The sequence below is a fragment of the Rutilus rutilus genome (assembly GCF_951802725.1).
Source record: "Rutilus rutilus genome assembly, chromosome: 4".
In the NCBI taxonomy this organism is placed as follows: Eukaryota; Metazoa; Chordata; class Actinopteri; order Cypriniformes; family Leuciscidae; genus Rutilus; species Rutilus rutilus.
Window position 1 is genome coordinate 52,500,022 of NC_140212.1, and position 72,089 is coordinate 52,572,110.

The 72,089-nt window shown below is 39.8% G+C and overlaps 1 protein-coding gene and 1 long non-coding RNA gene across 3 annotated transcripts in view; one reads left to right on the plus strand and one right to left on the minus strand.

The window, feature by feature from the left end:
- Window positions 1–6,891: 6,891 nt before the first annotated feature.
- LOC311289602 (deoxyribonuclease-2-beta-like) lies at window positions 6,892–40,415 on the plus strand. The gene is made up of 8 exons (XM_084407735.1): window positions 6,892–6,921; window positions 28,561–28,743; window positions 29,562–29,736; window positions 32,531–32,609; window positions 32,932–33,090; window positions 33,179–33,352; window positions 39,423–39,452; window positions 39,775–40,415. The coding sequence occupies exons 2-8, from the start codon at window positions 28,649–28,651 to the stop codon at window positions 40,170–40,172; spliced, it is 1,110 nt and encodes a 369-aa protein (XP_084263861.1). The 5' UTR covers window positions 6,892–6,921; window positions 28,561–28,648; the 3' UTR covers window positions 40,173–40,415.
- A 28,837-nt stretch (window positions 40,416–69,252) lies between these two features.
- The window catches only part of LOC311289612, a 15,201-nt gene continuing 12,364 nt past the window's right edge, over window positions 69,253–72,089 (minus strand). For both annotated transcript variants that reach the window (XR_014627167.1, XR_014627168.1), the window contains one exon: window positions 69,253–69,392. This is a non-coding gene — a long non-coding RNA (uncharacterized lncRNA). The remainder of the gene's footprint in view (window positions 69,393–72,089) is intronic.

Below are 72,089 nucleotides of genomic sequence, written 5' to 3' on the forward strand. Positions count from 1 at the left end.
TCTCCTTTAGTGTGCAGTCTAGTTCAAGACTCCTTTAGTGAGCAGTCTAGTTCAAGACTCCTTTAGTGTGCAGTCTAGTTCAAGACTCCTTTAGTGTGCAGTCTAGTTCAAGACTCCTTTAGTGTGCAGTCTAGTTCAAGACTCCTTTAGTGTGCAGTCTAGTTCAAGACTCCTTTAGTGTGCAGTCTAGTTCAAGACTCCTTTAGTGTGCAGTCTAGTTCAAGACTCCTTTAGTGTGCAGTCTAGTTCAAGACTCCTTTAGTGTGCAGTCTAGTTCAAGACTCCTTTAGTGTGCAGTCTAGTTCAAGTCTCCTTTAGTGTGCAGTCTAGTTCAAGTCTCCTTTAGTGTGAAGTCTAGTTCAAGTCTCCTTTAGTGTGAAGTCTAGTTCAAGTCTCCTTTAGTGAGCAGTCTAGTTCAAGACTCCTTTAGTGTGCAGTCTAGTTCGAGACTCCTTTAGTGAGCAGTCTAATTCAAGTCTCCTTTAGTGTGCAGTCTAGTTCAAGACTCCTTTAGTGTGCAGTCTAGTTCGAGACTCCTTTAGTGAGCAGTCTAGTTCAAGACTCCTTTAGTGTGCAGTCTAGTTCAAGACTCCTTTAGTGAGCAGTCTAGTTCAAGACTCCTTTAGTGTGCAGTCTAGTTCGAGACTCCTTTAGTGAGCAGTCTAATTCAAGTCTCCTTTAGTGTGCAGTCTAGTTCAAGACTCCTTTAGTGTGCAGTCTAGTTCAAGACTCCTTTAGTGTGCAGTCTAGTTCAAGACTCCTTTAGTGTGCAGTCTAGTTCAAGACTCCTTTAGTGTGCAGTCTAGTTCAAGACTCCTTTAGTGTGCAGTCTAGTTCAAGACTCCTTTAGTGTGCAGTCTAGTTCAAGACTCCTTTAGTGTGCAGTCTAGTTCAAGACTCCTTTAGTGTGCAGTCTAGTTCAAGACTCCTTTAGTGTGCAGTCTAGTTCGAGACTCCTTTAGTGTGCAGTCTAGTTCGAGACTCTTTTGTACAGGGCCCTGACTGAGTCTGTTTCCACCTGAAACATAATTCCACCACAAACATGATCATTACAAGTTTTCTGGAGGCTCATCAAATCACAAAAAGTTCCTTGACTTCCTACAAACACAGGACTGACTGTAATTTATGTCAAGGGTTTTAAATCCTTACACATTTCTTCTGAAGGCCATTGAGGTAGAGGCCTCAGTTTCTGGGGCAGGTTGTGAAAAATCCTACAATGAAAGAGATGTGTAAGGGCCAGTCCCTTTTTTATGCCACACATTCAAATGTTTGCCATAATAAAAAGCCCAGTGCATTCACATCAGCAACTGTCTGAGAACACACAGACAGAGTGTCTTCATTTCCTCCACCCTAATAAATAAAAGTAGGCCAATGTAAAGCATAACTGTTGTAAAGCAGGTTATGTGTGGTGTTCTGTCTGCTGCATACTGACCTCTGTGTGGGAGACTGTGTGTGTGTGTGCTGGCTTCAACAGGGACACTGTATTTCCCTGCAGAACATACAGTCAGCCATATTTACAACTTAAAAAGTAGTTGCATATTGCAGGAGCCAGCACCAGGGTCAGATTGTACAGCACCTGTAATCCCATCCATAATCGGCCGTCCCTTATTGCCTACTCAGAGCCAACTCCTCCGCCAGTGTATTCTGGTTTTCTGAATTTAACTCTTTATTTCTGTTTGCTGCAAACAAGTGTTTGTGATAAAATGTTCACACAAATAATAAAAGGTTGTGGTAAATACTCACCACTTTGAATTATATTTTTATATTTTGTCTTTATCTGCTGCCAAGAACATTTGGAGTTGGGGTTGCATCTAAAAATCAATGAATACTAATCTTTCTTAGTACATGCACATTTTTATATATTATAAAAATAGGCTATAGGCTATATTACACGTATAGGCTACACATACATATATACATAATTTTACATAAATATAGAACGTATTTGTTTAACTTACACATTAACAATCAGCAATCTTTCTCCAACAGTCTTCTCTTGCTTTGGCAGCAGAGACCGTATTGTTTGGAGCTTGAAATACATATTTAAATTCATCATAATTATGAATGATTATCTCTTGCTCCTCCACAGAAAAATATATCGCTCTCGCTCTACCCGCGATTGGTTGTTCAGTGTCGACGTCACTCTTTATGTGCACGCGCGCGTGGAGTAATCATAGCTTAAGGATCAAAGCCTGAGTTGACAGAGAAAGTTGATGAGCTGCATCATGGTACCAATAAAGCCTGATCGCATCGGTTTGGTTTTGTCAACTCAAAACTAATCCTGTAACCCCGAGTTTGTTCAGCTACCTTCATGGTACAGGCCCCTGGTGATCTAATTGCCCTAAACACAGATCTGGCTAGTGTAAATAAACAGCATCATGCAAAGAGATTACCCTAGCAGACCTGAGGGTCCTAATGCTCACTACACAGCAGACTGTTTGAGTTTAACTGCAACAGCAGTCAGATCTGACCATTATCACTATTTAATTGACCTTTTCTTTGCAAACACATGATCATGATAATGATACATGTCTTTGTAAACAAAAACAAATTTTATTCTAATGGCGTAAAATCTTAACAGATCAAAGCCATCAGTAACAACTGTCTGGCAAAGGCAATTAAATAAATATTGAGATAGACCATCTATCTTAATGCAATTTGTATAATGGCTCAAGATTAAACTGTGTTTTCCTCTCTAGGTCTATTTCCTTACAGGCTGACAAATGACTTTCTTCAGAACCAGACTCCGCAAGGGTCTGATCTCGCCTGCCTTAAGCAGGACACACAACCTTACATTAGGAGATGGGGGTGGAGAAACTTCAAGGGGCCGCTCACACCTCATAACACTACAGAAGCAGCTCCTGTATGTGGCCTCCTGGTGTAGCACCGGAACTAAATTATGCAACACAGATTATGGTAGGATAAAACACCACCCATCTCCTATACACAAACATACACAATACACACCATCACTATGGCAATCTTAGAACGTCTCTACCTGGCATAGATCATAAGACTATCCAGGCCAAAATTATTCACATCATGCAATACATCATTCACCTTCATACATATAGGACAAGGGAAATTATTTGAATAATTTCTTTTCAGCATGACAGTCTTGTCAACTTCCTGTATGTAAATACTGTGCTGTGCATAGGACATGCATGGCTGTGGTCACACATCAATTGATTTAAATCCTCATTACAAATCTAATTGAGACCCATTAAAACAACTGGTCTTTGGACAAAATATTTATTATGTCCAATTGTTAGCATTGTTGCAAACCAGGAGGGCCCCCTAGTTTCCAACAAATGACTAATGACAATATCTAAACAGCTAAATCTAAAATGCAGGCATTTCTATCTGTCAACTAAACAATTCCCAGTCAGACCTGCACTATTGAGTGTGACCTAGCCTGTACATCAAATGCACAGAGGATGCTCACAAGAGTTAAACTATAGAATTTAAATCTCTGTTTCAATACATTTCATTCTCTAATTGAATCTATTAAAACCTTAGGTTTCATTAATGATTTGCACTTATAACAACTAATGTAGACAATTTTATAATTATGAAATTGTGTATTTCCATGTTTAATTATATGATATACTCTAATTACTCTAATTATGCATACCGCTAGTTAATATACTAGTTATGGTGACTTTCTGCTACCCTCCCTTGATTATCCAGACCAAGTCTAAATTCCACTACCAGATCACTGCGGTAGTGAAGAATTTGGTGATCAAATTACACCTGTTCATTAAATATATGATTCTGAAAAAGAGACCATATTTACCACTCGCACCTTTGACTTTTGAGTTTCACATTTTTGAGTACATCATGTTTTGTTATCTTGTGTTCTTGTGTTTATCCAATAACTTTTTTCTCATCTTACAATAACCACAAATACAAGTTGTACAGGTGTCTCACACGCAATGGAGCGTCATCAGTGAAATGATTCCTTCAACTATGGAGTTCTGACCTGCCCGGCAAATGAAACCTTCTGCTTGAAGGGGACCGAGGACTTCTCAAAGGGTCAGTTAAAACATCCTAGGGAGGACAAAGATGTTTCCGCAAAGCGTTATAATGACACTTTCCACTGACACTTTCTGATCATGCTGACCAAAGCAAACAGACTTGATACAACGAGATCATTCTACAGACTGAAAACCACCGCAACTAGGTGCAGGTGGAAGCAAACCCGGCCAAGAGGGTCATGTGACACACAGTCCAGCTGCTGCAGCATCCACGCATTCTGCCATGCTTTCATTTTAATGTTCAACCTTTCTTAATGCTGTTATTTCAGGTGACTGGATTCCTGCACCAATCGACAAACACTGCAAACTACAGTGGTCAGCCTATGAACACTCAGAGAATAACACTGAAAATGTGGAAACAGGAAAATGTCCAAAACATGTCCCCTTAGGCCTGATCTAAATCTGTCCCAAGGGGCCAGACGGTCATCTATAAGAACTGATTTTCCTGCTAAAACAAAACTCACCCTGCAATAATGCCATAAAATGCACCCTGGACAGCAGATAGCAAAGACAGAGCACAGAACCTGGTCCTGCCCAAACTTATCTCATTGTCTCCTTGTTTGACTTCAACTCCCCTCTCCCTCCTCTTCTCCCTTATCAAGTCACTGAAAGGTCATTAAGAATGTCTATATATCACATATGATGTATCTTGAGAATATGTTGGTTTTCCTTTTCAAGTTTGGTGTCATTTTAAGGGTCTCAGTGCGATTGGTAAAATGGTCTTAATTTCATTGCAGTCATTGGTTTAATGAGAAAGATTGAGAACTTAGGAAAATCCTGTATCTCCTCTCTGGCTGATATCTCTTTACATCTCAAAAAACCAGGTGCTCCCCCCTGGGGTACATGGATTGCCCCAAACAACTCTAAACAACATTTGTATAACCCCCTTGTGTTCTGATCTGGTATTTAAGGTGAAGGAACAGAGCAACCTTTGGGAATCTTTTACCAGGATCACCCCCACACAGTAATACATGTCAGTATTTTCCTGTTGGAAAGCCCTGACACATTACTGTGTGTCTCTGTCAGGAAAACATTACTTACTTTTAGAGTCATCTTTGAGTAAATGATGTCATATATTTTTTGAATTGGCTTTTAATAATTTACTTCTGTAATTGGCATAATACATTTTTACCTGACAAATAAATGTTAACCTTGATTTATTCTGAAGTATTCTGAAATCATTATTTCCAGTAGATTAATGTGTAGTCTGGTGTTTCCGCAAAATTTGTCCAGGATAGATCAAACTGGAGGCACTTTGAATGGACCATGGGGCACATCTTAGAAAGACCTCCTGATTTCTGACTATCTCCTGACTTAGCATGTTGTACGCTGCAAATATTATAAAAAATTACACCTATGGGTCTGTAGTGTGCGACCGCATGGGGTAAAATATTTGCACTGCACCCTCTGACTATTTCAGGACTGGCTAGTTTGTGATCGTGAGCGCGCAGTCGCGACGTGACGTCTCAAAGCGACACTAGGTCCGTAATGAACGAATAATTGAAAGTATGGGATAATCAGAATAATCAAAGATCTAAATTAATTCATAATCAATATTTATGATTATTTTCTAATAATGAGACACCCATGCTAAAGTTGACTAAAAAGAGGAATAAAAAATCATCTTTTGGAAATTGAACTTAATGCCTTAATTTAAAAAAATAGGAAAAATCCAACCTTTAAGTACACCAATTTTCTTTGTGAATGAATAATGTATCACATAGCCTTCACCATACCTAGAGATTGGCATGGAGTACTTTCCATAAGATCATCTCTCAATGCAAATCAAACTAGCTATTAGGCTAACTGAAATTAAACCATGCCAATCTCTAGGTATGGTGAAGGCTATGTGATGATGTGGGGCTATTTTAATTCCAAAGGCCAAGGGAACTTTATCAGGATCATAGTATCCTGGATCCATGAAGTAACTGGCCTTTAAAAATAAAAATCTGCCTGCCTCTATGGGAATTTAACATAGGGGTGTCCAAACTTATGCACCCTGTATTTTAAGGAAGAACATTTATTTATTTACGATACATTATTCATTCACAAAGAAAATTGGTGTCCTTAAAGGTTGGACTTTTCCTAATTTTTTAAATTAAGGCATTAAGTTCAGTTTCCAAAAGATGATTTTTTATTCCTCTTTTTAGTCAACTTTAGTATGGGTGTCTAAACTTATGCATAGCACTGTATGTTTATATTATTATCATTATATTATGGTATGTTAGCCCAGGGACTACAAGTGGAAATTAGCAATTGTTGCTATAACCTGGCCCAAGACATATTCTCTTGTTTAACAAGTTTAAAGTTTATTTGTGCATTGTTCCTGTTTCAAATCATTCAATTTCCATTCCAGTATGCTGAACTATTCTATTAAACTATCCAACATTATGTAAAGAACATTGACTGTATTTCCATCTGAAGCAGAATTAAAATGAAATAAACACTGTGAGATGAAACCACAAATGAATTCACATCTTCAATACATTTCAATGCTTCTGATTGCTTGTTTGTAATTATTAAAGTTTAAAAAAATAAATGTGTTTATTGTCTTGTGATTATTGTATTCTTTTCTATTCATGCTGTTTTAATGTAAAGCACTTTGGGTTTACTTGTTATGAAAGGTGCTATACAAATAAAATTTACGGTGTTGTTGAAAGGTGCTATATGCAAATTTCTGGATTGTGCCAAAAGTTACCTTCCTTGATAATTTTGTTGTTACATTCAGAGAAAGGGTGTGAGTTTAACAAGAAGTAAAGGGAGTTTACTTACTGTAATTTCCAAACCATGTGACCGCAGAGCGTCCTCCTCCCCCTCTGCAGAAATATAAACTGCTCTCTGCCTCCTCTGCATCACAGACCAACAACACAGACCAACAACACAGGTAAGAACACTGAAATGAAAAGAGCTGAATTTAAATTAAGAACTGTTTCTTAGATTGCGTCAATGTTTTTACTCATAATCCGATAATTAAAACTGAAAATTTTTCTTATTTGTCATCTTTAAAAAGGACCATATCTGTGTTTTTTTGTGATTTAGTAAAGTGACCATGAATCATCTTTCAGTTTTTAGATGTATTTTTGTAAGGGTGGAATTCCTGCAGTGGTTCAGTCTGCAAGAACTGCCGAATGACTAAAGAAACGTTATTGGCAAGATGGTAGAAAACTGCACATTTCTTGTCTATACCACCCACTGCCACTTATACCAACGACGGAAATAAGCGCAGTTACAATAGCTTAATATTTGTGGGAGAGCGTTGCTATAGATAGCGACGATATTGTATTGCAATATGTAGCACTTCAAAGTCAATACCAAATCAAAACTAGTTAGCACATTAGTTGCAATTGAAAATGTTTAATGACAAAATATGGTTATGGTTACACTTAAAATAGTTACAAAATAAATGTATGAAATGATGTTAACTTACAGTGCTATGCATAAGTTTAGACACCCATACTAAAGTTGACTAAAAAGAGGAATAAAAAATCATCTTTTGGAAACTGAACTTAATGCCTTAATTAAAAAAATTAGGAAAAGTCCAACCTTTAAGGACACCAATTTTCTTTGTGAATGAATAATGTATCGTAAATAAATAAATGTTCTTCCTTAAAATACAGGGTGCATAAGTTTGGACACCCCTATGTTAAATTCCCATAGAGGCAGGCAGATTTTTATTTTTAAAGGCCAGTTACTTCATGGATCCAGGATACTATGCGTCCTGATAAAGTTCCCTTGACCTTTGGAATTAAAATAGCCCCACATTATCACATAGCCTTCACCATACCTAGAGATTGGCATGGTTTTATTTCAGTTAGCCTAATAGCTAGTTTGATTTGCATTGAGAGATGATCTTATGGAAAGTACCCCATGCCAATCTCTAGGTAAAAGGATAACCCCTCGGCCTTAATCAGACAACAAACCTCCAAAATGGCAAATGAAAATCGAATGTCAGCCAAGAGGCCAACTGATTGGATGAAATGTTGTCTTTGTCAGATAGACACAAAGGAACCCCTCCAATCACCACCTACCCATCATGTTTCTCAACATGATGGCTATAAAATGATTGCCACCAACATTCCACTCTTTCACAACATGAACAAAATGCCAATGACCCTGGACCTGGAACGACTGGATGAAGGTGGTGGTATAGAAGCTACTTTGAGAAGGAACCAAGCGAAGTATCACTACAATTGTCGACTTCGGTTCAACAACACAAAGTTACTTCGTGCCCAGAAGCAACAATTACCGATGCTCAATGTAGTGAGACAGATGAAGGCCAAACAAAGCATCGCAGAACCATGATGCAGAAAAGTCTAGATGATCAGGTTTGCTTTTTTTGTGATAACATATCTCCTGAATCTGACCTACATCAGGTAATGACACTGCAACTGAATGACAGACTACATGAATGTGCACAAACACTGAATGATGCTAAATTATTGTCTCAACTAAGTGGTGCTGATGCCATTGCACAGGAGCTGAAATACCATCATTTGTGTCTCATTCATCTTTACAACAGAGAGAAACTCCACCTCAGAAGGCTTGAGAAAGAGTCACAGAGTGAAACGATTCAACCAGCCATCTTTCTTATGGCTCTTTCTGAACTGGTCACCTATATTGTTGAAACCAGTCTTAATTCTGATGGTCCTTCCGCCTTCCCTCTCGCAGATACAGTGGGGAGAACAAGTATTTGATACACTGCTGATTTTGCAGGTTTTCCCACTTACAAAGCATGTAGTCTGTAGTTTTTATCATAGGTACTCTTCAACTGTGAGTGGTGGAATCTAAAACAAAAATCCAGAAAATTACATTGTATGATTTTTAAGTAATTAATTTGCATTTTATTGCAAGACATAAGTATTTGATACATCAGAAAAGCAGAACTTAATATTTGGTACAGAAACCTTTGTTTGCAATTACAGAGATCATATGTTTCCTGTAGTTCTTGACCAGGTTTGCACACACTGCAGCAGGGATTTTGGCCCACTCCTTCATACAGACCCTCTCCAGATCCTTCAGGTTTCGGGGCTGTCGCTGGGCAATACGGACTTTCAGCTCCTCCAAAGATTTTCTATTGGGTTCAGGTCTGGAGACTGGCTAGGCCACTCCAGGACCTTGAGATGCTTCTTACGGAGCCACTCCTTAGTTGCCCTGGCTGTGTGTTTCGGGTCGTTGTCATGCTGGAAGACCCAGCCACGACCCATCTTCAATGCTCTTACTGAGGGAAGGAGGTTGTTGGCCAAGATCTCGCAATACATGGCCCCATCCATCCTCCCCTCAATACGGTGCAGTCGGCCTGTCCCCTTTGCAGAAAAGCATCCCCAAAGAATGATGTTTCCACCTCCATGCTTCACGGTAGGGATGGTGTTCTTGAGGTTGTACTCATCCTTCTTCTTCCTCCAAACACGGCGAGTGGAGTTTAGACCAAAAAGCTCTATTTCTGTCTCATCAGACCACATGACCTCCTCCAATCCTCCTCTGGATCATCCAGATGGTCATTGGCAAACTTCAGACGGGCCTGGACATGCTTCGGCTTGAGCAGGGGGACCTTGCGTGCACTGCAGGATTTTAATCCATGACGGCGTAGTGTGTTACTAATAGGGATCGACCGATATGGATTTTTTACTGCCGATGCCGATACAGATTTTTTTTCATCAGCCTTAGCCGATGACCGATACGGGCTGCCGATTTTCTTGGGCCGATATTTGGAGCCGAAACTGCTTTTGCTCACTCAGTTCACATCATAAAAATTACACATATATAATATATAATGATAACAACTGTTACAAGTCTCAATTAAGAAAGGAACATTTATTGAACTTAAAAAAAAAACAATATTTGACAAATATTAAAAACGTGAGGTAGAACAAGTAAAAAAAAAGTTCAGTGCTGAAAATACTGAAAAACATTTAAGCATAATTCAAATTCTGAAAATAAATTCTGAAAATAAATATTTAAGCATAATAAATAAAATAATTTGACTGAAACATGTTATTCTGTGTAGTTGTCTGATATATGTAATCGTGATCTCCATTTTAAACAAAACAAAAACGATTTTAAACCAAATAGATTCTAAGTTTATTATGAATTAGGGATCGCGTCTAAAACGTGTGGAAAGCACGGCCGCGCCGCTTCTACAAGCGCTTGCGTCTGTTGTAACTATGCAACCACAAACTGCTCTCTCCATGATGACGAGGAAGTAAGGATTAATTTATTTCTAGCCCTTTACAACTACATATATTTATGGAGATGAGAAATAAAAACCCGCCCTGTCCAGCTATGATCCGCTGTTCGGCCGAGCTTTCGATGTTGTCATGGAAAGGTCAGTTGTTTTTTTGTCACATTACCTGCGTGCACTTGCGGCATTCTGAAAATTTTAGATGTTTTCATCTCACCACGGCATAGGACAGCTGGACAAACGAGCGTGCTGCATCGCATGCGTGTTTCAACCGTGTCGCTTCTTTTATGAGCACACGTCCAAACCTCAGCCAGGTGGTCTCTGAATAAAACTCCCACAAATATAACAGAATCACCGAACAACGTCGGCATTATTTAATCCTATGACCAGTGTTCGTAACAGCTGCCGTATGCATATGGATAGCCTCAAACTTACCTATTTGCAGCTCCCTAAATACAATGACAAGTAGTTTTATAGATGAGGCATTTGCGTTTTCCATTTGGACCCACAAACTTGCTTAGCTATAGTTGCACGCACATAAAGAGCAACGTGTTTCCACTTTCAAAGTGTATTTCAGCTAAGTCAAACAGTTAAAAAGATGCTTTGAAATTTTAAAACTAACCGTTGTCTTGAAGAGGCTTCCAGCACTCTGCTAGTGTGGGAGGGGCAGTGCATGGGCTGCACGTAAACTGCAGCTCTCCAGCAACACAGAGCTGCCTGTGGACGCCTGTCTGTAATTAATGCCGGGAAAAAAAACTATCGGCGAACACAGCAGCCGCGTATCGGCCGATGCTGATACACGTCAAACCCGCAAATATCGGCCCGTTTCTTCCTGCGTTTCGCACTTCCTGCGTTTAGGCACTTCTTGCCTTTTAAGCACTTCTTGCTTTATTTTGCACTTCCTGCGTTTCGCACTTCCTGCGTTTAGGCACTTCTTGCCTTAGGCCTACTTACGCATGCGCTCCTTCTTGAGACCTGGAAATTACCCTCCTTTTGATTCCTTTTCAATTTTAGGTTCTTTTTGGTGGGGTCTTTTATTTAAGGCCGTCACCACCCAGGCGCCTACCAGGAGCCACACAAAACAAATATATAAGCAAAAAGCTGCTTACCTTATATTTATTGGCGCCTTTTGTTTTGTGAGGCTTCTGCCAGCACGCCCACCGCGGTTACTCCTGGACCCCTTCGCCACACCTGGCTTCGCTCACCAATTATGTTGTAGCAAATTCTAAGTCCTCAAATCGGGTCTCGAAGAAATCTCTCAAGAGTCGAAGTTCCAGGTGTCAGAAGAAGTAACTTTATTGACAGGCAACAAAGTGAGATGCCAGCTGGCCATCTGATTTGCAATGGTCAAACCTCAGTTCTTATACCTTTTCTTATCACTAGGTAGCCAATCAGCTATCAAGATCTCGCTACCGTTAGCATCATCTTTCCCGGAGACATTATTCTATTGGTGGAAAAATCTTTGGTCATACCCATTTTCTAGAACATCTTTGGTCACATGATTCAATGCACCTGCAGTGTTGTCATACCATCCATCATTTTTAATTGACGTTTTTAGTACCATCTTATCAGTTACCCATACACATCTTCTCTCTGAGCTTGTTAGGTACTCTTTCATCCTCACAGACCACTTGACCTAATTTGACCTGATGTATCCTGATTTAACCTGGGTTCTGACTGAGACACAGAAATACATACTTTTACATGAGGTAAAGGAAAATCTCCAACACATCCCCCCTTTGGGACTTATTCTAGTCCCACCTTCATGTTTGTCCCAGAATGTATCTTCATGTGCAAGCCTCTTTCCGTTATCTATCAATCATGGCCAAAAATAGACCATCCGTCTTTCTTATCAATAGGCTTTTGTCACAAAGGTACACTCTGGAGGAATAGTGAGACCAAACATCTCCACCCCCCTTTGACTAGAGCGGTGTAAAAGATCTCACCTTCCTTTTCACATTCTTGAGGGAGAGATGAGCATCTGTTATCCAGTTTTAATCAACATTTCTTAGTGTACAGGCCTGGAGTGCTATCTGGGTTGCTCCATCATTGCCAGAGGTGCCCTGGTCCTGCCTAGGGCGCTATCTGGTGTTGGAGCAGGCAGCGGGTTTTTAAACCTCCAGTTGAGTCTGCCCTTGCTGGTCCGGCAATCGGTGACCGCGCTTGTAATTAATTCCTCTTTTGCCCCGTAAAAACATTTTCCAGTTGCCTAAGGCATTTACTTCACATTTATTCCATAAAGAAAACTTTAAAATATTAAAAATAACTTTTTTTATAAAGTGATTAAAAAGTGATAAGAGTGATTAAAAAGTAATAAAAACATTCTGATCTTTTCCCTTTGTATCTGGTTGCATTACCTCGTACCACGGGCAATGACCTGCTTCAAACCTTGTATCGTCCCCTCTCATTCACATATTCATATTTTGTGAACAATTAGTGTGATTATATAAAATATACTCAGTAGGATTATATGTAAAAATATATGTAAGAATATACTCTGGAAGGAGCCCTTGTTTCAAAACAAAACAAAAACAAAAAATAACCCCTCTAACTAACTCCCTACTCTACCCATTTTCTAATGATCTACCAAATTTTACCCCAAAAATAAAATACACAGTGGGGCTACCTCCCTCTCTATCAAAAACAGTGTCAAATTGTGAAAATCAATAATCAGAAAATAAAAGTAACAAGGCACTCTCTTCTTTACTCCTTCATCAGTACTGTTCACAGGAAGTCATCCAACTCGCCCAGACCTGGCCCAATAGGGTACACTCCTGAGTTTGTGCACCCACTGTCAATTCCCGAACGTTTGATTGACACATTAATCATCTGTTTGGCAGCTGCGCTGGCTATCATAGATCTGAGGAAAGGCACAACACAACAGAACAGCAAAAGGAAAACAATAACAGCAAAATAACAACTACTGTGGCTGTTATTATTCCTATTTTAGTAAGTCATTTATGCTATGATCCAAATATATAACTAGTTCCCAATATGCTTATCTCCTATTTTTCGTGACTTCAGTGACCCTTATTATTCAGTTTCTTCAATGCCTCTGTGAATGGTTCATCAGGAGCTGTATTATTTGGAGCATAAGTAAAACAGTTAGCTTAAAATATTATACAACACATTCTTTCTCCGCGAATAACCAATTTAATGTTGGTCTGTTTTGCCATGTCATGTCGCTTATGAGTTCCCAACTGTTCTCCCAAGGCTCTCAATGTGCCTTCAGTGTGTTAATGAACTTCTGTTGATTGCAATAAATGTAATTCATCCATTCTTCATTTTATCAAGTTATGCATATACTCAAAGCCTAATTTTCTTCATGTTTAAAGCTATGCTTAAACTCAATTGGTATTCCCCATGGTTGACCAATCAAATCTATACACACCATTTCTGACATTGTTTTGAACACAAATATTGCATTTGGCTATCTATCAATCTTCTATCAAAATCATCTATCATAAACTGTTTTTTTGTTTTGTTTTTGTTTTTCTCTGAACTCACTTCCCCCCTTTGTGCGATGGTCAAAACCACGCACACCTGAAATTAATTATTTGTCCTTTAATACCTCATTTGCCCAATAGTCTGAAGTTGAGGGTAGAAGCTTATGCCTTCTTGAATTATGATATAGACTTAATTTTATATTCAATTATCTATCCTAAATTTCAAGAATATTGAAAATTGCGAATACAACCAATTCTGATGACAAAAGCTACTGAATGTAGGCATTGTGGCATTCCCCATGACAGTGTCTAAATGTTTTGAATAACACAGTTGGCCGATATCAGCTGCCATTTGATTGTGTTAAACACTGCTGTCATAAACCCCAAATTTTTCAATATCTAATAGATAAAATTTTCTGGTAGGTCTAGACCTGCTGTCATTTGAAAGAAACATTATCAATTTCTCTTATCTGATTTGTCATTCATCTGTTAATTTAATTTCTCTTCATAATCTTTTCTTCTGTTGCTTATGAGATGCTCTTTTAAATGACTGGAGATTTTAGCATAATCTCGAATTCATAACCAACAATATTAACATCGTGCAATCTCTGGTAATGACAGCACTTGTGATATCACATGTTTGTAATTTGTGTAGTTACTATTTTTATTTAAACCTAAAAAAAAAAACTATTGACCAAGATGGAGTGACCAGCACCATAGTTTTATCATCCACATTTTTTTGTTGTTGAACATATTATGTCCTCTTTTTCTCCTGATAGAGAGCTCAGTATCACGAAAGCTTATATCAGCTCTGTCTTGAAAACAGAGCCCAAAAACTCTCTGTTCAATGGACAACATCATCAATTATCTAATTATGCATTTACCCCTAGTTGGTTAATGCAGTAGTCCCTGCTAAGTCTGCTAAGTCCAGCGTCAGTTGTAGTTAATTATTGAGTCATGCAAACACTTCCCCTACCCCCTTTTTTTTCATAAATAATGCTACAGCTGGACTAATGTCTATTGAAAGAAAGCAAATAGAGAGTGTCAGCTTCACAGAATATAGAGAACTGCTGTTGGACCAGTGAATAATCAAAATACAATTATTATGGCCAATCAATGAAATTTGAAGCGGTCTCTGTAGTGATCATTGAAAACGCATCACCTGTGCACACTCAGTAAAGGATGCAGTCCTTCTGCTTGGACCAGCGATCAGTTGAACTGGTTGGGCTGCTGTCTGAGTGTTTCCCTCCTCATCCGATGCATTTGATCTGTCAGTCTTTGTTGGCATTCAAGGGTCTGGTGTCATGTTGGGACATAGTGGTTTGACTCTGGATGCTGTTGTCTCTCTGCCTCTCCTCAGCCTGGCTTTTGGCCAAGCCACGGAGGAGGCAATTTGCATGATGGCAGGATGTTTTTCTTGGTTGTTTCTGCATCAACACAGTCTTTGTCCATTCCAACCCCTCAGAAGTTTCAGCTTCCTCTTCCAGAGGGGATGAAGGTCCACCAACCAAACGCCTCTTCTTTTCTCTGCAGCCGTGTCCTTATGTTTCTTGCTCTCACTTGTTGCACAGTCCAGTTGCTGTTGTTTATGTTGAGGCAGCCGTCCCAAAAGCTGTCTGGTGTCATCTGGAAATTGAACACTCAGAGATCTGCATGAATCAAATTCATCCTTTATAAATTCTTCAACCATCTCTTTCAATTGTCCCTTAATTTCAGAAGTCTCATCTGGTTGGTAACAGCAGTTTCCCCATGCAATTTTAATAAAGCAAGTTCTTCTTTGCAGAATGCAGAAAATAGCAGCCTTTCTGTCTAAGTTGCCTTATTTTCAGTCACATATATAGTATTTTTATCACTCGTTATATCGATCACTACTCTCTCAAGCATTTTAGGATTAAACCAATGAGCCTCATTACTGTGAAATGTGTATAATACAGTATGGCTGTTAAAAATGTCTGTTTAGCTTGGTCACCCAATCCTGCCAGGGGGGCATGGATTTCTATTATTTTGAAGGTACCCCCGGGCGCCGCCATTGGCTAGCGGACCCCCACCTGCTGTTAGCACGTGTCACTTTGACAGCGAATAACTTTACATCTGAGGCGTTTAAAGACTCCATTTGTCCATTATTTATTTCTAAAGAAACACGAAAATGTATAAAAGGCAGTTCTTTTTCAAACGGTCCTAATCTGTGCATTTGACAAGCACACAAACACACTTTACTCATTATTTTTTCTTGTAACAAAGAAGAGACAAAGCCGAATTATTTTTCAGGATACAGGCTGTTTTTCTCCGGCCGGATCACAGCTCTTGCAGTCAGAAGAATGGCCAAATAGACGACAAAGCCAATTTTTTGGAATCCTTGTGTAGTTACACTTCCTGCCCTATATAGATAAGTAAGAGATGAGGTCAATTTCACTTCATGGCCTCCCTACATGGTGATTGAAATGTCTAATGCCTCTTTCACCAGTTCACACTTACAAATAAGTTAGATAAAATAAAATAAATGGTATGCATATTTGGCGTGCTGTCTGGGGAGAGGGCTCCGAGCTCGGATATTGGGCCCGAACCCAGAGTACTGCCCCCGTATTGCTGGTTAGGAAGTAACAAGGCGAGTGTGAGGAGACGGGGTGGTGGAGGGATGCTGAAAAACTGTCGAGGAACATTGGTGAGTCAAATGAGTATATAGGTCTCCACTCATGCTGATTGGATAGACATGTCGATTACTGATTGTTGACAGCTGGTTGGAATGATGTGATGATTGGATCAATTATTTGAACGTGCTCCTCCCGAACTTTGTTAATAAAACATCATTTAGTGCAGGTGTCCAATTTTAATGGCTCAAATAAATCAAATCAAATTTTTTCTTTATTTTTTCTTTAAGATTTTTCTCCCCGTTTCCTCTCCTGCCCCTCCTATTTGTCCGTCGTTGCGACATTCTTAGTTGTTACTGACTGCTCTTTTTTGACAACTTTTTCATGAATATCTACCCACATATGACTGGTATGGTTGGGGTTGCTTCTCAAAACTAGTTTTTCCAGTGTCTAATTTTCTACCAGTGCTGGTCTGATTTCTCCTCCCTGTCCAACTTTAACGATTGTGTCACTTTCCCACTGTACTTGTCTTAGACATGAGCTCACTACCATATGCATGTTCCTCAGAATTGTGGCTCCTCCCAAACCCCGAGGCCAAGTGTACCACACATCTCTTTTCAGGTATGGGACATACAATGGATTCAGCTTTATTTTTGATTTAATCAGCAATGATTCCAAAAGGGTAGTTTTGGGAAGGTCAAATCTGTTCAAGTGTGGTCTTAAGACTTCAGAGGTTATCTGTCTTTTGATCACTTTAACCCAATCCACTAAGGGCCACTCATCCTCAAGTTGATTCAGATTTGTGATTTTTGTCAATTTTTGTAAGAATTCATTTTTCTTTCGAGTCGTCAACTCTTGTCTCTGTCCTTCATCATCTATGAATTCTTTTTCTAACCAAAAATGATTTTTGATGCCTTTGGTTTGTCTTAATGCCTGTTTAAAGTCATTTTCTTCTTTTCTTTTTCTCGATTCCCTCCTATTCTCTTCATCATACTGATCTCGTGCCCTGGTCAACATGTGTTTTCTTCCTCAAGCTTCAAAAAATATAATCAGTTGTTTAATTGCTATCACCTTTCTCCCTCCCTACTTCCTTATCTCAATCCAAATATACTTAGTTTGTTTGTATATTCATTCATACACCCGGGATTTCATTCACACACATACATACTGTACATACACACACACACACACACACACACACAGTTATTTTTCCTTATAACAAATGAAGAGACAAAGTTAATTCATTCAATTTCTGTTCAGTATGGGCTGTGTTTCCCTATCTGGATCACAGAATCTGCAATCTGGAACGTGACCAAACAGTCTACAAACCCAGTATCTGGGAGTGTTTTTATGAATTCTATATTTTCTTATATTCTATATATTAATTTGCTTTTCATTGTCCATAGAATTTCATCAGTCTCGTCTCTCCATTTTTATAGATCAAACATAATATTCTCATACACTTTCACTGTCTCAGCTTCTCTCAGTCACTTATCTCAGTCTTATCTCAGGAATGACTTCTCTTCTCTTAATTAGGGCAGTTCAAAGCAGCGTGGTCAGTGCCAACACAAAACAGCTCAAAGCAACATGGTTAATTATCAGTTAGTGGCAAAGCAAAAGAGTTTAACACAGCGCGATTAGTGTTAAAGCAGAGCAGTTTACAGCAGCGCAATCTGTGATCACAGCACAACCAAAAAAAAACTTTATCTCTGGATCCTGGCCTTTTATAAATTTTCCTTAAAGCCAATTTTATGCTCCGGAATTTATTAAGCGCTTTATCTTATCTAACTGACGCACTTCTTGCGTTTTTAAGCACTTCTTGCTTTATTTCGCACTTCCTACGTTTATTTCGCACTTCCTGCGTTTAAGCACTTCTTGCTTTATTTTGCACTTCCTGCGTTTCGCACTTCCTGCGTTTAAGCACTTCTTGCTTTATTTTGCACTTCCTGCGTTTCGCACTTCCTGCGTTTAGGCACTTCTTGCCTTTTAAGCACTTCTTGCTTTATTTCGCACTTCCTGCGTTTCGCACTTCCTGCGTTTATTTTGCACTTCCTGCGTTTCGCACTTCCTGCGTTTAGGCACTTCTTGCCTTTTAAGCACTTCTTGCTTTATTTCGCACTTCCTGCGTTTCGCACTTCCTGCGTTTCGCACTTCCTGCGTTTAGGCACTTCTTGCTTTATTTTGCACTTCCTGCGTTTCGCACTTCCTGCGTTTAGGCACTTCTTGCCTTTTAAGCACTTCTTGCTTTATTTCGCACTTCCTGCGTTTCGCACTTCCTGCGTTTAGGCACTTCTTGCTTTATTTCGCACTTCCTGCGTTTAAGCACTTCTTGCTTTATTTTGCACTTCCTGCGTTTCGCACTTCCTGCGTTTAGGCACTTCTTGCCTTTTAAGCACTTCTTGCTTTATTTTGCACTTCCTGCGTTTCGCACTTCCTGCGTTTAGGCACTTCTTGCCTTAGGCCTACTTACGCATGCGCTCCTTCTTGAGACCTGGAAATTACCCTCCTTTTGATTCCTTTTCAATTTTAGGTTCTTTTTGGTGGGGTCTTTTATTTAAGGCCGTCACCACCCAGGCGCCTACCAGGAGCCACACAAAACAAATATATAAGCAAAAAGCTGCTTACCTTATTTTTATTGGCGCCTTTTGTTTTGTGAGGCTTCTGCCAGCACGCCCACCGCGGTTACTCCTGGACCCCTTCGCCACACCTGGCTTCGCTCGCCAATTATGTTGTAGCAAATTCTAAGTCCTCAAATCGGGTCTCGAAGAAATCTCTCAAGAGTCGAAGTTCCAGGTGTCAGAAGAAGTAACTTTATTGACAGGCAACAAAGTGAGATGCCAGCTGGCCATCTGATTTGCAATGGTCAAACCTCAGTTCTTATACCTTTTCTTATCACTAGGTAGCCAATCAGCTATCAAGATCTCGCTACCGTTAGCATCATCTTTCCCGGAGACATTATTCTATTGGTGGAAAAATCTTTGGTCATACCCATTTTCTAGAACATCTTTGGTCACATGATTCAATGCACCTGCAGTGTTGTCATACCATCCATCATTTTTAATTGACGTTTTTAGTACCATCTTATCAGTTACCCATACACATCTTCTCTCTGAGCTTGTTAGGTACTCTTTCATCCTCACAGACCACTTGACCTAATTTGACCTGATGTATCCTGATTTAACCTGGGTTCTGACTGAGACACAGAAATACATACTTTTACATGAGGTAAAGGAAAATCTCCAACACCCGTTCCAGGTAGGAGGTTTACCAAACTCTGAGTCTAACCCTGATGTCTGAGTTGATTTACCCTGAGATGGAAACTCTGAGTTTTCGGTTCCAGAACAGCTGATTTGAGTTGGTTCAATCAACTCGGAGTATGTTCACTCAGGGTTACGCGCGTGCACAAAAGGCAGTATGAATGGAGCCATGATTCTACGATTCACCATGGTAACAACCACAAACAAACGGGTCGGCGGAAATACTCATGCGCACAAACAGTGAGTTTGAACATGTATTTCGTTAAAAAAGCAAGACAGCTGCTGTTTTCAAAGAGAGAGTACATTAGTACAACAGTACGCATTCACAGTATATTAATTTCATATTTAATCACAGTGTAGCATTTATACGCCCACGTATAAATATTATTAATTATTGTTCATAACGGAATATGACCAATAATTAATATTTTAATTATTTTTAATTATTTTCAGAAATTACTGTAGCAGAATCAATAGTATGATCATTTCATCAGTTCATCCAATGAACAGAAAGCATAAACAAGTATTAACTCTAGGAAATATAATATCTTCCTGGCCAAGAAAGAATTAATCCCCAGCTAACAATAAATTACGAAGTAAATTAAGGGTAAAAGCATAGGTAACTTAAATCGAAGTTCAAGACAATAAATCTGATAAGCACACACGAGTAATCTCTTTTAAATACAAACAATACTTTATTGATTATATAGGCTACTAACACATAAAGCTAATATCTAACACAAACACACGCACACACACACACACACATTCATACGCGTTGCAGAAAGGGATAGAGTGAGGAAAGAGTGGGTTTAAGAGTGAAAGGATGAAATCTCACGATTCCATATACACTTAGACATGACCTGAACGAACCATCAATCATTAATTTAACCCTTCTATCGTTTCTTAAGACTGGTTATTACCCTTATCAAAACACCAGTTTCAGCTTAGAAGTCTGGAGGTAGTGTATTTGCCTTTGGGGATTCCCTTTTTGTTGCGTGAAAGGGGTTTTCCCGGTCCGTTCGGTCTCCTCGTGCCTGATGTCTGGATCACGTGGTCAGTCACGTGGTGTGCTGGCGGAATGAAAGTCTTTGTTTGAAGCTGGCTTTGCAGAAGAAACGTGGCTCGAAATCTTGTCGCAAAACTTAACTTAGAACCGACACTCACAACGGAAAAGAAATGAAACTAAGAAAAGAAAGGAAATTGAGAGTAGATGATGATGGCTTGAATGAAGCTGTTTAACCCATGTTCTTCAGATCTTGATTTGGGTTATTTCGTTTGCGCGTTTACATGGTTCCTATAGAGAGAGAGAGAGCACCGAGAGAGAGAGAGCTTCGAGAGCAGCGAGAGAGAGCAGCGAGAGAGAGCGATTTGTTTTTGGGTCTAAGGTTTTAAACTAAAAGTTTGTCCATCCTCCAGGATGAGTTCTGGCCAATTAGACACTGGCTGAATTTAGGAGGTGACGTTCTTTTCAGTTCTGATCGTAAATCATGCTTATCTGTGCTCTCCTTACTAACAGAGAGAACAGAGGCCACAGTTTAGACATCATTACCATTATAAGAATACGAACATTTTACAGATTTAATTTCAGTCATCTTGCTAGTTGTGTTCGTAAGATAGCATTGATATGAAACAGTACACACTTCACACATTCACTCCTTCTAATAGTTAATATAACAACTATTACCTGAATTACATGGGATCAAAACATATTATCTTATTAAAATATGCATATAAGTGGTGGAAACAACCCAGGATTAGGTAGTTGCATGATTGTTTGATCATGAGTCCATTGAAAATTGTTCTTGAATGATTTTATGTACAGTTATTGATAAGAATCAGTTCTCTGGTGAAGAGACAGAACTCTGTTTGTTCAGAGGTCTTAAGGAGGAGGTGTTCAGGAATGTTGTCGGGGGTTTCAGTAACATCTGCTGGTGTCGATTCTTCTTTTAAAAACCTTAAATTGACAAGCTTTTCCGTTAGTTGGGTCATTAGAAGGGTCTTTTGCAGACTCTGTGGCACCGGGATGGGTGACTTATGGCTCTGGCCTTGGTGATTTGTGTCTGGAATGTGCGGACACTGTCTTTATCTTAACCAGTCCGTAGTAGGCCACAAAGCTAGCCATTGACCAGTTATGTGTTAGTGCCGGGGGCTCCTTCAATTAGTCAGACCGGTGATGATCATGAGACGTTCTGAACAAATCTTCCCCCCTCAGTCATCGAGAAGTAGAGAATTTGAATTAATATTCAAAAAGAAGATTAGTTGGTGGTTGCTTTCTACCCATTGTCGCTACAACAGTTAACATAATATTACTGGTGAAAACTGAAATTGTATTACACCTATAATTTCATTTAGGTGCAATCCTGCGGGCGAAAAAGTAAACTAGCTATAGCCTACTAATCCCATTCTGAGGCTGCAGCACCATGATCATTAACAGAACTATAATGTATAATGATGTACTGTATTTCTTTTTAATGGCTCTACTGTCCAGGGAACACTACAAAAACGTTCCAGAGCGAGTCACACTTTTCTGACGGCTCTACAGTGGCTTTACTATTACAGTATGATCGCTACACTGTTGTAAAGAAAACTGCTGTTCGCAAAACACGTAATGCGATACAAAGAATCTGCTTGGCTGTTAAAGCCTGTCCACGATGGTTGATGTTAGTGATATGAGGACAGATAAGGTATCTACATATCTAATGTTAGTGATATGAGGACAGATAAGGTATCTACATATCTAATGGACTGTGATAAAAAATACCTCTCAAATCGGTTATGTAGAAATGAAAATACATCTATAGTCGGGACTCAATACTGACGTAAACTCTCTGTGAATTAATACAGCTTTTTCATCAACGGGATCGTCGACAAAAGGACATGACATGTTTTATAATCTGCCTAATATAAACCAATACGTTTTTTTATTCATGCAGATAAAACTGCATTAAAATGCGCCTGATACAGACTGAATGAATGAATGATGAAATGAGAGACTGAGAGAAACTCGAGGTTTCTTGAAGAAAACCTGCTCCCGACCAGGTTAGGTTCACAGACTCAGTTACCATAGTAACTGACTCTGAGGTTAAGTTCCCTCTCTTTCTGGAACGGAAAACCCAGAGTTTCCCTCATCTCAGGGTTAACCAACTCAGAGTTTTCACTAAACCTGCTTTCTGGAACGGGCCTCTGGAACAAACTGGAAACACAGACAAACATACCATACCAAAACAGAGAAGCACAGAGCTAAACAGACCATGACACCACAGTCCAAGAGAATGACCCGACAGTAAGTTAGTAAGTAAACGAGGGTTAACAAAGGGCAGGTGACACAAGGGCTGGTGAACAGGTGAAAGACATCAGGGCGGAGAAGACAATCACAAAGGCGGGAAAGACAAAAGACAGGAAGTAAGACAAGACAACACATGGAAGGACAGAGGAACTATGAAAATAAAACAGGAAATGGAAAACCAACAGAAAACATGAAACCAACTAAACAGAAACTTGACATAGGGACGAGACGTGACAGAATCATCCAACCTGTGATCCATACCTGTGTTTTAAAGTCCGAGTCAACCCAGGAAGAGGTCCAGAGAAATGGATCTGAAGTTCCTGATTAATTTTCATCTGTTGTCCATGGCCAGTTTTAAAATGGAAACCTAAAAAAAAATAAAAAAAATAAAAAATGACGTATTAGAGTCAGCACATAAAAGCCCTATATATAGACTAATATTCACACAGGTACAATGCATAACAATAAGTAACAAACACAACATATAACATAAAGACAGCAAGTAAAAATCTAACAGACAAACTGCAAGCCGGCAGTCAGAAGTCTAATCTGTACGTATCTGATTATCAATAAGCCTTTTCTTCAGCTGACCAGTAAAAGAACAATTCTTATTCAGCAAAGTACTTTCTTTTCTTTCAAAGTACCTAAACTTTTGGGTCGGTTTATAGCAACTGGCGATAGTAACAACGAAAAGAAATATGTGGAAGGACGAAGACGGTTCCCTTTTGGTTACCTGCTCTGTGTCTCTGTGGCATACCATCCAGTGTAATGAAATTGACTGGGCAAATTGTATGGGCTTGGAATGTATTGGTCTGAACCTCATATTATCACCACAAATGTCTTTTGTATTAATTGTAATTTATCGTCCACCATCTTCTAATATTAGTTTTTATGAAAATTTGAAACAATTACTAAAGCAGTGTGATTTCAACAAAGAAGTTATTATAATGGGAGACTTTAATATTAATTGGGAAGATAAAACCGTCAGAAAGAATCTCAAACAGATAACTGATCATTTTGATCTGAAGCAAATGATTAATGGGCCCACAAGAATAACTAATTCAACAAGTTCTCAAATTGATTTAATTTTTAGTAACCGAGCAGAGAGAATTTTAAAAACTTTTAATATGTTAACAGGCCTTTCAGATCACAATTTGATTTTAGTGGCCAGAAAATTATCCAACAAGAGATTCAATTCATTCAGAAGGAAATATGACTCTTATGGCATTCCAAAACGTAAATTAGATGATTTTAGAAAGGCAGTTCACCAGATTGAATGGGAGGATTTATTAATCGGAAAAGATCAGGACGAAGACAGTCAAATATTTTCCAAAAAATTAGAGAGCACTATTAATGATTTCAGTTGTAAACTTAATCCTAAAAGTAAAAAAAATACTGTCCCTTGGATCAATCCAGATATCTTAAAATTAATGAAAAATCGAGATCTTGCTTTAAAAACAGCAAACAGATCAAAGTTTATTCATGATAGACAACATTTCGCTATGTTACGGAACAAGGTGGTAAAGTCGATGAGAAAAGCAAAGGCTGATTTTTTTCTGAGGATAATTAATGAGGCTAGAGGTAATTCAAAAACAATCTGGAATAGGTTGAGCTACTTAAAAGGTGACAAAAGAAAAGATAGGTCATCACTTGAATTGATGGTAAACGGGAAGCTGACTAACAATCCAGCTGATGTAGCCGAAGCACTAAATCATTATTTTGTTGACTCAGTAGTCACAATTACAAAATGTTTTTCCCCTGAGTATACAGAAACTTGTATAGTTAATGCAGGTGAACAAGCCTTTACTCTAAGGGCAGTCTCTGAATTAGACGTCATAAGAACAATTACATCTCTTAAACCATCCAGAGCAAAGGATATATTTGGTATGGATGTGGTAATGCTTAAAGAGCTTAGTGAGTCGTTAGTTAATCCTATCACTAAAATTATCAACCTTTCTATTTCTCAGGGGATGTTCCCATGTGCTTGGAAGTCGTCTGTTATTGTGCCTATATTCAAAAGTGGTGTTCCTCACTCTGCTAGTAACTACAGACCTATTAGTATTTTACCTATAGTCTCAAAGGTTGCAGAGAAATTGATGGCTGCACAAATCACTAATTATTTGAATAATAGTTCTTTTGTTTTACATCCAATGCAATTTGGCTTTAGAGCAAACTATTCAACCGAGATGGCAAATTGCTATTTCACTGAAAAAGTTAAGTCTCTATTACATAAAGGAGGGGTTGTCGGGGCTGTGTTTCTTGACTTCAGGAAGGCCTTTGACACCGTAAACCACAGAATTTTGTTGTCTAAATGATTAAGTTTTAATTTCTCTCCACATACGTTAAGATGGATCGAATTATACTTGTTAGGTCGCACACAGTATGTTAGTATACAGAATCCTAAGTCAGCTCCTCTAAGTATATCCACTGGTGTTCCACAAGGATCTATTCTGGGTCCTTTGCTTTTCTCGTTGTACATCAATGATCTTCCTACTGTCTGTCCTAACACTAACATTCAAATGTATGCAGATGACACTGTTATTTATGTACACGGAAGTAGTGTGTCACAAGTTGCAAATGAACTTACAGAATCCCTGGCTCATGTTGCGGCTTTGTTAGAACAATGCTGCTTACAGTTAAACATTTCTAAAACAGTGTGTATGTTTATCAACAAAACTAAGAAATTAAGTATAGTGCCAGATGTATTTGTATCAGGGGAAAGATTACAAGTTGTATCTGAATATAAGTACCTTGGCATTCTGATTGATTCCAAACTTTCATTTAAAGCACAGGTTAAAAAGGTCTGTAACCGGGTCAGATTTAATTTATCAAATTTTAGATTTATTCGTGATTATATGTCGTCTGACGCCACCTTGATGTATATGCATTCCATGATTATTTCGCATATTACCTACTGTTTAACTACTTGGTCGCAAGCTAGTATTACTACTCTGAAACCGCTAGAGTCTTTGTATAAACAATCACTAAAAACTCTTGATAAGAAATCAGTTCGGTTTCATCACTGCTCAATATTAAAAAAACACAACTTGCTAAGCTGGGATAACTTGATCAAATATGTACATATTTGTCTGCTGTTTAAAACTATACATAGCCTGTCTTCACCACTAAAAGAGTTTGTGAATATTAGAACACCTGCCTACCGATCTACTAGGGGTGGGGAAAGAGGGGACTGTATTATCCCTCTCAGAAGAAGTAACTTTAGCCAGTCTGTATTTTCGGTCAGAGCTGCAAGAGAATGGAACTCCGTTCCATCAACAATTAGACGATTACATGCTTTTGGCTCTTTTCAGTCTCATCTTAAAAAATGGTTACTAACAACTCAGCACTGTCAACATTAGTATTGTATTCTTGACAATAGACTTTGTACTAATTGTTCTAGGCTATGTTGCTCTCTTCTGTTTCCATCTTTCTCTCTTTCCTTTCTCTCATGTTAATTTTTTTTAATTATTATCATTATTATTATTAATTATTATTATTTTTTTTTTTAATTATTTTTTTCATATAATGTGTACTGTATATGTGTGATGCTCTGTCTCTGTTTTTAGGGTGACTTTTTAACATTCTGTCAAGGGTCTACAGATGAAAAATAGCCTTTTGGGCTAATTCTGGCACGTTTACATTTATGTTTATTAATGTGCATTGCCCCTGTAAACAAATAAACTAAATCTAAACTAAACTAAAATATATTTGACACCACAAACATTAAAACCACATCAATGGAGACTCTGTACTGTAGGCTTTGTTGTCCTCTCATTGCAGGAGATGACAGATTTAAGGTAGCACATATCAGCTGTTACTAATAATATTAACTATATACAATTACTTTAAAAGGATACCATCACCAGATGAAAAAAAGACTTCACTGCAGTCTTCACTGCAAATGACTCAGCAGTCCTCCGATGATTTCCTCGCGTCTCTCCCGTGCGTCCTCGGTGGGAGCAAAATGTATTTGACATAACTAATAACAGAACATATGATTATTTTAGTAATATTGAAATGAAACAAGCTGAATTTAAATTAAGGACATTTTTTTCAATTATATCTTTACTCAGAATCTAATAGTTCTGAAACACAAGAGAGAACTGAACATGTTTGTCTTATTTTCCATGTTTAAAAAATAATCATATCTGTGTTTTTTAGTGATTTAGCAAAGTGACTGTACATCTTTTAAAAAATCATCTTTTAATTTTATAGTTGGATTTTCATATGTATTTGACATAACTAATAACTGAACATACTACCTTACATTCATACGAAAGTAGAGGTTGGGGAGAGTTCTATCACGACCAGGCTCCTCTCCTTAACCTGTCTCTCTTAATTATGCTGTTATAGTTTTAGATTACCGGGGGACTTCCTTCCTTTGACACACTGAACTTCTCTCTCCTCTGTCCATCTGTGTGCATCCATGTCCCAGAAATGCTTGTTATTAACTTAGCTCTGGGGAGTCTATTCCCTGGAGTCCTTATGTTTTTTTTCGCCCAGCATATTTCCTTGGATTAGAGTGGTACCTAAATCATGGTTGCAGCTGTCGCCGTGGTCCTGCTCCACCCTGCTCTGCAGCACCCTGTTACGTCCTGCTACACCCTGTAACGCCCTGCAGCGCCCTGTTACATCCTGCTACACCCTGCTCTGCAGCACCCTGTTATGTCCTGCTCCACCCTGCTCTGCAGCACCCTGTTACGTCCTGCTACACCCTGTAACGCCCTGCAGCGCCCTGTTACATCCTGCTACACCCTGCTCTGCAGCACCCTGTTATGTCCTGCTCCACCCTGCTCTGCAGCACCCTGTTATGTCCTGCTCCACCCTGCTCTGCAGCACCCTGTTACGTCCTGCTACACCCTGTAACGCCCTGCAGCGCCCTGTTACGTCCTGCTACACCCTGCTCTGCAGCACCCTGTTATGTCCTGCTCCACCCTGCTCTGCAGCACCCTGTTATGTCCTGCTCCACCCTGCTCTGCAGCACCCTGTTACGTCCTGCTACACCCTGTAACGCCCTGCAGCGCCCTGTTACGTCCTGCTCTGCAGCACCCTGTTATGTCCTGCTCCACCCTGCTCTGCAGCACCCTGTTATGTCCTGCTCCACCCTGCTCTGCAGCACCCTGTTATGTCCTGCTCCACCCTGCTCTGCAGCACCCTGTTACGTCCTGCTACACCCTGCTCTGCAGCACCCTGTTATGTCCTGCTACACCCTGTAACGCCCTGCAGCGCCCTGTTATGTCCTGCTCCACCCTGCTCTGCAGCACCCTGTTATGTCCTGCTCCACCCTGCTCTGCAGCGCCCTGTTACGTCCTGCTACACCCTGCTCTGCAGCACCCTGTTATGTCCTGCTCCACCCTGCTCTGCAGCACCCTGTTACGTCCTGCTACACCCTGTAACGCCCTGCAGCGCCCTGTTACGTCCTGCTACACCCTGCTCTGCAGCACCCTGTTATGTCCTGCTCCACCCTGCTCTGCAGCACCCTGTTATGTCCTGCTCCACCCTGCTCTGCAGCACCCTGTTATGTCCTGCTACACCCTGTAACGCCCTGCTACGTCCTGCTACACCCTGCTCTGCAGCACCCTGTTATGTCCTGCTCCACCCTGCTCTACAGCACCCTGTTATGTCCTGCTACACCCTGCAGCGCCCTGTTACATCCTGCTACGCCCTGCTACGTCCTGCTACACCCTGTAACACCCTGCAGTGCCCTGCTATGACATGAAAAATGTAATTGAATTGAATATGATTCATTATTTTCTTTCTTCCAGACAGTATCCGTAGTCACCACGTCACCAAGCTTCTGCAACTTGGGCCAGAGAACTTCAGATACATTTCACTGTACCTCTATAGGGAGTTATGTGGAGGATTTTCCTGACGGTCAGTCTGCTCTGCTGGAGCGCTGATGGACAAGACGTGACCTGCAGAGACCACAACAACGGAGAAGTGGACTGGTGAGACAGCACTACTACTACTACTACTACTACTACTACTACTACTACTTCTCCTACTTTGAAGTAGTTTATTAGGGTCCGAGGACGAAGCTTTGCAATTTGGCATCGTAAAAGTCTTGACATGCTGCTGACCCAATTTCGGAGGAATCTGTTGAATCGGTTTTCAAAAAAGCGTCCATACCTGTAAAGGGCCTAAAATGGCCTGTTGTCACATGACCCATTTGTGAGTATTCAAGTATATTAAGGGTGTCAAAGATGCGGTCAAAGGCAAAAAATAATTAGGGGGCACTATAGAGCAACCATGCCACGCACACGTCAGGCAAAGAAATTTCACAAAAAATGTATATGTTCCTCTAGATGAGAAAAATGTTCCCACCAACAATTGCAATTTTCACCAGGTCTGACCTGTGTGCACATTTTTGGAACTTTTCAATCATGCCAAGCCCAAATATGTAATTGTTCAGCACAAAAATAATCTTTACAATCAAAGCTGCAAGCAGGGCCGGTTCTAGCCCTAGGATGATCATGTTTAATAAACACGTTTTTATTTTGCTTGTCATTCATAATTCTATTATTAATGGGAAGTAGACCTAAGGGGGACACGGCACCCCCAACACATCTGACGCCCCAGGCAATCGCCTAGGTCGCCTATAGCAATTGCCTAGGTCGCCTATAGCAATCGCCGGCCCTGGCTGCAAGCAGCGATGAACAGGCATGAGAAGTCTGGTCACTCTGAACATGCATGTGATCGATTACATTAGATTCATGTTTAGTGTTCATGAGTCTCTGTCCTCTCCTCTTCTCATCATCATCATCAGGTACATCATCTACAAGGCATACAAGGCACCCAAACTGAATAACATCAAAACGACGGGTTTGGAATATATTTACATTGATTCAAATGGACAGACCTCTAAAGATCCCAATAAGCACATCAACGCTGATAAAGGTGTCCTGGCAAACACCCTGCGGCCCATTTTTACCACATCAATGGTGAGAATCATGTTTAAACTGCAGATCTGTTTGTATTTTGATGAAAATCAAACCATGACTCAAACTGATGGATAGATATGATGGTCTGTACTAATTATAAAAGCATCAACTATCTAGATTTCCTTAAAAGTAACGTGTTGCTGTGTTGAAACTGTTCAACACACTGAAACTGAAACTTTAGAGTTAAAGCTCCAAGCTCCGATGAACGGGCCCTCGTACTCTGCATCTGTCAGGTGTGCCGGCAGCTCACCAGTCGATGCGGCCGTGTATTTCCATGACCGTTGGACATTGCACGCAGAAGTTAGACTTAATTCCCTCCATGGAGTGCATAGCGTTGGAAATCACTAGGGCTGGGCAAGTTAACGTGTTATTATCGCGTTAACTCATTAATTAATTAATGCCGACAATTATTGTATCGCGCAGTAATGCAGGAACAGAAAAGAAAAGAATTGGCGAATGAACAAACCTCAAACATGGAGAAGGGTACGGAACTTGTACATGGCCATTTTCATTTTAAAGTTCTTCCGGACGGCACAGTCGACCAATTTTCTTATCACCGGAGTACTTCCAGTCTGAAATATCACCTAAATGCACTAAATACACACAGTTGATACCAGCAAATCATTCTACGAAACAAACTACTACTACAACTATGTTAGATGCAGTGTGTAGGAGAAGTATAGATAAACAAAGGAAAGAGAAGCTAACAAACGCCATAGCAAAGTGGATAGCTACAGACTGCAGGCCCATTAGTGATATGGAGAATCACAAGAAATTATGGCAGGTATGAGATTCCCTCAAGACGCACCATCACAAAGAAGAAGAAAGAAATTGCCCGTTTTAATGTTATGATTGTGGCTCAGGAGTTTGTGGGCAGTTTTTTTTATATAATTTTTTTTAATCATATATATATATATATATATATATATATACGTATATAACAAACAGGATAACATGAATGCCCTGGCAGTGGCAATAAGCTTTCATTTTGTATTTGCTTTTATTACATTGTTTAAGCTGAGATTTACACTAAATATTTTATTTAACTGCTGCTGTATAAACAAAATGTTGATGTTAAGTGTTTGCAGAACAAATGTTATGGCACTTTAGTTCATACGGAAGAACATTTAAAATACAATTGCGCTATACACTACTTTTGAATTCATTATTGGATTTTGCGTGTAACAATGCGATTAATCATGATTAATCGTGATTAAAACTTTTAATCGTTGCCCAGCCCTAGAAATTACATATTTAAAATTGTGCACCACTTCCTGTTTCCATTATGTGGCATCAGGGCTAACTTCCTGTTTCTAGTAGGGGGCGCTATGACTATAACTATTATTGACTTGTAGATGTCCTCAGGCCATGTCTCTAAAAGCAATAATAATTTGGGGCAGATTGGACCATGTATAGTCTAGTTACAAACCCCTACCTATCCTGCAGCGTCTCACAGAAATTTGACACATTGACACGCCCACACCTTACTGTTCCCCTCTTTGGATTGGCTACATACTAGGGATGTAAATCCCACATTTATCACAATACAATATATCTATTATTTGGACAACAATACATTTACTGATAGCACAAGTCTATCCAGATTGATGCAGTGAAACGCTGCCGGTGTTGCACCGGACTAAAACAATGCATGCACAAAAAATGCGTTGATTTCACCTATCTACAGCCAGGGGAGACCATGATAAGCCCTGTTTCACCTATCTACAGCCAGGGTAGACCGTGATAAGCCCTGTTTCACCTATCTACAGCTAGGGGATACGGTGATAAGCCCTGTTTCACCTATCTACAGCTAGGGTAGACCGTGATAAGCCCTGTTTCACCTATCTACAGCTAGGGGAGACCGTGATAAGCCCTGTTTCACCTATCTACAGCTAGGGGAGACCGTGATAAGCCCTGTTTCACCTATCTACAGCCAGGGTAGACCGTGATAAGCCCTGTTTCACCTATCTACAGCTAGGGGATACGGTGATAAGCCCTGTTTCACCTATCTACAGCCAGGGTAGACCGTGATAAGCCCTGTTTCACCTATCTACAGCTAGGGGAGACCGTGATAAGCCCTGTTTCACCTATCTACAGCTAGGGGAGACCGTGATAAGCCCTGTTTCACCTATCTACAGCCAGGGTAGACCGTGATAAGCCCTGTTTCACCTATCTACAGCCAGGGGAGACCGTGATAAGCCCTGTTTCACCTATCTACAGCTAGGGGAGACCGTGATAAGCCCTGTTTCACCTATCTACAGCTAGGGTAGACCGTGATAAGCCCTGTTTCACCTATCTACAGCCAGGGTAGACCGTGATAAGCCCTGTTTCACCTATCTACAGCTAGGGGAGACCGTGATAAGCCCTGTTTCACCTATCTACAGCTAGGGTAGACCGTGATAAGCCCTGTTTCACCTATCTACAGCCAGGGTAGACCGTGATAAGCCCTGTTTCACCTATCTACAGCCAGGGTAGACCGTGATAAGCCCTGTTTCACCTATCTACAGCTAGGGGAGACCGTGATAAGCCCTGTTTCACCTATCTACAGCTAGGGTAGACCGTGATAAGCCCTGTTTCACCTATCTACAGCTAGGGTAGACCGTGATAAGCCCTGTTTCACCTATCTACAGCCAGGGTAGACCGTGATAAGCCCTGTTTCACCTATCTACAGCCAGGGGAGACCATGATAAGCCCTGTTTCAACAAACGGTGGCGTATGCCTTTAACTATGTACATCCTAATCATTAAATCATTGTTTCTGACACTTTCTTCTCTTCATTCTGCATCATTTACAGCCAGCAGACTTTGGATTCATCAGCTACAGCGATCAACCTCCAGGAAAAAATGCTCCGCAAAAGTCTGGCCACAGTAAAGGTGAGTAGAGAAAGCATCTCTCTGAACCTCCGTCATGTTTTCATCACAGAGGACAGAGTCTGCTCAGTGTGAATAGAACTTTAATTCCCAGTTTGTGCATCCTTGATTCCTCTCCTCGATTCCTCTCCTCGCATCGCCCACTGGAGATTCAAGCTGAGGAAGTAATATCTACTGATGCATTACAAGTGAACTAAATCAATAAGCAGTGCAACTGATCTAGTCTATTATCTGTTAGTTCATAATATTAAAAACAGTCAGGAAATCACATTTTAGGAATTTAAACATCAGTCTATAGTTCTGTGTCTATCTGTTGATGTTTCAGGAGTTGTGATGATGAATAAAGACACAGGAGTCTGGCTCTTACACAGCACACCACAATTCCCTTTCAAAAGAGATAATAACTTCTGGCCATCCACCGGAACGGCAAAAGCTCAGACGTTTATCTGTGTAACATTCAAGTACAATGAGTTCAAAAAGATAGGTAATATTCTCAGTTAAATCTTCATATTTATAGTCTTAGTGGTTGATTTGAATATGATGTTAATGTTGTCTTTTTGTACTATTCGAAGGTCAACACCTGCTGGACATCTCAGCTTTCCCATTTGATTATCATATTCCAGCTGACTTCCATGAAGAGCTTATCAAAGTTACAAAGAATAGCGCAACACCAGGAGCGAGTATCCACGAACTGACATCAGCACAAGGAACACTGTTTCATAGCATTGCTAAGAAACTGTATAAAGGTGAGATATCTGCATGATGGTTTGAATCAGATTAATAACCATTTTTACTGTGGAAATCAAATGAAAAGGAGAGATTGGGGTGGTGATGGCGCAATGGATAAGACACATGCCTTTGGTGTGAGAGACCCGGGTTCGAATCCACTGTGAGACACCAATGTGTCCCTGAGCAAGACACTTAACCCCTAGTTGCTCCAGAGGCGTGCGACCTCTGACATAGAATAAAGCTAAATGAATAAATGTAAATGTCTCCAGGAATTTAACTGGTTTAGAGTGGCAAGGTGTGGGGTTGGTGTTCCCGTTAAAGAACACAGATACAGACGTCCTGTTTGGTTGATTTATTTAGCTGTGGTCTGTAATAATACAAAGTAACAATCACCACAGCAAACACCATACGTAACACAAATACATATACACAAACATAATAAGGTAGCGAAGGACTGTATTCGGTACTCAAGTATATCACAGGAATCATATAACGTACACAAATCACCTCACATGATGCATGCAGACAGCGTGAATTCACAGCGGGTATAAGTTAGCAGCAGGTTTGATATTTGCAGGATATTCGTTTTCGACTTACCCCCAATTCAGTTTCTTCAATAAAAGTCCACTACATTATATAGTATGTTAAGGACAGTTTAGGACACTGTATCAAAAAACAAATCACAATGGTATTTCTTGTTGCAACCGATTAACGAGCGAAAACAGCACTTCAATCAACGTTTAGGGACCGTCTACAAATTACATTGCTCAGGCTGGTGATATAGACTAGGCCTACTGGGATTCTTTCAGGAAAGAAATCACCAAAATTCTATAAAAAGACATTTTCTCATTCTGATTGCTGTAGAAGTTGCCAATGGCAGGCTACTACTTACTACAGCTCATATTTTTCGAATATCAAACCTTCTGCTAACTTATACCCACTGTGAATTAGCTTATTAGCTTTAACAACGCTAATAACTACAACAGAGATAGCATTAACTTATGCACATCTAAACAGTACACGTTAGCATCCAGTCAGACAGTATAATGTCGTTAATCTCACCTTATGTCATTTACACACAGCAATAAACAGGGAAGTAGAGGTGAATGTTGAGAAAGGCCAAGGAGATGTATATCCACTGGAGAACTAGCATAACAGCACAGAGTTTTCACCATAGACAGTAAAAGAAGTGGACCAGCAGAGCCCGTGTCTCTGGACGGAGACCAGTGAAGAATATTAGAAGTCTCTTTCCCGGTGCTGGCTGAGCGTTACTGAGCAGCCTCCAACTGAGCTTGAAGACGTAGGTGTGACGTGAGCAACCTGTCTGAAAGTTGGAAGTCTTCTGGTAGCTGTGCCAAGAGAAATCTCAATCATTCCCAATCGTACAGAGACGGAGAGCTTAGGTATATGTAAGGAGATAACATAGGCACAGGCTAATTATTGATCACTAACATGCTAGTTAACATTAGCAATTAAACTAAACAGCTAATGTAAGTCCAAACTACCTGTGAGCTTCTCCTGTACTATACGGTAATTCCTCTACTGTGTGACAGTAAGTCTCGTGGTTATGACCCAATCGTTAGCCTATTTTTATAAAAGCGTCTGCTACGGAGCCATAACGTGAGGTACAAGGTAATGGAGCCTTTTATACATTGTCGTGTTTCTTTAGAAATAAACAACGGACAAATGGAGTCTTTAAACGCTTCAGATGTAAAGTTATTCTCTGTCAAAGTGACGCCAAAATGAATGGCAGTCAATGGGATGCTAACGGGAGGTGATGGCTTGCAGGGCCGGTTCTAGCCCTTTGGTTGCCCTAGGCGAGATTGAGTTTTGTGCTATGGTACGTTCAAGAGCGTAGGATGTATAGAAACTTACAGAGAACTGGCTATTACAGATCAGCGGTGGGTGGTGAAGTACATTTATCATAATTCATTACAGCATGTGACTTGTTAGAACTGGTTAAATTTAAATGTCTGTAGCTGCTGAAGCTCACTGACTTCATGCTTCAACAGTCTTCAGAAAGGTTCCTGTCAAAGTGTCAGAGACTCTTCGCCTCAAATGAAAAAGAGTTTTTAGTTTAAATAACTGTCGGGTACGGGTAGGGAGGCTAATTTAGAATTTTTCTGGCTGATAGCTGACTCTCGTTAACAGATTATCAACTGACAAGCAGTCTCAGTTCACTCATCCATGAGGCTCGGACATACTTTCTGTGTATGTCTCTGCAGACACGATGTTACGTGCATTGTCGTGGACACACACAGACACTTTTCTGAAACCGCTTGTGCGAAAAGCAGAAAAAAAAATGCTTAAAACGCAACTTGCTAGTGCAAAGTTAGTATTAGCAAATTGACTAGCAGGTACAAATATTTCTTTCACAATGCAAAAAGAAATGTAATAACCTTTTTATTTTTGTTTTAATAATATTGTTTAAAACATAGATATAGAACAATAGATATGACATGTAATTCTGACTTGCCATTCCAGGATGGAACCACTTGTCGGCCATCTTACTGGGGTTAAGTTTTAGAATTGCTTCCATTGGAACCAATGGGGAAAGAGGCTCATGTTGTCTTCATAATCAGAGATGCACATAAGTGGTGCACAGGTGCGCATGCGCTACCCAATTAAACAATGCGTACCAGATGAATTGCCGCAACCCTCATTTGCGTACCTAAGATTTGGGGATAGATAGGTGCGCAATCTGTGGTGTTGGATAGGCCTCAGAACTAGAGATGAGCGGATGGGCTATTTCATCCGCAACCGCATCGCAAAACTCATCATCCGTCTGCCATCCATCCGCACCAACGTTTTTGACCAATTTTCAAAACCGCACCCGCCCGCCATCCGCTGATTGGGCAAAGCAAGGCGCTGCTGATGATAGCCGCGAGACTAGAAAACTCTCTTACCTCAGAATATCAGCAGTGAACTCCGTCTCCGATCGGCGCACATGGACAAAAATAAATAAATAATTTAAATAAATAAATAGCCTAAATTAAACGAACTTCGGCAAACCTGGCCGTACAATATTTTCATTGTAGCCTAATAGAAAACGCATTTTGGCACATCATTTAGGATTTTTCGTTGGTGCGCCATCAGCTAGCCTATGCCTACAAAAGACAGATGAAATGTAATATTAATAATTGATCCATGTTGGTATACACAGCCTAATATTTTACACTTAGGCGATAATTAAAAAATAGCCTAAACAATCAATATAGCCTATTTACTTTTTTTTATTTATTAAAACCAGTAAATTGGTTAATGAAACATGGATTAAAATTAAGATACAATTAATACAAAACGAAATTCGCTTTAAAGAAAGGCTTTGTGCTTTCTGTTTGAGGTCTCTGTGAAAGTTTGAAAGTCTTTTAGTGCCGCGGCGCTTTCAGAGTGGTCGCGTCCGTAATGGAGAACTGTCACTCACGTAAGATTGTTTTTTCCTCATAAATTACAAAATACTTAAAAAAAAAAAGACAAACCATAAATTTAAAAAATATATATATATAGAAAAAGGATGGATTTATAGCGTTTTTGGGAAAAAAAATGGATGGATGACCTTCTATTGCCTTTGTTTTTTATTCTCCTTTTTTGAGTTTGTCACGTAAAGTTACCTCCTTCGCCAGCGTTGCCATCTCTGATAATAACAAGCAGTCTGCATAGACTCGACTAGGCCATATTAGCCTACTGCCTGATAAAAAATTCACTATTTTAAAGTGTGCTCGGGGGGGGGTAGGTAGCCTATAGTCAGATAACAATATTTAACAATATATTATGCATCCCTCTAATTTGTTCCTCCCGTGAGGTGGGTTAAGTAAAAAATGCATTTGAAAATGTGAGGACCAAGCAACAACCCCAGGTTCTCTCCTGAGAACAAGACCAAAAATGTTATGTGCACCCCTGTTCATAATCCTTATATTTTTCTACCAATACATCAATAGTGGTTTTAATTCAAAGTAATGACTATAAGACAACTCTGCCTTTCTAGAACGAAACAAAAAATAGAGATTTGGGTGGAATTTTGATTGATATAGCTCCAAGAGAACAAGCAAGTAATTGAAGATAATCTCATAATTTTGCATTTATATTGCAGGTAAAAAAAGTATTTTTTCAATTTTGCCTGAACTTAATATGTAAAAAGTGTCTATGTTATTCTGAATGGCTAATATACATTAAACAATATTTTTTTAATGTAGATATCCTAAATAGATTCAGTATCATGGCCTATAGAGGTAGTTACGATAAGACACATGAGAGAAACATCCAACTGTAATTTATTAATACATTTATTTATGTCATAAATTGTGCAAAATATATTTTTCTCACACAAGCACACTCACATACACAAACTACATGCATACACATTTTTGTGAGTTTTTGATCATCCTATTGGCCCTTAAATAGGATGGTCTTGTTCAGTTTGTTCCTCAGACTGTTTTTTAAGAGTAAAATGTTTATATAATCAGAGAATAATCTTTTTTGGGCTACCTCAGGTTTTTTGTCTACATGTAAATGTGTGTGCGTGCATATTATAGGCCTATAGCCTATTTTTCAAAAGCTTATTTTCATATATAAATATTTAAAGACTGGCTTTTTGTGCTGACAGGGTTTTTTTCTTACTGTCAACTGGCATGAAGTTTGTTTTGGCGATGAACGAAGTAGTTGAGGAGCCTTGCTAGCTTCAATGAGTTTTTGTTGATAAAGGCTATAATGACTTCACCAGAACTGCTGACTTGTCGCAATTGTCTTTTTTATTGCGCTAACGTTATGAAAAATTACATTTACGATAGCTAGTAATGCGAAGACTTTGCTGCTGAAGTAGGAATCATTTCGGGATTGACGTTACTTTACCTCATCAAGACATGGATTATTGGGTTTTAATTTGCTTTGCTGAAAGGAGAGTCGTGTAAAGGCATGATGGAAGCTGACAACAATAGCTGTTAATATATGATGACTGACAGCAGGATTCAACATGGCTAATGTTTGGGGAGCTAACGTTAGCTGGTGAAAATGTAAGGTTAAGTGTTACTGGTCGGTCGGTTAGGGCTCCGTGTAGTAGCTTGATGTGGCTAATGTTGATTTGTGTAACGTAACTTTACTCTGTGTGTAACGTTACATTTTAACATACTGTTAGCTTGCTGGATTTGTCTTGAGGTATTATAAAATGAGATTTAGGAGTAAAGAAGAGTACTTGTCGTTAACTTTAAGTTAACTGAAAACTTAACACAGATTGAGTGTTAAGAGTGTACTCTGCTGATCTTTAAAACTATTGGATCTGCCCAGAGCCACTCTGGATCTGCCGTAACCAATCGCTAACGTTTGGTCGTGACGTCGGCTTAGCATCGCTAGCGTTAGCCTTAACCAACTCCTTCACCACTAACGGAGCGAGCTGGAAAATCAAACTGTTCCCGAACCCCGTGGGGAGGAGGGCCACGACATCATGGCCACCAACACAACTTGGCAAAGGTTGTTCTTGCTCGAGCTTTAACTTCTGGATATTCACAACGGACCGAATGGCTTCGCTCGCATCTTTCTCCGCCGCCACTACGGAATTACAAACTAGAGCATGATCTCAACGCCATCGCTCTCAGCAACTCCTTCTGTTCGTTGATTGGACAATAAAGATTTGGCCGGAGAAAACCCGCAAATATTTCACAAACCCAGACGGGGTACTGAAAGTGGTGAATGAAAGAAATGAAAATTGAACGGAAGTATTAATGATTTAACTGACAGAATTAATCGGTCAAAAATCCTTTTGTCGGTTAACCATTAACTACCCGAATCTGTGGCTTTGTCTGTACATGTCAGGTACACTATCGACTGTTAACACAGCTGCCTCAGATATAAAGAGGATTACACCTGCGTGTAACTTTTCAATTATTATTAGACTGTTAATTATTAGATCTTGGTAGAAGCATGCTGAATGGTCACTGATGCAGATGAGATTCACTCCTTAGGTATTGAAATTTGGTATTGAATGACAAGGTATTTTTCAGTACTCTATGCTACGGGGGCAATTCATTCGGTGCCTAAAAAAGTATTGAATTTGGTACCCAACCCTAACACAAACTATTTTACTGTTTGTTTCAGAAGAAGAAAGGCCACAACAAGGAAAATACGGTAAAAAAAATATACTAAATGTGTTTTAAACCTATAAACAATTGGAGCTAAATTACACAAATTTAGTTTCCAAATTTGAAATCTTTTGGTTTCCATTTCCTCAAACTGAACACTAATCTGCAGAATGTATAAAAAAACGTCACCAATGTAAAGATGAACTTTTAAGTCCAAGTGGAAAAGATTTATTGATTTCTTTATAATCAAAGCATGTAAAAGGTGGAGTATGTTGTGTAATATTGTCCGTATTTTACCAGATGGGAGTGAGAACCTGTTGATCTGTGACAGTTTCTGTACCATGACTCATGTGTTGTTGTTCTTGCAGATGGAGATCTTTACCTCACTATTGCAGAAACATACGACACTGATGTGAGAGTCCAGACCTGGGGCTGCCAGACTGGCCGTGAACGTTCCTACTGTGTACAAAATCAACATCAAGTGATCAATATTGCATCTGTAAAAGCTGATCTGGGTAACGGGGAGGTTAAGTGGAAGGCTGGTAATGATCATTCCAAGTGGTGTGTAGCTAAAGATAATAATAATCATTTGATCTGTATCGCTGATGTAAACAGAGCACTCACTCAGTACACAAGGCCGGGGGGCGGACTGTGCTTTGTCCATCAACAGGCAAGTGAACTATTTAAAGGTCTTATTGATCAAATTGAGAATTGCTCCAGGAAGCGCCCCCATGATTCGGACCCGGACTGTGACCCTGATGCTTGATCATTGAGTGGAGGGGATAAATAAGCCTCTCCCTATGAGTCCGGTTTTGTTTGGGCCTTTGCGTGCTTTGATTCATCATTTTCAAATGGTTATAAATTGACATATATTTCTGAATCCATAGTTTAATACAAACGAGGGTGGCAGAAATATCAATGATTTAAAGAATTCTAATCGCTACCAACTGTCACTGTTAAAGCTCCAATATGTAACTATTTTGTAATAAAATTTCCGATAATAACTTGCACAGTGTGATATATTTCCTCCAGTTGTGTACTTACAATATCTCAAAAGTCTCCAAAGATTTTTTATTGCAGAGAAATTCCGTTTTTAAATAACTGGCCGTCCCGGAAAAGAAATGTCGCCTCTTAGTGACGCAATGTCCGCTTTTTCCTTTTTTTCCGGTGTGGACCATGTGATCAGAGCCCGTCTACATTCTCTGAGGTGATGTTCCACCACACCGGAATATCACATGGTCAAATGCGGAAGTGGTGGTTATAGCCATAGACTGTATGGTTATAGCTGTTATGGATCACGATTACTCTTTGGCGAGTATTGAAGTGCCAACAAAACAAAAGCGTCCATATTCGGATACACGCAGACTGTGTGACAAACGGAGGAATAAAACCCGGATAAATATCGGCCAGGCGTTTTCGAGATGGAGAGAGCTGCGCGACAATCTTGGACTTGACAGAGACTCTGCTCTCGCGAGTGTATTGATAGACAGGTAAGCAAATAAATTATTTTTTATTGTACCAGTATCATAATAGTTACAGTTAAAATTAAGAATTTTTTTAATTAATAAAGTGTGATAAACATTTTGACTCTCATCATTTATAGGTTCCCTGTAGGGTTCTTTAAATTCAATTTAAGATTTCTAAATGTAAAGCTTTTAATAGGACACAATGCAGCTTATTAATAGGGCTGGATTCTTGGAAATCTGTTTTCATTTAAACAATCCAGTATAGATTCATAAAATCGAATTATTGATCTCTGTGTGTATCATATGAAACTAGAAGACTGAACTTATTGCGATTGGTTTAAAGAAATGGCAATAACCCAGAGCACGTCTTCCTCCCATTCCCGAACGCTATGTGGCCTCACCAGACCTTATTCCAGCGTGCTTTGGAGGAGGGTCTGACATGTGAGACTAACCTCACGGTCATACAGGTCAAAGCTAAACTACTGCTATAATGATCATATTTACTCATTATTAGGGGGGTCAAGTTTGACTTTAATTTGAAAATTGATCAAAACAGGGTTTTTGACTATCAAAATCAGAAGCAGGATTGGAGATTCCCCCAGAAAACGTTTCTCTCTCCATCGCCTACTGGTGCACATCTGAACAACAACTGTGTAGCTTAGCAGCCGGTATAATGCAGCTAGAGACACTTTATTTTGAAATGATGCTACAACACATTCCCATTCAAAGTGATTGTGTTGACTGTGACATCACAGGTGTTCATGGTCCTCTGGTCCTCACTGCATTTACAACCAGAGCTGTTGTCCCAAACTGTTCTCTAAAAGTAACTTTTGGTGATTAAACTACAAGATCAAACAGAAACAGTCATTACATCACAGAGGGAGCTGTTTCCATGATTTACACATTTAACATATAAAAGGTGATTACATTTAATTTTCTTATCAACAGCACACTAAATAGAACTATAATAAAACACATTTGATCACCACACTCTCATACATCTCGACAAACTAATCAGGTCTGGCAGCTGCCCTGGGCTGCCATCCATCAGGCTTCGGAGGCTGACTTCATTGAAGCTTCTCAATTGGCTCAGAGGTGGTTTGCTGCACCAATCAGTGTCCCCATCTCAGGGACCTCCAGTAACTGGGCGGGACTCCCCCAGCCAACCAATCTACCGCGCGGGTTGGCACAGCCTGCTTTGCATCTCAGATAAACACAATCAGTTATTTACACACACACGAGGTGGCAGCCGTAGTAACACCTGATGTTTCAGAAATCCTTTGATGCATTTCATAATTAAATAAACTGCATGTCAAATCCTAAGAGAAGTTATCTCAGGGCACTTTACAGATATAGTAGGTCTAGACCAGACTAGATTCTCCCCCAGAGCCAGCATTTGGTGACAGCAGCGAGGAATAACTTTACTTTAAGAAAGAAAAAGAAAGTGAGAGAGAGAAGAAAGGGTGAGAGAATGAGCCCTTTGCCTTTTTATATGATCATACATGTCGGATACTCCCACAAATCAGTGATTAGATTCTCAGGTTATGAAGTCAGTATGAAGGTCAGTTTTCAAATACATACACAAATATAGCTGCAAATATGACTTAAAATATATGAGACTAAGTGAAAACATAAGTTCCATCACGAAAACCATTAATGTCCATCGCTCAACAGGAAGTTCCTTTCTTAGGCAAGTCTGTCCTGAAAAACAACAAACCCATCTGTAGTTAATGAGTTTACATCCAAAGTTTAAACTCATCAGAAGGATTGAATGTGTTCCTCATAATGACTCAGTGACACTAACAACCAACCTAACCTGGAGGTCTACACTTGATCTATCTTTAACATCAGCTGTAATGAAGAAAGATCTGACAAACTGAGTTTCTTCTTACAGACATTAGAACAGCAGCTTGTTTCTCTTCAACACATACTGTTGAGATGCAAGACCAGCTCACACAAGAAGTCAAATGATTTAGCTTTAAACTCTAAAAACACGTTTGGTTTACACTGTTAAACCATTTATTCATAAAACCAAATTTGATGGCTTGTGTGTGTCTGTACAGCGAGCAGCAGATGACGTATTAATTATAACCTGAATAACCTGTTCCTCAAAGTCAACCAGCGGCTTCTTCTTCTTCGTTGCGGGGCCTGCAGCAACAGGTGAAGGCACAGCCGTGCCCGCTGCATGAGTCATGGGCGTGCTGGAGGACAGTGTAGTAAACATGTTCTAGACAGTCCAGGTGTCGGTATGGGCGGAGAGCAGCAACAATATTAGCCCCCAGATGTTACCCAGACCACATTGTTCATTACTGATGCCTCAAAATCAATTGTTTGCACAGCGTGACCAATCACAAACATCTACCAGAGCCGCATATTTTACATAAGAAGAGCAAATTATAATCCTACATAAATATGAAGAACACAGACACGGTTTTACAGGGAAAACACAATCCAGTCGCTGCTTCCTAAAATAGGAAGGAAAGCTGGCAACAAAATAGCCAATGCTGTAAATGTGTAAATCACAATGCTTATTAATATCACTTCAGTATCAGTCAGCACAAAGATCTGACCATAATTACACTTGTGTTCTCCATTATCGTTCATTGCTTTAGCCTATTATTTCAGTTGCAACCCTGGCAGTGGGAACCGATCGTCGGAGGAAATAAAATATATAAAAACATAATTTAAACTGATGTGTCACATTTGCAACACACGGCTCAAGAAGCCAACAAATAGCCTACAAGTAATTCCCTCTGCTGAAAATCTATATCTTTCATAAAAATACCCATGCTGTGATTTTGCCAATAGCTGTCAAAGAAAAAGGTCATTTGACATCAGATTTAATAAACCTGGCTGAATGTAGGGATATCCCGACATCAAACTGTCTACACCACGGAGTTTTGACCGCGAACAACGTACGTTAGGTACAGTCATTATTAGGCAAATTTACCGGAGAATCGCCTGATAAGATTAACTTTAAAGCACACAGGTTCGGTTGCGGCTGAGATAAGACCAGAGACAGATGAAATACAAAATTACAGTTTTTATTTGGGCACCATTAATAAATGTATTTAAATATACGAATCAAAATACACACAAACACACACAAATACATTCTTATAAAACTGAGTACTCAATGACTTAAGAGCAATTACACACACGTATGGTTGCCACCCACTAATAAACCAGTAAACTGAAACGGTGGATGCAAGAAAAAAAATACAAATTCACAACTCTAATCAAACAAAAGAAAACGTCCGGTTAACAACCAGTTCACAAAAACTTGGTTGACAACAAAATAATAAAAAAATAAATAAATAAAAACTACAACAAAAGAATTCTAAATGTTTAAAGCAATAGGTTCACATAAACAAAACAAGAAAGCAAAACAGAATAAGCAAAAAATAATTCAAATTATATAGCGTTTACACCACTCAAAAAGAAACCAAATCAAGATGATGACTGCTGGATGGTTAAACCATTTGATGCCTCAAAGCGATAGTTACGTTAGGCCATCGTATCGAACGTGCGGCATGCCAGACTACCAGACAGCTGATGTTGCAAGTGTCCAGCTTTAAACAGAAATAAACACAATACTACAGCAGCACGTGAATGCAGTTCGCGGCAGATTACGCATCCATTCCTGCAGTCGAGCCAGCAAAGCACCGCGAGACGAGAGTCTGTAACGTGACCATATGCAGCACAATACTGAACGACAATCAGTGGTATAACAGTCAGCATATATGAAGACAGCCACAAAAGCCCAGACGAGAAACCCACTGCAATGTTTCTCCCTCCGTCTGTAACTAGAAACAAATAAAAATTTTAAATGATCAATCCAGACCCGTAGTGCAACAAACAGTAAATTAACACAACCTACCGTTTAAACTGCTTGTGATGTACAGGGCATTTAAACTCCAGGACGTAAAATCGATCGGTTACCACCTGCGTTGTACCGCAGGCTTCCTCAATCCACACTAGAGAGATACGTGGACCAAATAAGTACATAAAACCCAGTTTACTACAAACGTTCAGGAATACAGCTGTGACTGCAGCTCCTTACCAGACCAAACACTCCCGCGACACGCCGGAAATGGATGACGTCACCCGTGACTAGTAGACGCACCTTCCGACCACACCCAAAGCGATCTTTATAAGCCACGTAAAATAAGGCACGCCCCAGAGAGACATTATTCTCATTGGCTACAGTCATATGTTAACAAACTGCACATGGAAACATTGTTCGCGATGTCTGCCATCATACTCCTGTCTCTTGTCTACACCCTGTAAGTTAGCATGTATTAATATATGCATTTGAGCCGATCCGGCGTGGGAACCGAGCAGTGGTACGTCGTTATGTAGAACAGCCGGTGGTGGTTTGGGGCGAAGAGAGGGTTGGCAACGCTACCTGATGTCAGTGTGGCTGTTGTACTGCGATGCCCACCGTGTCAGAGTCGATCTGCTTTAAATAACATAACGTTAGAACAGTTCGCGTCTTGCGTCAGCACTGATCCACAAATAACTAAAGTTTGGACATGCCTGACACAGTCCCTCCGACTCGAAATAAACAATATCCCGAAGTATATGTTACTCCAGTAACTCCAACAGTTTACTGAACTGAGACCTGTTGTCCTGAGAGAAGTGATGAGCACTGAGCAGCTGATACTGAGCATGCGCGCACTTATGATACTGAGCATCGCATACCTCGAACGTAAACACAGAGGTTCTCGAAAGAGGCATGTTCGACTCGGCTGGTCGGCGTATGACATAAAAGTATCGCGAGAGCGATTACAGAGCTGATGGCTCCACATGCTTTCTAATCGCTCTCGCGGTATTTTGATGTCATATATGGCGTGACTTCTCATGATTCGTTAATCCCGACAGCTGTAATGGTAAAAACGTATAATAGCTGTAATAGGGACGTCCCGCCACTTGGAGCAGCCATCTTGACGGAATAGAAAATGCTGCTAAACCGCCGGTGATACTACAGCTCGTCACGAAATATTCCTGTCATGCCCGAGCGATGCTGTGCAGTTGGTTGCGATCAGATACGTGATCATACAAAATGAATATCTTTCAGGACAGGACCTTATTACAGAACGTAGGGCCTAACTAGATGTACCGCATCGCAGTACAAAATATGACCGCCGCTCAGGCCTGCACTGGCTTTCCACAAAAATAAATGACGTGGAGTAATTTGGCTGTATTGCGTGTTTATGTATATAACTAAAAAAAAGTTATAGTATGTGCATGCCTGTGTGTGTGTGTGTGTATGTGTGTGTGTTTGTGTATGTGTGTGTCTGTGTGTGTGTGTGTGTGTGTGTGTGTGTCTGTGCGTGTATGTATGTGTGCGTACATGTGTGCGCGTGTGTGTTTGTGTGTCTGTGCATGTGGATTTGTATGTGTGTGTATGGGTGTGTGTCTGTGCGTGTGGATGTCAGTGTGTGCATGCTTGCGTTTGTTTGTATTCCTGCATGTGTGTGTGTGTGACAGTATCATCCTAAACCAGCAACCCTTCGCTCAACAGCACCATCTACAGGCCGATGAGTGTACAGTCACTAAATGTGCACATAAATGAATTTATTTTATACCCCCCCATGGATGAAATTCTACAAAACTTAGCAGAGGATACCCCCAGAGGATGTCAAGTTAATCATACACATGAAATATGGTGCAGTTCTGAACATCTCCACTGAAGATAGGGGCGATTAAAGCAGAATAATATTGCATTTTCATTTTTTATGGGAGGGGCGCAAATCACAAATGAGTGATTATGGGCTAGGTTGATGTGGGCCCTTAAGAGCAACATACCATAAAAATGTCTTCATCCTCGGTGCCACGGTTCAGGTAGTTATTTAGGAAAAACTACATTTTTGGGGGTTTGGGGGGGCCCAGCGCGGGGGGGGGGGGGGGGTGTGGCCCCTGGGGACCAAACAAAATTTTTCCGTAGAAGTCTAGTGGGGCTACATGCCCACCAAATTTCATGTTCCCCGGTGCTTCGGTGTCCCTGGTATCGTTGACGAAAAATTTACGGGGGCCCCAGCGCGGGGGGGGGGGAAGTGGCCCCCGGGGACCAAACGAAATTTTTTCGTAAAATTCTAGTAGACCAACATACCATAAAAATTTCTTCATCCTCGGTGCCACGTTTCAGGTAGTTATTTAGGAAAAACTACATTTTTGGGGGTTTGGGGGGGCCCAGCGCGGGGGGGGAGTGGCCCCCGGGGACCAAACGAAATTTTTCCATAGAAGTCTAGTGGGGCTACATGCCCACCAAATTTCATGTTCCCCGGTGCTTCGGTGTCCCTGGTATCGTTGACGAAAAATTTACGGGGGCCCCAGCGCGCGGGGGGGGGGGAGTGGCCCCCGGGGACCAAACGAAATGTTTCCGTAAAAGTCTAGTAGACCAACATACCATAAAAATTTCTTCTTCCTCGGTGCCACGGTTCAGGTAGTTATTTAGGAAAAATTTCATTTTTTTGGGTTTGGGGGGGGCCCAGCGCGGGGGGGGGAGTGGCCCCCGGGGACCAAACGAAATTTTTCCTTAGAAGTCTAGTGGGGCTACATGCCCACCAAATTTCATGTTCCCCGGTGCTTCGGTGTCCCTGGTATCGTTGACGAAAAATTTACGGGGGCCCCAGCGCGGGGGGGGTAGTGGCCCCCGGGGACCAAACGAAATTTTTCCGTAAAAGTCTAGTAGACCAACATACCATAAAAATTTCTTCATCCTCGGTGCCACGGTTCAGGTAGTTATTTAGGAAAAACTGCATTTTTGGGGGTTTGGGGGGGCCCAGCGCAGGGGGGGAGTGGCCCCCGGGGACCAAACAAAATTTTTCCTTAGAAGTCTAGTGGGGCTACATGCCCACCAAATTTCATGTTCCCCGGTGCTTCGGTGTCCCTGGTATCGTTGACGAAAAATTTACGGGGGCCCCAGCGCGGGGGGGGAAGTGGCCCCCGGGGACCAAACGAAATTTTTCCATAAAAGTCTAGTAGACCAACATACCATAAAAATTTCTTCATCCTCGGTGTCACGGTTCAGGTAGTTATTTAGGAAAAACTGCATTTTTTTGGGTTTGGGGGGGCCCAGCGCGGGGGGGGAGTGGCCCCCGGGGACCAAACGAAATTTTTCCTTAGAAGTCTAGTGGGGCTACATGCCCACCAAATTTCATGTTCCCCGGTGCTTCGGTGTCCCTGGTATCGTTGACGAAAAATTCAGTAAGGTGACGAAAAAAAAAAAAAAAAAAACTTTGACAATCCCTATATGACCGCTTTCGCTAGCTACGCTAGCGGCGGTCATAATTATATGTCACCACCACATTAGCACCAAAAAACATTTAAATTTTTTCTATAATTAAATAATCTAATCGAATATTCAAAAATCGTGACTCATCTCTGCATGTAATCTCTTGTTCCCCCCCCCCAAATCTTCACTCACGCATCGATTTTCTAAGTGGATTATAATTATAAACGGTTCATATTCTTTACTGTGGTAAAGTAGAAAATGGTTGTAGGTCAGATAGCCTACATTTTTACTTGCACGTCAGATTCATTTTAACACAGTTTGTGCTTGTTATTATTAGACATGTAAGGCGCGTCAAGTTTATTTGTAAAGCGCGTTTCACACACGCGGGTGATTTTTATTTTCGCTTTCTCTGGCAGCGCAATATCAAACATAGCTTAAATGTCTTGCCCTTGTTGAAGATTAAATTCACTCTTCATACAACAAGCAGAAAACATGAAGATATCAGAAAATAGATCGATGGTCTCTTTCCTCCTCGTGTCCCACATCCCTCTCAAAGCGCAGTTCGGTAGGCTTCATGCGGAATACGTGTCTTTGTGTGGAATTTATTAAACAATCTTTTTTTTTTTTTTTATAGATTTAACTTTATTATATTATTTAAGTTTCCAATATTTACTGATATTTATTTCAATGCTTTACAGGCTTTAGTGTGTTGCTTCTTTGACGGAATTGCTCAAATAAACACTTTTTTGCTCAAATAAACACTACATTTTTATTTAAATTTTCAAAACAACCCCCCAACCACCGCAGGTAGTTGGTCCATTACCACCGCAGTGGTAAAAAACTGCCACCGTCACAGCCCTATAACCCGAAAGTAAAACAGATCATTTTATAATTCGCCTAATAGATCCATTGCCGCTGAGTAGCTGATGGATGTATTCCGTCAAAATGGCTGACACGCGGCTAGGGGTCACGTGACTGGGATATCCCTATAGTAAACGTTTTCCAGATAGTTCCACATGTAATGCGAGATATTTAATATGCAAGCATGTCAGCCAATCACAGCAGTGGGCGTTTACACTTAAGTCTCACACAGACACGCCCCTTCAAACAGAGCATTCAAATCAGAAGATGAAATCAGGCTAGGAAATATTTTTTTTCTAAATTATAACAACTTTTGATCTAAAAAACATACTAACATTATAAGGGCACCCCAGGAAACATTCTAAAATAATAAAATAATCCATGCAATGGGACCTTTAAGTGAGCCGTCCCATGCAGTGGAGAAGCGGCATCAGCGGCCCAATGTAGTGACGAGGTGTGTGTGTGCACGAGGGGGGGAGCGACCCGATAACACAAGCGTGCACGCATTAAGTTACACGAGCACTACACATATATGATGGTCATTATGCAAGACACACTATTTGTTAACATGTCGTGTTAAACACGATTACCTTCATGATGATGACACTCATCAACGGCCTCCGTCGACTCGTCTTGAACTCATCTCCTGACCCGGAGGCGCGCGCGCACACACATGAGAGAGTGACATCAGCAGCGAACAGCCAATCGCATGCCCCGAAACAAGAGAACCGTAATTCACTTCTCGCGAGAGACTAAGCGCTGTTCAATACTCTCAACTGAAGATTCGACTGAAGAATATTAAATACATAAATGCATTTAGACAGCTAGAAGAAAATATCTTGCTAAATCACTATAATATGATTAAATGCCCAAGTAACATTTATTATTATAAAAGGATTATCACCATCATCCCTGGAATAAATAAAAATTTTACATATTTACATACAATTATTTTAAATTGTAAAAAAAATCCTTTTTTTTTTTTTTTGCATAAGATACTTATTTCTAACGCTATATATCCTTCTTCCAGTCTTACACTTGTGTGCCTGTGTAGACTTTATATGCAAAAGCCTCTGAGGGCCGTCTGACAAACTCTTATAAAAGAGCATTTTTATCAGACATGTCTTATGTTCAGTAATGTCACTTTAGTGGAAAGGTACAGGTCCTGTTCATCTCCAGTAAACACACAGGAGCCTGCTAAAGACACTCTCCTTCAGAAGATCTCAGATTAGAGGATTCTGCATCTGAAGTCTTCATCCTCTGAGTGCAAGTGAGGATGATTATGTACATCAGTCGTGTTAATGCAGTTTAGTTAGTCTAGTCTTGGTAGGCCAGTACACAAACAACTAAAAAAGGGTTTGTCTCTGTTAAGGTCTTAAACTCTGGCTCGCAGTGAACCATCCTATTGGACACTGAGAAGAAGAGAAAGGGCAAGGTGGATCAGCAACTGCAGACGACACAAACTACAGCTTGGGGAGAGGAGTTGGGCTTCATGCACAGTGGCAATACCTGTCAACCGTGTTCCTCGGGAGCCTCCGCACTGCACATCTCTCTTCACTTCAGGCTATTGGACTGTGGACTTCACAGGATCCCCATGATTCCAGCTCGAAGGGAGCATATCTTTTACATTCAGAGGGCATTAAAGTGCACGAGACATGCTCTTAAACTGTATTTATTTATAGAGGTATATTACATCTCTCTTCAAGGCAAGTTTATTTATATAGCACATTTCATACACAATGGCAATTCAAAGTGCTTTACATAGAAGAAATTAAAATAATAAAAGGAAATAAGAATAAAAACAGTTTAGAATAAAAACGAGTCGAGGAGGCCAGCGGGGAGAAGGAGGACATCGAACATCGGCTCACTCTTAATAGGCAAGCTCAGATGTTGTACAGATATGCATCAGATTTGATGGCGGGAAGTTAGTCAGCTACGTTACAAGTACTAAGATAACATGTTCATATGAGGTAATAATCAAACGTGCGGTAATACCAACAGCAACGTGCCATTTTCAAAAGCAGTTAGCAGATATAATAGCTTGTTAAGAACTTAAATGAGGTTTAAACGTTCAGTTAAATAAGTCTTGGCCAACCACAGAAACGTGCACGAAACAACGTGCGCACTATAGTTACCTAACAGGTGATTTCAGTCAACATTACGTAATTTCAAAGTTATTACATAACCGATCACAGACGCTATTAGTATAAAAAAATATTTGATTTATACATAGGCCAGTCTTTCCTCACATCTGGTCAGGACACATTCTCCGCGCAGCATTACAGCATGTCCTGTAAATATATTTTCCTTCCAAATGTGAAATTAATTTCCCAACTAACCTGTCACAGTCCTCATTAAAAGTGTTTTTTCTCTTACTGATCATATTTCACACCTGTTGAATTTACATTTTGTAATTAATTCGACTGATAAACACCTTTATGAAAACTAAACATGGTTTCATTATAGTAAAAATTTAGTAACCATGTTTTTTTTTTCACGGATTGATTACCATTTGCATTAGTTGTACTACAAATACCATGGTTAAACTATGGTTAGCAAAACCATGGTTGATTAGTGGTTACCATGTTTTAACTACAATAACCATGTTTTTTTTTTTTTTTTTTTTTTTTTGTAGTAAAACCGTGGTTAATTTCCGTAAGAGCAGTATTAAAATTGATGGATGAATGTGCAGTTGCAGCTGCCTTAAAGAAATTTAATGCTGTTAAACATTTAATTAATCTTAAACTAATGCGTTGACAGCGCAACTGATTTGAATAGTAAGAATTTTGCCATAATTGTGTGAATTACATACAGTGAAATGATTGTCAATGAAAACTGACACAGAAAAATATTTAATACAAATAAATGTTCATTCTGACCTTATTCACACACACACACACACTGCAGCGTCGTGGTCATCAGTTTAGTCGAGCACTGACAGCGTGTGGTAAAATAATCACATGTTTACGAGCCTCGGCTTATGTTGGATTAAACAACGACAAGTTGCTTTGAGTTTGGAGAATCCTGTGTCCCGTAATCATCAGAATATCTCTTCTCCTGTCTCTGAAACTGTCCAGATTTAGAAATCACTCTGCGGATGCTCATTTTAAGAGGCGTTTAGTCAGCTGTGTGTGAACAGCACACTGAAAATATACATAACCGGAGGAAAACACACTGCTTTGGCGAGCACTTCTGGTAATCTGCTCCGCTGGGATAATAAAGGTCTGTTGTGTGGTGTGGTTTCCTGTCATATGATCAAAACTTTGCTTCATGCCAACTTTAAGCCTGAGAGACTTGACTATTTCTTTTTTATTTTTTATAAACCTTTTTTTATTGTAGGTATGTTGGTGTTGACGTGAAGATGAAGTGGACTTGTAAGTACTGCATTTTTGACAGTACAAAAAGAAAAATGATCATTCAGCATTACAACTTAAACCATGGACATCATGGGAGGACGTGTCCTTTGTCATGTGTTGACCAAGAATGTGTCTGCTCCTTCACAACTCAGGCAACACTGATGAGACATTAGCATACGCATCATGCTAAACCTGTATATCACGTGAAGACCCGGGTGAAGTGTAACCTCTGCAGTTTCTCAGAGGCCTGCGAACAGTACTTCTCCCATCTGGGTATTAACCTGAAAAACAATGACAATGTCCAGTGCCCATTTGAAGACGGCAGTGTTCAAGCTTGTGTGTTCTCTACGTTTGCAGCGGCACACAGGTGTAAAAGACATCATTCCCATAATACTGGACATTTTAAAGCAGAGTTAATTTCATGTCAAGTCTAAGAGGTTGAGGAGAGGTTTGAACATACAGATGATCAGCCTGCGGACCGCCTACCAGCTGAAGGGTGTTTGCACCCAGTCCAGTCCAGTCCAGATCTTCCTGTTGAGGGCTTGACTCTACATAAGTTGGCTTCACTGTTTTTACGCATGGAAGCCATTTTACATGTCTCGAAGACAGCCATTCAAGAAATAGCTGAAGAACTTGTAAGCATCGGGAGTAATGTTGGAGAGCTTGCTGGGATGCCAGTTAAACAGGTCTTAGACTAACACAACTGTTCATCGGATTCCTCAGTTATTGCTGCCATTACCGAAACTGTCTTGGAATCAAATCCTCTAGCCTTTTTGTCCAAAAGGAACAGATGGCCTGCACTTTTCACTCAAAGACAAGTGTAGACAGATGTAATATAAGTCTCAGGTGTCCCCAGAATGTGTCTGTGAAGTTTCAGCTCAAAATGTTAACGTTCAAAAATGTTAAAATATGTATCCAGAACAAGGATGGCATATATTTATATATTTATTTGTACAGATTTTCTTGGACACATTCCCTTCATAAGGATAAAACTACACCACTGCAGCCTTAGTGGCTCAGAGGAGGGGAGTTAATGGAGACTAGGGATGTGCAGGAATAGTTTATTAAACGATACTGCTGCTACTAGTCGACTTAGAAAATACTAGTCGTTTACTAATTATTATGCTTTTTTCCCCACTTTTTTCACATTTTGCTTTATGTTTTTACAGAGGCGTTTCAATTACCGTCATGTTAATGTTACATCTTGAAATCAATACATTCATTTGAAAAGTGTAGCCTACATCTGGAGCGGCAAATACAATCATTTAATTTCACGTTAGGGTTTTGCATGTGTTTGTTTTCTCTGTGGCGCTGGCGATTTCTTCTACGTCACGTCAAACTGGTATAACACATAAGCTAGCTTAGACTTGCTATACTACTGGTTATGAGGGACAACACCGTATGACATTTTGGATTATTACCGGATGGATTAAAGGAGAAACATTATGAATGAAACTTACTTGACACTTGAACAGTTTCTATATCAACATTCTAACGAAGAAAATACGGTTAATGTAGTTGTCAGTACGTTACATTTTTCTTGATTTGTGTCGCCCAACATGTTTACCGAACTTCTCACACACGAGAAGCATGGTCAGACCAGGACACACAAGCGGTCGCCATGCTAGCGTACAACAATACCTTATTAACGTGCCGAGTCTCTATATATAAAGGCTTTGCTTGACCTGTTTTTAGCTGCATTCAGTATAGGATTTGACTGCTTATAGATTAAGTGTTCCTTCAAACGAATCGCATGTCTCCAGGGGCAGGGTTAGACTAGTTGACTAGTTGGTTGCAAAATTTCAGGGTAACACTTTATTTTACGGTGTCCTTGATACAGAGTAATTACTTAGTTAATTACTTAGTAATAAACATTGTAATTACATGTACCAAAATGTAATTAACATGTAACTAAGTTATGGTACAGCCTGTACTTACAGATTGTAATTACACACATGTAATAGGCAGCTACTGTTACACATATGTAACAAGCCGAGTCTGTTACATAAGCCGCTTTTCCACCGAAATTACCCGGAACAATTTGTCCCAGGAACTTTTTTCCCAGGAACCTTTTTTGCCCCAGACCGGTTGCTTTCTGCGTTTACACCGCGGTCTAAAGTACCGGGAAGGTAAACTGCGCGCAACTGCTCCTCCCAGTCTGCGACGGACAGTAATCAGTTTTGAGCGCCACATTTATAAGTTTGGAGGAGATTCAAACTGTGCTGCAGTTATTGGTTTACTAACGAGGTAATTAACATAACAAAATAGACGAGCACTGATACTAAAGCGTGTTCAGAAAGCTTGTATGCGTATAAAATTAAGACAAGGTATGTTGTGAGATGACTGGGAATAACGCGCAAAAATTTCCTTTTGCGTAAATACTCTTTAAAAAAAGCCTGAACCCCGTCTATCAATCATAAATAGTGACAGTCTTGTAAATAGTTGTTTGTTACACCTCAATGCGCTATTTCAATCCTGTTATAGTAAATTTGTAACATGGTTTGCCTTGCAATAGATGACAATGTGTAAACATAATGACTTAATATTAAAAGCTGTGGCAGAAAAGAGACGAGCACTGATAAAGCGTGTTCAGAGCTCGTAATGCTAACGTTAGATATACAATTGTATGTTATCAGCTATTGCGGACATTGGCCGTGAGATGGCTGTGACGAACGCGCAGAAAGTTTCCTCTTCCACAAATACCCAAATAATAAAGCCTGAAACTCGTCGCCAGTCCCCCAGTTTTTTTTATTAAATTCCATATTTGCAGACAGACAACTTTACTGCATGAAGCCACTTTTTAAAAGGGAGGTTAAAAATAAAGAAAATGCTGCGTGGAGTCATCCAACCAAAATGCGGCGTGAACACAACCAATCAGCTTGTGCAGCGCACAAGTCCCACCCCTGAAAGTTCCTGAACTTTGAAAAAGTACTACCTCGTGAGCAGGGACTATCGGAGGGGGAAATATTTACCCGGAACTTCATTTAGACCCTGGTTCCTGCGGTGTAAACACATCGAGTACCAGCCCAAAGTTCCTAGTTCCTGGGGAAAGTTCCTGCGGTGGAAACGCGGCTATACATGTTACAAACTTGGTACACTGTAATTATGTAAGAAAGTACTTAGTACCACACATGTACCTTAGTTTGAATTAACTCACTAGTTCACAGCTTAAATACATGCATTAGCTTCCTAATTACATTGCAATTACATAATATTACACAGGTATAAGCTACGTAAAATAAAGTGTATCAAGACTGTTCTTAAGTGGACTTCATGTGTATCTACATACCTTATTCATATGTACCTTAGTTTGAATTAACTCACTAGTTCACAGCTTAAATACATGCATTAACTTCCTAATTACATTGCAATTACATAATATTACACAGGTATAAGCTACGTAAAATAAAGTGTATCAAGACTGTTCTTAAGTGGACTTCATGTGTATCTACATACCTTATCCATATGTACCTTAGTTTGAATTAACTCACTAGTTCACAGCTTAAATACATGCATTAACTTCCTAATTACATTGCAATTACATAATATTACACAGGTATAAGCTACGTAAAATAAAGTGTATCAAGACTGTTCTTAAGTGTACTTCATGTGTATCTACATACCTTATCCATATGTACCTTAGTTTGAATTAACTCACTAGTTCACAGCTTAAATACATGCATTAACTTCCTAATTACATTGCAATTACATAATATTACACAGGTATAAGCTACGTAAAATAAAGTGTATCAAGACTGTTCTTAAGTGGACTTCATGTGTATCTACATACCTTATCCATATGTACCTTAGTTTGAATTAACTCACTAGTCCACAGCTTAAATACATGCATTAACTTCCTAATTACATTGCAATTACATAATATTACACAGGTATAAGCTACGTAAAATAAAGTGTATCAAGACTGTTCTTAAGTGGACTTCATGTGTATCTACATACCTTATTCATATGTACCTTAGTTTGAATTAACTCACTAGTTCATAGCTTAAATACATGCATTAACTTCCTAATTACATTTTAATTACAGAATATTACACAGGTATAAGCTACGTAAAATAAAGTGTATCAAGATTGTACTTAAGTGGACTTCATGTGTATCTACATACCTTATCCATATGTACCTTAGTTTGAATTAACTCACTAGTTCACAGCTTAAATACATGCATTAACTTCCTAATTACATTTTAATTACAGAATATTACACAGGTATAAGCTACGTAAAATAAAGTGTATCAAGATTGTACTTAAGTGGACTTCATGTGTATCTACATACCTTATCCATATGTACCTTAGTTTGAATTAACTCACTAGTTCATAGCTTAAATACATGCATTAACTTCCTAATTACATTTTAATTACAGAATATTACACAGGTATAAGCTACGTAAAATAAAGTGTATCAAGATTGTACTTAAGTGTGCTTCATTTCTATTTTACCTTATCCGTCTGTGCCTTAGATTGGATTAACTCACTAGTTCAGAGCATAAATACATGATTTTTGTCATCAGCACAGTCCGCTGATATCTGCATACACTATTTGAGTGTAGCCTGTTCATGGACGAGTGATTTTTCAGTGCTAAAAAAACAAAGCATAAGGCTACAAATTAAATATACCCAAACTTTAAGTGTACCTACCCTTTGTAGCCACCTGCCTGTCAATACAAATAATGGAAATTAATGAGATGTGAGCAGATTTTTACAATTCAAAACTTTATTCTGAAGTTTTAAAAGATTGCAACACAAAAATAAAATGTCTTTTTAAACATTGTTAAGCAAAACATATTACCGGGACTGATTCAGAAACAAATAATACAATAGCCCCAATATAAAACAACTGAAAAATAAGGGTCTTATCTATATTTATACTTGATTGGCAGAAGCTTGCCTTTCGCTTTTAGCTCTTCAATTTTAGCACGGACCTCTGGAGTCATTGTCAATTGTGCGTGCTGCAAAGAAAACAAGAAAAACAGAATTATAAGCCATTTACTTTAAACTGACTAGAATAGGACTGAAATTATATATTAAATAGCATTGCTTACTCCCACCCAATTGTCATAGGCAGCATTGTAAATGATCACAGTACAGACAAGAATCAAGTCTGTGTCATATAAACTGCCAGCCAAACAACTTTCTTATCTACATGCATTGAAAAAATATATTTATTCAATGTTGTTTAATATACGTAAACCTATTTATTAAATGTTATCCACATGAGAGTTTCTCCTCATGAAAGACTGTGGATCTGTGGAATGTGAAACTGTGATAAGATGATTGACAGGGCAGTTTAAACAGTGACAGGATGCACATAACTAAGCAACAGAGCTGTCTGTTAAATATGATGAAGTATTATGTCCAAAAGCTGGATACTACTACATGCCTCTCATACATGCTCAAATGTATGTACTTTTTCCTCACAAAAGGAGTATACTTTTAGGGTGTAGTATATGAAGGCGAATTGAGATGTAGTATTGAATTGGGTGTGTTCAATGGGGACATGTGAAATGTACAGTGTTGGGGGCTTCAAAAACAGGGTTTGGGAACCACTGCAGGTAAGAACAGCAGGATTCTATCAATAGTAAAAAAAAGAAAAAAAAAATGTATTAGGGATGGAGCTAAACTCTACAGGCCCACCAAAGTCAGATTTGAAGAACACTGTTATCCAGTATGTGCACTCTACTGTGAACTGCCCTGTCTGCTGGCTAATCTACTGCAGGCTATCCCATTATTTCTGAAGATAAACAAGAAACATGTGAGGTAAGCCCAACAACATTCTAGCAAATTGCATAGTTATAAAACATTCTTAGAATAACAATCATGACTCTTTTACACATTTGTATTTAATCATTGTATCTTGTTATTGATGTATGACGTAAATTTGATGTTAATTGAAATAGTCTTATGTATTCATTTACTAAATATAATAAGACGTTGGCGAGCCTTGGAAGGTGTGCCAAGGGATAAACATTTCAAATGATAAGTGTCCCTAATAGTAGTTATTCCTGTTAGAAAAAAAAAAAGGTAACACTATGGCCCTTAATTGCAAAATGGTTGCCAAACACAACAGTACCTCTCGCCATTGCCAGAGGATGACAGATTTCTTCATTTTGGAGAACGAAGAGGATGAAAGTGAGGAGCTTGAGGTGGATTTGAAGGTGGAGCTGGAGCTGGAGCTGGAGGTGGAGCTGGAATCATCTGAATCACGGGATTTGTACTTTTTTGACTTCCCTGCCCTGATCTGGTCTGACTCCATGAGTCTGATCATAGACTGTAGTGGTTATCTGACATTGCCTATTGTAAAGTTTATAGTAAAGCAGTCAAATGAGACGGTGCAATCAACAATCCTATACATAATTTAATACATCTCACATCAATATATTATCTAAATATGTATATAGCAACAAAAACACATATACCATACCTACAGTATCTTCTCGACTCGTACTCGTTTTGCAGGCGTCTCCAGACTCCAGACGATTCCTTTTTTTAAACAATAGAGAACGTTATTGGGTCACGTGGTAATGCGGTTGACGTACAGAAACCGCGCACGCGCAGATTGGCGGCTAGGCGCGGCAGCGCGGGATTTCAAATATGGTGTCTGTACCATTGCCACAGCACAAACAAAATGACAAGATAAAGCTTATTAAATGGATGCAGCGAAATAAATTATTGGCCAAAAAAATGAGATGTGGACACTGCAGAAGAAAAATGAAGTTCGTGAAAGACAACAGAAAAGATGGATATACCTGGTGAGTGGTTTGGAAAAAAGGAGTCATTTATTTATTTTTAATTTACTGATCACTTTAGTACCATTCATCTTTTTCTTTCTTTTTAAAAAAAAAAACAGGGTGTGCTATCACAAACAGAACCACACCCAAAGGAAGAAAAAATCAATCCGGACTGGATCAATTTTTTCAGGATCTCATAAAGACCTTCATCAATGGTTTATGTTTATTTACAGGTAATTCACACAATTATATATATATATATATATATATATATATATATCATTAAACTCCACAACATGCTTTCTTAGAAGTTAAGTAGCCATCAGACATGTTATAGGATTTCCGTGGCTCTGTTTGACCAGATTTAAGACCATATAAAGAGGGTAAAATAGCTTAATTATTATAGCAAAATTCTTAATTATAATATTAAGTGTTATTAATTTTTCCTGCCGATGGAAAAACAGAGAAATGTCGATACATGTGATTTCAAAGTCAAAATGCTGCGATGTTGCACATTGTACTGGCTTGTGGAATTGTGTTTTTAATATTATTGTAATATGTTATATGGTTGTAAAAGGGCATATTTTATGTCCCTCGATCATGGTCATAAAAAAAATTTGGTAAAATAGAGAAAAAAAAAAACAAGAATAAAAAGAAGTAAAACTGTAGCAACAGTAGTAAAGCATAAACATGTCAAAATAAGAGTCCCAGTGAATTGTATGGCTTGTTTATGATTATGCTTGCAGGTTTTTGTTGTTGTTGTTGTTTTTTACTGGATATTCTTTTGGTTATACAACAAGCTGTTTCTGTGGCTTCTCCCTGAGCCACCCCATTACAGGAAGGAAAGACAAATAGCATTATCTAACAAATTCAATTATATACAGTAGGTATACTAGTATCAACAAAATAATCTATTTGTTGTGTTTCTTTAAACACAATTTTATACTAGGAAACTAACATATCATAAACCTCTAATTAGTATTTATTGATGTGTTAGTACACAAACCAAGTTTATTATGTAAAAATAGAATAAAACATGTCTTGAGTTACTTGCATTTACCCTGTTCTGCAGTTGAATGTGTGCCCCAACCATAGGCCCCAATCTGAAAGAATCTGATATATATTATTTATTTCCTTATATACATTAATATACATTTATTAACTTATATAAGTTTGTTCTGTATGAACATGTAGTATTTATTTGTGCAGGCTTAAAAACACTGATTTTCTTGCTCAAATTCATCTTGGAACATTTTTAAAAAAAATCTAATCGTTTTTTTTTTTTTTTTTTTTTGCAAGCATGACAAATATCTATAAATATATAACATGCCTCATAATTTAGGTTATTTAAAGGTACCATTGGCCTTTTTCATTCATTTTATTATTGTTAATTTAAATATAAAATTAAAATAAAAATGTTTAACTGCTGTGTAAATGCATGTATGCCACATCTGGGCAGCATTAAACAATTTGCCACTACAGATGCAATTTTAAGTACTTTTTTTTTTATATATATATAAAAGATGGGACAGATACATTATATAATGTACGTAAAAACAAATCCCCCTAATGATAATTTTCATTGGGAAAATGTCACAAACTTTAATTTCTGACATTGGTAAGGTTTTACATTTTGTAAATACTAACTTTGTTGTTTTATAGGTTTGCTCAAGGATTGAGATTACGCCAGATTGACGTGATGATGGAATATGGAGTGGCATCCAGTTCAACAACACTCTCAAAAATGAACAAAAAGCTCAGAAAGGTAAGCTTAAGTGTTAGTTTTGATTTGATTAGTTTTGGATTCTGTTCTGTTATAATGTAAATTCCCATTTTGTTAAATACAACTCTGGTGTACATCCTGGGATTGTTGAAAAAATTGTGAACAAATCAAGTTTAGAGTACATATGAAGAGTTCAGATGCTAAAACCTGTTAATGCCATCTGAAATTTTCATCTCGAATGATCATTTTTATCAAGCTCGTATATTTAGTTTCAATAATTTCACTTAAATGGCAATTAATAGGTAATTTTCATTGCCATTTAAGTGAAATTACTGAACTTAAATATACAAGCTTCATAAAAATGATCAATCTAGGAGGAAATTTCAGATGGCATTTAGAGGCTTTTGCATCTGAACTCTTCATATGCTTGAAACTAAATCTGGTGTAATAGTTTGCTTTTTATGCTTTCTAACAATGGTTTTTAATTAAAAGGTGTGCACAAATGCATTGAGAAGGATGAAAAGAAAGCACCAATTCAAAATTGGAGGGCGATCGAGACATCGTTTCGTTGTAATTGATGAGTCAAAATTCACTCATAAAAATCAAGCATCGCGTTAGTTCAGGCAGGCCACGTCAGCCAAGCCCGCATCAGCTGTTAGCCAGCTGTTCGTGACGTGGTCCAATCCGGTGTCGACATCTATCTCAGCGGCACACTTAAATATCACACTCCTTCAGCATTTCCCTCATAGCTTGCTGCTCGCATCTTAACTCCCTCCTCCAACCCCAACTCCTCCTAACAACCTTCATCTTTCTGATCACTTGTTCTCTTTACAGTGTAATCTTGGCAAATTTTTATTTTATATTGTATTTCACATGTAATTGCTAATTTCAACTCATGTAATTGAGAATTGTAATCATGCATATACTGGTTCTGTTCTGTACCCCATGGGGGTTTGCCTTGCTGCTCTCCCGTTCTGTCCAGGCATAGCTGCATGGACAGGCGTGGGAGTTTTGCCCAGAACAGATCCATACCGCCAACACTAACTGTATGCTATTATCGCAATAAATCTATTTATCCATACTTGGCGAAGTGGTCCTGACTGAACAAAGGTAAAAAATAAAAAAAGTCAGCTCAAATCTAGTTAGTAATTAGTAATTACTAGTAATTTAGCATAGCAGAACTGCATTTGGTTAAGATTTTATGTGCAAACTTTTAAGATATATTGTGTATTTGTGTATACATAACTGAAATTATGTATTTATTGATTGTTATTAAGGATGTAGCACTGTCTGATCATTTCTGTATTTTCTTTGATATATTGATCTCTCCTGCCACTGAAGCTAGATCTGTGTCTGTCAAGAAGAGATGCTTAAATGAGAACACTAGTGTCCTATTTATGAAGGCTATATCTTTAACACCAAGCATATCTGCAGACTCTGTTGATTTTCTCCTTGATTCTTTTAACTCAAAAGTTAAAAGTGTAATTGATGATATTGCTCCTGTGAAAGCCAGGAAGAAGAGTGGCAGACAAAAAGCACCTTGGAGAAACTCAACAGCAGTGCAAAATATGAAAAGACAATGCAGAAAAGCAGAGCGCATGTGGCGGAAGACAAAACTTGTAGTCCATTATAACATCTACAAAGACAGCCTACATGCTTTCAATATGGAGCTAGGCAAAGCTAGACAGACTTTCTTCTCAAATATTATAAACAGCAATTTAAACAACACACGCACTCTTTTTGCAACTGTAGAGAGACTGACAAACCCCCCAAGCCAGATTCCCAGTGAAATGCTCTCAGACAACAAGTGCAGTGAGTTTGCTTCTTTCTTCTCTGAGAAAATCAATAATATCAGAAAGGTGATCAGCACATCCTTGAGTTGCACTGGGGTCAGACAGATCAGACCACCTGAGAAAGTAGTTACTATGTCTGATTTCAAAGAAATTGATGGCAACGTTTTGGAAGAAACCGTACAGCACCTTAAAACATCAACCTGCGCTCTTGACACACTTCCCACATCTTTTTTCAAAAGTGTGTTAAACAGTTTAGAAGCAGATCTTCTAGAAGTGGTAAATGCCTCACTTCTCTCTGGGAGTTTTCCAAACTCCCTAAAAACTGCAGTTGTCAAGCCCCTCCTGAAAAAGAGCAATCTGGATAAGACCATATTAAGCAACTATAGACCGATCTCAAATCTTCCTTTCATAGGCAAGATCATTGAAAAAGTTGTCTTCAATCAGCTGAACAAATTCTTGAGCTTGAATGGATCCTTTGACCATTTTCAATCTGGTTTCCGACCGCACCACAGCACAGAGACAGCGCTCATAAAGATAATAAACGATATTCGCTTAAATACTGATTCAGGCAAATTATCAGTGCTGGTACTACTCGACCTCAGTGCTGCATTCGACACTGTCGATCATAACATACTTCTTGACTGGCTGGAAAACTGGGTGGGGCTTTCTGGGATAGTCCTAAAATGGTTCAGGTCATACTTAGATGGGAGAGGTTATTATGTGAGTATAGGAGATCATAAGTCTGAGTGGACATCCATGACATGCGGAGTCCCTCAAGGCTCAATTCTTGCACCACTCCTGTTCAACCTGTATATGCTCCCAATGAGCCAAATAATGAGAAAGAACCAAATCTCTTACCACAGCTATGCAGACGACACACAGCTCTACTTAGCCCTATCGCCTAACGACTACAGCCCCATTGACTCCCTGTGCCAATGCATTGATGAAGTCAACAGTTGGATGTGTCAAAACTTTCTTCAGTTAAACAAAGACAAAACTGAAGTCATTGTGTTTGGAAACAAAGATGAAGTTCTCAAGGTGAACGCATACCTTCACTCTAGGGGTCAAACAACTAAAAATCAAGTCAGGAATCTTGGTGTGACACTAGAGTCAGACCTTAGTTTCAGTAGTCATGTCAAAGCAATAACTAAATCAGCATACTATCTGAAAAATATTGCAAGAATTAGATGCTTTGTTTCCAGACAAGACTTAGAGAAACTTGTTCATGCTTTCATCACCAGCAGGGTGGATTATTGTAATGGACTCCTCACTGGCCTTCCCAAAAAGACCATAAGACAGTGTCAGCTCATACAGAACGCTGCCGCCAGGATTCTGAGCAGAACCAGAAAATATGAACATATCACACCAGTCCTCAGGTCTTTACACTGGCTCCCAGTTAAATTTAGGATTGATTTTAAAGTATTATTACTGGTATATAAATCATTCAATGGCCTAGGACCTCAATACATTGCAGATATGCTCACTAAATATAAACCCAACAGATCACTCAGATCATTAGGATCATATCAGCTAGAAATACCAAGGGTTCACTCTAAGCATGGCGAATCTGCTTTTAGCTATTATGCCAGCCGCAGCTGGAACCAGCTTCCAGAGGAGATCAGACGTGCTCCTACTGTAGTCACATTCAAATCCAGACTCAAAACACTTCTGTTTAGCTATGCATTTACTGAATGAGCACTGTGCCAATGCTCGTCCGACTGTTTGTACTGTACTGTATTTTATTTTTCTAAACTGTTTTAATTATTCTTATTTCTTTTATTTATTTTAATTTCTTCTATGTAAAGCACTTTGAATAGCCATTGTGTATGAAATGTGCTATAAAAAAAATATTTAAAAAAATCACCGCCTCTGCATGAAACTGTTAACAAGATTCACATGTTTAAAACAGCCTAAATAAGAGGCGATCTAGCGCTGAAATGTGTCGTTTATAGAGACGCACCGATTGATCGGCTGGTGAAGCGCTGACAGTGAGTGCTTGTTGAGCCTGGACATGTGGCAGATGAGAACAGAAACTGATATTGAATGTGTAAAGAAGGAAATGGTTCTTCCATAACACTGCACTGTGAATTTCCCACACCAGGAGTAATGTATATAGTTCTGTATTAGTTATTAACATTATATGTTAGAAAAAAATTACATGTTCTATGCAAAATGTTCTATTCAAGAAAAGATAGAAAATGAATATTTGTGTGTGCTGTAAAGTGGTTTAATCTGAATCGGCTAAAGTCGGTATCGGCAGGTCAAACTCAATGACAAATCGGAATCAGCCTAGAAAACTGTAATCGCTGCATCTCCAGTTGTTGTTTATGAAATCAAGTGATGAAAGTGCTCGTTGCTGCTGCAATCAGTGGTGCGAATACAGTGTTCTGTTGTGGCTCGCGCACAGACGCGCGCTTCAATCCGTTGTGGAGACTCTATTCGCTCCGGTGAAATCACAATGCAGAATGTAATACTTTGAAATGACTTGATGTGTGTTTAGCCATTTTAAGTTGCTCTTAGTATGGTCTGCATAGTGATGTGTGCAATGCTACATTACTTATTCAATGCAAGACTTGATATTTTCTCCCAAGCTGGGTTTGCACATCTTCATCCCGTTTTTGTAGACAGGGGTGGGCAGTATCACAGGTAGCAGCCTGAGTGCAATGGCACTTTGGGCTTCTGTGAAGATTCATATTTTGTATCAGTTCATTATTTTACTGTCATTATTCTAAGGCAGAGGTCTTCAACCCTGCTCCTGGCAAAGTTTATTTCCAGCCTGCTTCTGCACACCTGCCTGTGTATTTCCAAGTGATCCTGAAAAGCTTAATAAGCTGGTTCAGGTGTGTTTGGGTTGGCGCTGAACTCCATGGGCCGGTGGGGTTGAAGACCTATGTTCTAAGGTACAACAATCTGCTCTTGCATTCACAACCGTACCTGGAGACAAATTGTCTACATTGTGGAGAAGCTCTTGAGCCTGTTTCTCCTGGTTTGCAAAGTGAAGGATTTCGTCCTTGACACTCAATTTCCAATTTTGACAAAGTCTCTCTGCATGGTCGGGGAATAATATAGAGAAGTCTTGTGAAATCTAAAAGTGACAAATCAATAGTGCATTAGCTTATTTTAAACACTTCAAAGGCAATGCCCTGTCTTCCGTCTTTATTGAGAGTGTTTAACCCCCTGGAGTTGGCAGTATCGCCGGCGATACCAGCTCGCTTTTTTTTTTATCCGTGTAAAAGAAACTCATAAATACTCTGTTGACTTTGATTTTTCATAGGAGTTTCGTACATCAATCGATTCTGTTAAATGTGTATTATTTTTGTGTATACTCACAATAAAAACAAAGTGTTGTGCTTTTCGCCAAATAAAGAAAAATAAACACGAAGCGAGTTCTGCCTTCTCTCTGTCCGTGTAGTCCATTCTGAAACGTGTCCGAAAATGAACTGTAACTCAGCGAATACTTCTCACACAGACACACGTGAGATATGTCTTTATGAAGCTTGAAATCTCTTCTTTTAAAAGAAGTAATTTATATAAAAAACTAATGTTTTCAACTCATGTAATCCGTTTGAAAGCAAGGAGAGGTACCGTTTTTCCTTCTGCCTCATTATCGCTATAATAAGCTGCGGCCGCCCCGCCCCCGGCGCGATTCACATGGTAAATAGTTTAGGTGATCTAGTATGCATCGCATACGCCCCGCGATCAATGCCATAAAAACACAGTTTCTTCATCAGACTTACTGATAGTTCATCGCGTTTTGAGTATGGCACGCTTCTCCGGTAAAGACGCCCTTCAGATGATTCTGGACAGCGAGGAAGAATGCACCTTTTCCTCAGAGGAAGATTGTAACTCGAACGGCAGCATTTTGAAGAGCGAATTCCGCCGAGGACACAATTTCGGAGTAAGTTTTACTTAAAAGTCTTTTGTCTTTTATTTTTCGTGTTCGAATTTATAAGGAAAAAACAATATTACGTGACAGTTCTCCATTATGGACGCGAGCGCTCTGAAAGCAGCACTAAAAGACTTTCAAACTTTCACAGAGAACTCAAAACAGAAAGTACAAATCCTTTCTTTAAAACGAATTTCGTTTTGTATTAATTGTATCTTAATTTTAATAATTTTTTCATTAACAAATATCCTGGATTTAATACATAAAAAGTAAATATAGGCTAGCAATCACAACATAAGGTGCTTGAACTGGAGATCATCATGAACCAGACCGTAGCCTACTCGCCTCACATGTCTATAAAATGTGAAATATATTTACAGAAAGCTGGTTCTAAACAAAACCATCCAAAACAAAAAACTATGTAGCCTAATAAATGTGCATTTCTCCGGTGCGTTCACTAGCCTACACTAGCTCTCACTCTCAGCCTCACGGACCGATCTGAAATACAGAAAAAGGCCTCGATCAACCTGCTGCAATTCCTTAAATAGACAAACCTTTTACCTGGAAACATGTGCTAACAATAGAAATTTGCATTCAGAGGTACACTGTAACACTTGGGGGGTGTAACCATTTGCTTGAGAGACCATCTTCCTTTGTGTGTCAGTTATCCATAAACTCTTAAAACCCTTATTATCTTTTGTTTTACTTATTCTGAAATGAGACAACTGTACCAGTCGCACTGTGACATTTTAAATGATACCAAACATGAGAATATTCTGTGATAATCATTCACATTAAACTATACATTTTCTTGGGTGAATTCAGGTGATCATCTGAGAGAGAGAGGGGTGAGGGGAGAGGGATAGAGATGTAGATTAAGATGACTCAGAGGTGAGACTTTCGTCTCGATGGTGCATGAGAGCCAGTTCAAATGCTAATCTCCAGAGAGATCCTTTTGTCCTCTCAGGGTCTGGTCACCCCCGACTGTCTGGAATTTCCTAATTTATCAATTCTTACACACTTAAGTGTATTGAAAACTGACATTAAAGTATATTTTAAATCACATTAATTGCGTGTCATTATATTGTGTTGTACATTTTAAGTATATTTTAAAAACACTAGAAGCAATTATGAAAGTAGATATAAAGTTGTAATAAAGTACCAATTAAGTTGTTCCAAAAAATCACTCTTAATGGCAACTTATTACATTTTAATTCAACTTAATATATGATATATTTGAAATTAATTACACTTAATGTGTATTAAGTGCGCCGAAAAGATGGCATTTAATTCACACTTAAGTGTATATATTTAAAGTATTTTATTTATGTAATAAGTACACTTTATTAAATGATTATACATTTATATAATATATTTATATAAATTATACATTTATCTCTGTAAAGCTGCTTTGAGACAATCTACATTGTTAAAAGCGCTATATAAATAAATGAAGATGACTTTATAAAAGTACACTTAAGTGCACTTTTTTTTCACAAGGGAGAGGTTACGTTCACACTGTAAAGTATAAGGAGTGATAACTGCATTTAAATGTGGGAGTGAATCCGTTAAATTATTGTTCTGTGTGAGTCAGGTTGGAGATAGTGTTAGGTTTACCCTAGGCCTTACCCTAACCCTGTCATGAAATTGCCATAATTGACATTGTTACCATAGCAACATGAGAATGTTATAACCATAGCAACATTTTGGCGTCTAATAATGTTATGATTTTTGTTACATTTACACTTTAGTCATAAGTTTACATACACGCAGAACCTCCAAAATTTTTTATAAATATATATAAATATATAATATATGTATAAAATATATATATATATTTTTTTTTTAAATAAGAAGGATCATAAAAACCTTGTTTTTATTTAGTACTGCCCTGAAAAAGCTTTTTCACATTACAGATCTTTAAGTATAGCCAGGTCCACAAGATAAAATACAAACACAAAATACAAAACAAATGACATACCCTTGATTCTTAATATTGTGTGTCATTACCTGGATGATCCACAACTGTTTTTTTGTAATGGTTGATCATGAGTCCCTTGTTTGTCCCGAACAGTTAAACGGCCCAATGGTCTTCAGATAAATCCTCCAGCTCCTGCACATTCTTTGCTTTTCCAGCATTGTCTGCATATTTGACTCCTTACTAGTGAAGGATTCAAATTTAAGAATATGTTTTTAGATCTGCTGATCCTACTTCCTTACATTACATCACATGAAAAACTATGGTGAACTACACTGTATTGGGCATTCAAGGTGAACATGATGGCATCAATTTACTGATTAGAAGTCAGCTGTAAGTCAGCTGTCTAAACATTGTAATAGTCAAGTCAAGTCATCTTCATTTATATAGAGCTTTTAACAATCTAGATTGTCTCAAAGCAGCTTTACAGAGATAAATGTATAATTTAACGTAAGATTGTTTTGGCTTTATAGCGGTACTTTAATAAAGTTATTTTCCAGCTAAAGTTAGTTTTGATTGATTCGCTTCCGTCGCAATGTTCACCCACTATCAAATTATGGGCCGCCAAGACGACACCATTCTCTCTACACAAACTTTAAACGCGATCCTGCAGATGGCGTTCACATGCGCATTAAGAACGGGTTCTATAGTTATGTGCATTTGAATATATGTGTGAAGGTTTGTAATTCCCTACAAACCAAACATAAACAAATTACTGGTGTTTCCTTATAGTTTTGATTCAGAATTTAATTTTATTTTATCAATTCGGGGTATATACGCAAATTGAGTTTTCCCGACGACGCTTTATCTGTAGAATGGGAAAGGGATCCTCCATAGGGAGAGACTAGTTGGCACTTCAGCACTGCGTTGACATCAGGTCCAGGCGAAGGTCCTTCGTCAGATCTGGATACGACCAGGATCCGGCAGGCTGCGGGAAAACCTTGGGATAAACAAAGACACTAAAATTAGCGTAGATGCCATTCTTCTCATGATGTAACAAGTACATCAGGATTTATGGGAAGTGTTCCCGGTTCCAGCTGACCTAATCTATGCAGCCTAATATTGAATTATAGAAGTCTATAATGTATTATGTGAATGATATGTCAAAGAGATGTGTCTTTAATCTAGATTTGAACTGACAGAGTGTGTCTGCTTCCCGGACAATGTTAGGAAGATTGTTCCAAAGTTTTGGTGCTAAATAGGAAAAGGATCTACCGCCAGCAGTCGATTTAGATATTCTAGGTATTATCAACTGGCCGGAATTTTGAGATCGCAATAGACGTGAAGGACTATAATGCGTTAAGAGCTCGCTCAAGATTTATTTAATTATGCGCTTGATGAACCCATGGACTGGCTGATCCGAAGAGCTTTTGATGGGGTCAATTTTGAGAAGATGGTGGAGGGTCTTATTCGCCATCAGGAGAGAATTGCCAGGAAGGTGGTCCCGAGTCAGGTGGTCACAAGTCAGATGGTCCCAGTTCCGGTGGTCCCGAGTCCGGTGGTCCCGAGTCCGGTGGTTCCAGTTCCGGTGGTCCCGAGTCCGGTGGTCCCAGTTCCGGTGGTCTCGAGTCCAGTGGTCCCAGTTCCGGTGGTCCCAGTTCCAGTGGTCCCGGGTTCGGTGGATTCGAGTCCGGTGGTCCGGAGGCGGAGGAGGAGGAGGAAGACTTCCTGCCTTCCCAATGGCCCGGAGGCTGTCCCCTCCGAGCAGCCCACTGTCGTCCCGGAGGCCATCCTGAGCCGGTGGTGCCAGTTACAGTGCCTGAGTCGGTGGTGCCAGTTCCAGTGCCTGAGCCGGTGGTGCCAGTTCCAGTGCCAGTTCCGGTGGTGCCAGTTCCAGTGCCTGACCCGTTGGTGCCAGTTCCAGTGCCTGAGTCGGTGGTGCCAGTTCCAGTGCCTGAGTCGGTGGTGCCAGTTCCAGTGGTGCCAGTTCCAGTGCCAGTTTCAGTGGTGCCAGTTCCAGTGCCTGAGCCGTTGCTGCCAGTTCCAGTGCCTGAGCCGGTGGTGCCAGTTCCAGTGCCAGTTCCGGTGGTGCCAGTTCCAGTGCCTGAGTCGGTGGTGCCAGTTCCAGTGCCTGAGTCGGTGGTGCCAGTTCCAGTGCCTGAGTCGGTGGTGCCAGTTCCAGTGCCTGAGTCTGTGGTGCCAGTTCCTGTTTCTGAGTCGGTGGTGCCAGTTCCTGTTTCTGAGTCGGTGGTGCCAGTTCCTGTTTCTGAGTCGGTGGTGCCAGTTCCAGTGCCTGAGTCTGTGGTGCCAGTTCCTGTTTCTGAGTCGGTGGTGCCAGTTCCAGTGCCTGAGTCGGTGGTGCCAGTTCCAGTGCCTGAGCCGGTGGTGCCAGTTCCTGTTTCTGAGTCGGTGGTGCCAGTTCCAGTGCCTGACCCGTTGGTACCAGTTCCAGTGCCTGAGTCGGTGGTGCCAGTTCCAGTGCCTGAGTCGGTGGTGCCAGTTCCAGTGGTGCCAGTTCCAGTGCCAGTTTCAGTGGTGCCAGTTCCAGTGCCTGAGCCGTTGCTGCCAGTTCCAGTGCCTGAGCCGGTGGTGCCAGTTCCAGTGCCAGTTCCGGTGGTGCCAGTTCCAGTGCCTGAGTCGGTGGTGCCAGTTCCAGTGCCTGAGTCGGTGGTGCCAGTTCCAGTGCCTGAGTCGGTGGTGCCAGTTCCAGTGCCTGAGTCTGTGGTGCCAGTTCCTGTTTCTGAGTCGGTGGTGCCAGTTCCTGTTTCTGAGTCGGTGGTGCCAGTTCCTGTTTCTGAGTCGGTGGTGCCAGTTCCAGTGCCTGAGTCTGTGGTGCCAGTTCCTGTTTCTGAGTCGGTGGTGCCAGTTCCTGTTTCTGAGTCGGTGGTGCCAGTTCCTGTTTCTGAGTCGGTGGTGCCAGTTCCTGTTTCTGAGTCGGTGGTGCCAGTTCCTGTTTCTGAGTCGGTGGTGCCAGTTCCAGTGCCTGAGCCGTTGGTGCCAGTTCCAGTGCCTGAGCCGGTGGTGCCAGTTCCAGTTCCTGAGCCGGTGGTGTCTGTTCCGGTGCCATGGCCGCCCGAGGGAGAGTCTCCTCCGCCCTGGCCGCCCGAGGGAGAGTCTCCACCCTGGTCTGTCCCTCCCGTCCCGCCCTGGTCTGTCCCTCCCGTCCCGCCCTGGTCTGTCCCGCCCTGGTCTGTCCCTCCCGTCCCGCCCCGCCCCGCCCCGCCCCGCCCCGCCCCGCCCTGGTCTGTCCCTCCCGCCCCGCCCCGCCCCGCCCCGCCCCGGTCTGTCCCTCCCGCCCCGGTCTGTCCCTCCCGCCCCGCCCCGCCCCGCCCCGCCCCGGTCTGTCCCTCCCGCCCCTCCCCGCCCCTCCCGTCCCCGCCCCTCCCCGCCCCTCCCGTCCCGTTAATTTTAATTAAAATTATAAAATGACATAATTGATGTTAAATTTTGCATACTGATATTACAAAAACATTTCATAAAACATATTTCTTAAATTTTCAAAAACATATTCTTATGAGATATTCATTTGATCTTTGGTATCAATAGAATTAACTATTTAGGGTGATTTTAACAGTAATGACGGGCTGCAGTAGGCCCATGTTAGTGGTGTTAGAAGTGACACAGTTTTTGGATGCGTTTGATGAGGCGATCTCTTCTCACCTTCAGTTCCCTTTCAGTCGGTCACTTTTGACGTTCA

Coding starts and splice junctions, on each gene's coding strand:
- LOC311289602 (XM_084407735.1), top strand. CDS start 28,649: ATGTGGAGGATTTTCCTGACGGTCAGTCTGCTCTGCTGGAGCGCTGAT. Junction 33,091..33,178: donor CAATGAGTTCAAAAAGATAG/GTAATATTCTCA, acceptor TACTATTCGAAG/GTCAACACCTGCTGGACATC. Junction 33,353..39,422: donor TGCTAAGAAACTGTATAAAG/GTGAGATATCTG, acceptor TGTTTGTTTCAG/AAGAAGAAAGGCCACAACAA.